This window comes from Eublepharis macularius, chromosome 12 (genome assembly GCF_028583425.1).
Source record: "Eublepharis macularius isolate TG4126 chromosome 12, MPM_Emac_v1.0, whole genome shotgun sequence".
Taxonomy (NCBI): Eukaryota; Metazoa; Chordata; class Lepidosauria; order Squamata; family Eublepharidae; genus Eublepharis; species Eublepharis macularius.
In genome coordinates this window covers 41,964,980-42,025,927 of record NC_072801.1, presented here as the reverse complement: position 1 = coordinate 42,025,927, position 60,948 = coordinate 41,964,980, and the positions used below count along the sequence as shown (strand labels likewise).

General features: G+C 44.9%; 1 protein-coding gene across 1 annotated transcript; it reads left to right on the top strand.

The window, feature by feature from the left end:
* Window positions 1-3,153: 3,153 nt before the first annotated feature.
* On the top strand, window positions 3,154-31,004 carry SOCS7 (suppressor of cytokine signaling 7). The gene is made up of 10 exons (XM_054993703.1): window positions 3,154-4,352; window positions 13,018-13,082; window positions 18,563-18,667; window positions 20,298-20,402; window positions 22,162-22,292; window positions 24,765-24,933; window positions 25,188-25,316; window positions 26,559-26,694; window positions 27,736-27,893; window positions 30,595-31,004. The coding sequence occupies exons 1-9, from the start codon at window positions 3,265-3,267 to the stop codon at window positions 27,854-27,856; spliced, it is 2,049 nt and encodes a 682-aa protein (XP_054849678.1). The 5' UTR covers window positions 3,154-3,264; the 3' UTR covers window positions 27,857-27,893; window positions 30,595-31,004.
* Window positions 31,005-60,948: the final 29,944 nt, after the last annotated feature.

Below are 60,948 nucleotides of genomic sequence, written 5' to 3'. Positions count from 1 at the left end.
GTTCTGCAAAAGGCCTTGGAGAGGGGAAGTGATCCCTAGCAATACCTGGCTCTTGCGCCTAATTTCTAGCCAGAGAAGTGCCTGGCAGCGCAGAAGCTGTGCCCTCCGAAGCCATCAGATTCCAGAACAGTGAGAAATTGATGTGCTTCCTCAGAACAGGTGGATGGTAAATGTGATTAAAATTGCTCATGCTCTCAGGAATTCTATTATGGTTCCTCCACTTGCAGAATGCATTTAATTCTCAACAGATGGGTTATATGTGCATGGAAGGGCCCCCTGTACATGTCAGGGACCTTTCTGGTGGAGGGTACAATGTATCCATGAATAGAAGAACCTTTTCAGATGTTAGATTTACGTATGATGGGAGCCTTCCAGTCATGCGAAGATCCTCCTGATATGTGCAGTTGCCATATTGTCAAAGCAAGGGCAACACCCATATTTTGCATGTGCCTTTAAGTTTTCAGTAGGCAGAAACTGACATCAGGACTTTTCAGGGTTTTAGTTAATATGTTAAAGCTATACACACATGCAAAATATGCCCATTGCCCCTGATCAAGCAATATAGCAATTGTGCCTATTAGGAACCATGTGCTTAGCAAATGTCCCTAGTATCCATGATTGCTGGGTTCCAGATACACATACCTGCAACATCTGAAAAGCCCTGGAGTTTCATTGCATTCCTCTTCTCCTTCCCCTCCTGTCAGTATCCCTGTTAGGGCGGGCTGGTTTACCCTATGTGAGGGGTAAAAGATAGCTTTGCTCTCACTCACGTCCAGCCAAAAGTTTTTTGACACCTTTGGCAAACTATGCCTTATGCCCCCATCCTATAGAGAGACAAGTAATAAGTTTAGAACAAATGTTTTACTTATTGGGCATTCCAAAGAAACAATGTAAAAATAAAAGTAGAGATGCTCTTCAAAAGTGACAGAAGACCAGAGCCAGCAGAGATTCTGGAAGCCAGTTCATGCCAAGCATCCTTTCAAGAAGGTAGAGGAGGCCCCTCTTGCCTTTTTGGCATCCCTTAAAATCTGGCACCCTAAATTTAGTGACCACATAGGCATGCCTCATGCTTGGGCCATAGTGTTGCCAGTCAGGGCTGGTAACATCCAGGACACTGAGGGGTGGAGACTCAGGCAACCCTATTGGGCCAGCACAATGCAGCATTATCTACACCAAATGTTTTTTTCTTCCTTGAATGGCCACCATTATATGGGAGAAAGCAAAAGGGTTTGCTCAGGAACACACCATTGTAGGGAAGGATGAACCTGTTCTTTGCAATGGGTGATCTGATCCGATTGGATCCATCCAGCTTTTTCACTCAATCTTGCCCAGTTCCCTTCCATATTGCAGCCCCTATCTCATGGCTTTTGCTCACGTAGGTCCTCTAGGCAGATGTGTGCTGTGCCTGTGTGTTTTGGTGAAAACCTGTATGCGTGGGTGGTGAAAAGGTGGATCTCCTTCTACCACCTGCTTTATGTCCCCAATTCAAATCAGGAGCCCTACACAGCTGCTATTTGTCTTTAGCAAACCTGGGAAGACCTGACACAGATTTCCTCAGCTGGCTGTATCAAAAGTTGTGTTCTTCCCAGGAGGGGTCCCAGTGATATATAGCAGTTCTCTTTCTATGCCCATTGACAGACTTTTTGCTAATGTTATCTGTGAGTCCCAGGACATAAACTAAGTCAGTCTTTTTCCATTTCTTGAATTCTCGGTTGTCTTAGAACATGATCGAACGTTGGGGGACCTGCTTCAGGGATACATCCTGATAACTTCCAGTGATGCTTTGGTGACAGAGAAGTAATAATGAAATGCTAAATTAATAATACATAAGGATATATGAAGAGCCCTGCTGGATTAGACTAATGGTACATCAAGTCCAGGATCCTGTTTTACAGAGCAGCCAACAAGTGCACAAAAGGCTTTAAAAGGGGGTTAGACAGATTCATGGAGGAGAGGTCCATCAATGGCTAGTAGCCGTGGTGAGTAAAGGGCATCTCCACATTCAGAAGCAGTAAAACTCTGAAACTCAGTGTCAGGAGGCAACATCAGGGGAAGACCTGGGCCCTTGTGCCCTGTTAGTTGGCCCTTCAGGGCAACTGGTTGGATGCTGTGTGAAACGAGAAGTTGGACTAGATGGGCCACTGGTCTGATCCAGCAGGGTTCTCCTTATGTTCTTAGGCAGGCTTCTGGGTTTCCCAGAATGCAGATCAACAGCCTCTTCCCAGCTATCTTAGCTGGCCCAAATAGGGTAAGGCTTGATTTGAGCAAAGCCACAGGCCTGGATTTAACCCTGACACCTGTTTTAACATCTGATTTTACCCTGGAGATGTGTGAAATTACAATTAAGTTGTGTACCTTCCCTGCGTCTTTGTGTAATTAGCATTTTGCATTTAGAGGGTTGGGGGAAAGGGCATCCAGGATGCAAAGAAAGTCTTCAGCCTTGCCACCCCCAATTCTGTGAATACAGAATAATATTACCCCCCCTCTTCTTTATCTGTCCTGTTAGGCTTACTCCCTGTTTTCAGAGGCTTATCACAGACCTCCAGGCGACATCTGAAAAGCTACACTGGTGTTCCTTCGGCCAGTCGTGTAAATGTGAAGGTACAGAGCCTTTTTGAGGAGAAAAGAATTTAGTGGTATAAGACCATTAAACTCTAATGTTAAGAGAGAGTAATTGACCTGTTGTAGAAAAATTTAACCAAAGTCCAGCAGTTTAAAAGTTATCCCTGCCTAAGCTTTTCTGAGTCAGACCTCACTTCATCGGAAACAAAATGAAATTATGACTTCATCAGGAGAAATGAGTTCTGAAGAAAGCCTCTGCTACCACGTAGCCACCAAAGCGCTCCCAGTTTCCCGTTTATAACGTTCAGAGAGGAACTTTGTCCTCAAGCTGGGCGTGGCTTAAAGTGGGCTGGGGCGTGGCCTCGTGGAGAAGGCGGGGTTGACTGGGAGAGGGCGTGCCTTGACAACATCTGTCCGCAGTCTCGATTGGAAGGCGCAGCTGGGCAAAAGAGAGGAAGGGAGGAGCGCTCGGCGCAGAAAGGCGCTACAGCCGCGCATGGGCTGGTCACATTGGAGAGCGCATCATCGGCCGCATCAGCGGAAAGGGAAGTCGGAGGGCGTGCACACCCATTGCTCGGGCGGGCCCCTAAGCAAGCCAGCCAGGGTGGAAGGAAAAAGCCTACAGCCTCGGGCGGCCGATCTGGAGCAGGGGCCGGCCTCCCCATCCAGATTGCTTGGCGAGGCCGACTGGGCTTTTGCTCCATGCAATGCGCCGCCTCCCTTAGCGCGATGCAGCGGGCCGGAGGAGGAGGAGCGGCGGCGGCAGCAGCGGCAGCGGAGCCTGGAGGAGGAGGCGGAGGCGAGGCGGTTGCAGCAGCGGCGGCCTCGTACCGGGTGCTGAGCCGCTTGCTGGGCTACGGTGGGGCTGAGTCCCCCGCGGTGGGCTTGGCGCTTGGAGGAGCCGTTGTGGAAACGGCTGCCACTGGTGCAGCCGGTGACCGGGGAAGGACTAGCGGGCTGCGGGGCTCGCAGCTTCTGGTCTTCCGCCCCGGAGAAGCTGGAGAGTCTTCGGGGGGTACCCCGACTGCCTGTCTGCCACCGCCGCCTCCACCTCCGCCACCGTCGGAGCTGCTGTGCGCCAGGCACCGGTGCGCTCTCCTGGATGCGCCGAAAGGCGATCCTGGAGGGGGCCGATGCTGGAGTGGAGCGGCTGGCGGTCTCCTTTTCCCCCCGGGAGCCGGCCTGGAGCTGCAGCTGGCCGCCTTGGGGCTGCATCAGGCGCCCTCGACGGCCCCCGCAGGGTCGGGCAAGTCTCCCGGCGACTGCCCATGCCTGAGCCTCCTGCCTGCGCCGCCTCTGGTCCCGCCGCCCGCTCTGCCCTTGTTGCCCCCAGGGGAGGAGACCAGCGACGCCCTGCTAGTGCTAGAAGCCCTCGGCCCCGACGAGGAGGACGAAGAGGAAGAGGCAGGACAGGCTGAGTCCTCCAGCCAAGCCGGCACTGGGGGCAGCCGCTTCCAGCCACCCGCTCCAGCAGCCCCAGTGTTGTCGTCGTCGTCTTCTGCTGCTCCTCCTCCGGCTGGCCCGGTGCCCCCCACCGCCGCCGGGGCCAACCGCCCCAGCTCCAACGCCCCCTCCAGGAAAGGCTCGTTCAAGATTCGCCTGAGCCGCCTCTTCCGCACTAAAAGCTGCAGTGGACCGTCCTGCAACGGCGCGGCCAGCTCGGGCGCACGTAGGGCTGGGGACAAGGAGTTCCTGCAAGCCGCTGCTTCCCCAGCCAATGCCTCCTCAGGCACGGCCGGGAGTCTGCCTGACGTGTCCCAGCCTGGGGGTCGGGAGCAAGACTCGGGCAGGTAGGGCCAAGAGGGTCTGTCGGGGAAGCCTGGTGGGAGGGGGCTCACGGGTGAGTGCTGGCCTTCTTTGAGGGCTTGGTGGGAAAGAGTGAGAAGTGGCGTTTCTAGGTTGGGCAGGGACCTGAGAAAGATGGTTTATGATTCAAGGGATGGTTCTTTGATGAGGGAAGGAGTGCAGGGGTTGTATTTTCTTGGGCATGTACTCAAAGCGGGGGTGGGGGTGGGGCAGAGAATTGTTTGTCCCGAACCCTGCTGGCTTCCAACCTGGATCTTCCGCCCACTTTCTGAAGCTTTTCCATTTCAGCAAGTTTTGCCCTTGGGCCTCCAAGCTTTTGTACTGGGGCAGCAGAAGCTGTTATCTCTGTTGGCCCCCCAAAGTAGGTAGTAATGGTTGTCCTAGCAAAATCCCAAACTAAAAACCGTTTAATACCTTTTATTGCAGCCAGCCTAAAGAACATAACACACATTGGGTTGGATCCAGCCAGCTCTGTTACTTGGTCTTGCCCAATCCTCCTCCTTACTACAGCTCCCATTCCATGTGATTTTTGTACATACAGGTCCCATGATCTGCCTGCACAGTCTTTTTTGGGTAGCTGAAAGGGGACCCTTCCTTTCTTTTTAACTGGTAGAAAAGCTCACAGTACAAGCTTTCAGTTCTGTAGAAAAGTTCAGCATGCCCAGAAGAGTTCTGCAGAATATAAAGCTTGCACAATGTGTTGTTATTTTGATTGGTTTTAGTAAAAGAGATTATGTTTTGATATTGATCTGTTATTTCATACTATGGAGGTCCGGGGATCTCTGGCATTGTTGGAAGGCTGGGAAGAGTTCGGTTGACCTAACTTTCTGTAGTCTGTGAAAAGTGACTGACAATGTGATCCTAAGCATGCTTACTCAGAAGTGAGTACTGTGGAGCTCAATGGGATGTATGTCTGAGTAAACATGGTTAGGATTGTAGCCTCAGCCTTCTAGGATTCTGATGGGAACCCTACAGGATTCTGTATTTAGGGTTTGAAGAGTCTTCACTACAAATTAGATTATCTGATGTTGAATCCATGTTGGGTTGATTAGAAGCTATGAGGCTCTGAATAATTCTCTGTTAAGGGTTAGAGTGCCAAATGGCAAAAAGGAGATTCTCTGGTGCTTGTGGCCTCCACTGTTGTGATTGGAAGGTAAATTCAACATACATGCCAGTGACACCTTGTCTGATCTGACTCAGGATTTCATAGCTTCTCTGATGATTGTGAGTCTCATGTTGTGACAAGACCATACACATAATGAAGGACTTAATTTTTTTGGAATGAAATTTCGAGGCAAGATCTGCTTTGGGAACTGGAAGTTCAGCCTGTGCCTTTGTTCAGCCATTACCTTCTCAAGGCACAGGTGCATGTGACACTGATGCTCTACAGGAGTGAGGGGTCAGTTAAAAGAGTCCACTGGTGGAGATTAATGGATCCCACCAGTTTTCCGAGGGCTAGAATGTTAAGATTCCAATTGCTGTGCTGTTGAGACTGTGGTGGAAGCCTGGAATGAAGAGTTCCTGGAAGCTATCGACAAGGTTGTGCTTCCTCTCCCTTGTTGACCTTTCCCACCCTCAAAGTGGAATATGGAGCCTCAGGGTTTGCTGTAGAGCTCATTGGAAGACCTATGAAGCGGAGGTGTCAGTGGCAAAGAAATCTTACTTTGCTGCTACTGTTGTATCAGCTAATTCTCATCCAGTTTACTTGCTTTAAAGTATTTCAGCACTTGTTGACTCTGAAGTCTGTTGTTAAATTCCCAGAAACTGATTTATTAGTTTTGACTCTTTTGCAAAGATTTTTCCTGAGAAAAATCTCTCAAATATGTTCTGATTTCAGATGTTGGGTATAATATAGATGAGACACTAGTAAACCCTGGTACACTGTCCAATCCATTCGTGGATCACTTAGATCTGGTTATCACAGTGGATGCCAACAGGATCATGGGACCTGTGAAGGCCACTACTAGCGCTTTGGATCCTTGCCCATCCTAGTTACTGAAAGCATGTAAGGATCACATCAGCAAGTCCCAAATATTTGTTTTAAATCAATCACTTAGTCAGGGCACCTTTCCTCGCACTGTAACACAGGTGGGTGAATTGGCTACTTTAAAAAAAATGCTAGAAGAGATTGATGTGTCTAGTTTTCACCTGCTCTCTAAATTGCCTCTCTGGGGCAAGGTGATAAAGTGGAAGCAGAATAAGTCTTCCTGGGTAACTCGTCTACCCTAGACCTCTTTCAGTATTGTTTAAGGGTGGGCTTTGGGATTGAGATAAGGCTGGTGGCCTTAATTGATCTCTTGTCGGTGGGGAAGGGCTGTGCCTCTCTGTTGCTCTTATGAGCTTTATCAGCAGGCTTTGATGCTATGGATTAGGCCATCTTACTGAGATGTTTTGAGGTAGAAGGAAGGGTTAAGGTATGTGCTTTGGATTGGTTTAAATAATTTCTTAGAGGTAGGAACTCAGGGTGTTGCTATTGGAGACCGGTTGTCATTGATGTGTAACCTGCCTTGTGGGGGTTCCTCAATGCTCAGTCCCCTACTCTGTGCAATTCAATCTCTACATAAAGCCTTTAGGAGAAATCATTTGCAGTTTGGGGGTAGGTTGTCATCAGTATGCTGACAACTGGCTCTATATCTCTTCACCCAAATTGCTTGGTGGCACTGTAAAGGTTCCGAAACTGCCTGACTGCTGACGTTAAGTGGCTAAAGGGGAACGAGTTGAAATTGAATCATTACAAGGTGGAGGTAATGCTGGTTGGGGAGGATGAGGTCTTGAAGGACTCTGCATTCCACTTTTGATGGGGGACAGCTAGTGCTCACTAGTTCAGTTAAAATGTCGGGGTTACAAAGGATCCAGCTCCATTGCTGGAGAAGCAAGCGAATGCAGCTGCCAAAAAAGGCATTCTTTTGTTTGCCACTTAGCTTGCAAGAAGACTGGCCAACCTTGATTTGGCTGATCTGGCCGTGTAGATCTGTGCAGTGGTAATCTTGAGGCCAGATTAGTGTAATGTGCTTGTTTGGATTGGACCGTATTTATTTATTATCAGTTATAGTCCGCCTTTCTCACTGAGACTCAAGGCGGATTACACAGTATGAGATTAGTACAATCCGTATCAAGGACATTTCCAAACAGTATCAAGGACATTTCCATAAACAATGCCATAGGGTAAATAGACACAGGTTTTAAAAGACATAGTGTTAGCAAGAATCCAGTACAAAGTAGAAGAAAATACTGAAACAGAACATAATCACTTCTAGGATTGACAGTAGACAACATAAAGCAAACATAAAGCACAGGTAGTACATATTTAAAGCAACAGATAATATTCAAGGCAACATAGTGGTGAAGTCTATGGTCCTTAATTCATTAGCGAAGCATCTGAGATCCCATCCCTACAATACAACCTTCCCATTTTGAGTAAAAAAACCTTTTTGAATAATTCAGTTTTTCTCATTTGCAGAAAGTCAGGAGAGTGGGGGCTCTCCTAACCTCAGGCAGGTTGTTCCACAAGGTAGGGGCCACCACAGAGAAAGCCCAGGTACGGGCTGCTATTGACTTCGCCCATGTGCAGCCTGGCACCTGCAGGAGACCCTGTTCAGATGATTTAGAAACCCCAGTTGTTGCAGAACATTGCAGCCTGGCTGCTATCTGGTGCAAAGCGGATGGTGTATGTCGTACATTCTGCAGGCACTCCAGTGGTTCAGTTCAGGGGTCTGGTTCTGTCTCACAAAGCCCCTTAAAGGCCTTGGACCCACACACCTGCAGGACTGCCTCTCCTCTTACGCCTCACCACAGCTTTGCTCATCTGAGCGAAACCTTCTGAAGGTGCCACTCCTGCAAACGGATACGATCAGCAACGGTCCGTTCTCACACGTTCTCTGGGTGGCTCCCACCTTGTGGAATGGCTTCCCTGAGCTAATGAGGAATGCTTTGACACTTAAATTATTTTGCAGAATGTGCAAAATAAATGTTCAAGAAGACATTTTTACAAAGGGATTAGAACAGCACAGGAGGTCATTTCTATAAGCAGGATAGTGCTGTAGTCTATTGCAGTGTTTATTGTATGCATAATTTCCCTTCTTGCTACAATGTCCTTTACATTTGTAGCTCCCGTTCTTCATTAGGGAATGTCATGCCTTAGGCAGTTTTTGTTGCTTTTGACAGTTTTTTATTTACACGTTTTCCAGTTCTGTAATCCTAGTCGTACTGCATTGTTGATTACAAGCTCTAGCTGTCTGTTTGAATTGCTTTTCATATTTTGTAATCCACCTTGAATCTCAGCGAGAAAGGTGCCTGTAAATGAAGATAAACAGAATAATGGGATTAATGTGGGTGTTTTTTCTTAGGAGTTGCAAGAAGAGGGCATTATATTAATTTGCAAACCCCCATAGTATTAAGTATAAATTCCCTAGCATGCAGAAAATAATAGTTTTGGGATCATATTGGATTCTTCATGTTGTTGCAGAATTGGCTATTTTTATCTAATACTACTGTTCTAGTCCACAATCAAGGTGGATTACAAAAATGAAAAAACTACAGTCGAACCATTAATAACATTTTGGCAAACATTTAAAACTATAAAAGTGCATCTGTTATAAAAATTCCCTCCTGAACAGCTCCATTTTGCCCATTTTATGAAATGATAGTGTGGGAGCTTTCCTGACCTATTTAGGGAGGCCGTTTCACCATGCAGGGGCCACTACAGAGATTGTTCAGGTATGGGCAGCTATTGGTCTAAAGACCCTGCTCAGATCGAAGGGGGAGGGACCCTGCAGATATGTCGGTTCCAGGCCATGAAGGACTTTATAGGTGGTAGCTAGCACTTTTGATGGTGCTTATAGTCCAAAACTCTTGGTGGTTGATTCTTTGCATTTTTAGAGCGCTCTTTTAAGTTCTCGAGGCTAGACAGTGAATTTTCTGACCAAGTGGGGATTTGAAGTGACTCCTCTGCCTAGTATAATGGAGTTCATTAATAGCTGGCAGTTAGTGCTTTTTAAGTCTTCCTTCTTGAAGCGGGACTGTAGCTCAGTGGTAGAGTGCTTGCTTGTGCAAAAGGTCATGGATTCAGCTGGCCAGAGACATGAGGAGCCCTGCTGGATCAGACCAGAAGTCCATCTAGTCCAGCATGCTGTTTCACACAGTGGCCAGTGGGCATAGATGCCAAGGCCCTCACCTGATGTTTCTTCCTAGCACTTCTTCCTTTCAGTGGTTGATTGCCTCTGAATGTGGAAGTTTCCTTAACTCAGCATGGCTGGTAGCCTTGGAGAGCCACTTCCAATTAGAACTGGACTAGAGGAACTCTTGGTCTAAGGCTGTGGTATGTATCAGATCTTCATACTAAAATCTTACTGCTTTCAGTAGCCCAGTATGGGGTACTGTGGGAGGATTATCTGTTCTGTGCCATCGTAATGAGAGATCCATTTTATTTATCTACAAGATTTGTATGCCACTTCTCCAGATCTGCTTGAGGCAACTCACAACTACAACATCGAGACTAGACTACTGTAATGCATTTTACGTTGGTCTCCTCTCAAACTCTACTCAGACTGCAGTTGGCACAGAACACCATGGTAGGGTTCCCAGGTCCCTATACCTCACTTGCAGGAGTGGGGAGGACCCGATACTTACCTTTGGAAGTCTCCTCTTGTGCATGCTTTGTGCATGCGCGCTCCCAGAGAGGAGTGATGACATCACTTCCGGGAAGTGATGTCACCATGCCAACCACGGGCATGCTCCCACATTTTGCATGGGGCTAATTCTGGCCTGTTTGGGGCCAAAATTGGCCCCAGCAATGCGTGGGAGCATCCCTGCAGCTGGTGCAATGACGTCACTTCAGGAAGTGATGACACGCCCTGCTGGGAACACGTCTAGGCCGTGCTTTCCTGGGTTGCCAGAAATCGATGGGCAGCCAGGCAAACCCGTAGGAGATTGCCTGCTACTGGCAGGCAACTGATTAACCTACACCACGGCTTGGCTATTATTGGGAGCTAGAAGGAGCATACCTATTAGTGCGGTTCTGCAGTCGCTCCATTGGTTGTCCATCAGTTACCAGGCTAGCCATCACATACAAAGCCCTTGGTCTTTCGTATCTGCAGTACTGCCTCTCCCCTTATCTTCTTCCATGACTGCTCTACTCATCTGGGCCTCTGCAGGTACAATCTTGCCAATGGTCAAAATCAACAACTGCCTGTACACATGCTCCCTCTCTCTTGGCTTTCTAGAAATGATGCAAAATTGAATAATTTCAGAGGGCTTTTCTACACAGGTTTAGAAAGATGTTTCTTGGGTGAAGGCTTAAACATAGATGTTTAGAAAGTTTCTTGGGTAGAGGCTTATGGACTATGGTCCATACTACTGTTCATAGCTTGTTCTGCCAGTTGTTGATTTTATTTATTTTAATAAAAATCAAATCACAATCAAGGCACTTTAGCAACTGCAGATAAAATACTATAAAAGGAAAGTATACCATTGTCCCACCTGATTCACAGCAACCCCTCCATGGGATTTTCAAGGCAAGAGATGAGCAGAGGTGGTTTGACATTGCCTTGCTCTGCGTAGCAGCTCTCCTCTTCGGTGGTCTTCCGTCCAAGTTTCATCAGTGACCAATCGTGCTTAGCTTCCAAGATCTGATGAGGTTTTTCGCTACTCAACTAATCTTTTTATTTTCATTCTCCTGCATTTGCCTACCTCACAAGGGAGGTTGAGGTTGTTTGGATAAAATGGGGGTGGTGGAAAGGACCATGTAGCATAAGCTGCTAGGAGGAAGAGTGAGATATAAATTAAATGAAAGCAATATGAATGAGAAAGCTTTGAGCTAGCATCCCTGGGAGAGTTGTGGGAGGAAAGAGCATCTGTGCCTTTGAGGCTGAGTTGGAGACTTTACACAGAATATCTCGTTGGATGACACAGACCTGTCCTATTTCTCCCCTTTATATCTTGCAAGGATGGGCTGCTTCAGGTTAGGAGAGAATTTTGCCTCCCCATATCAAATGCCTTGTTGCTCTCTGCTGGCTCCCTGTCCTTCCACACATGCTGAAGCACTGAAACAGTGAGGCAGGAATATACAGTGGAAGAGGGTATTCGTCTATGGTTTTTGGCTTGTTCTCCTCCCATCTCTTGGAGCTTGGCTTGTTTCTCCTAGCTCTTCTGGTTTGCTGACCATGGTGGTGGCCTTGTCACATGACTTCCTGGCCCCGTGCTTGCAGCTCGGTGGGTCCCGCGCTTTGTGGGTACCTAAGGCGAATGATTGAAAGCTGCTGCTGTCAGGTCCATCTGATCTCTGACTACGTTGTATAGGTTAATGGGACCGAGTAGGAGTTGATGAGTGCAATTGTATGCCACAGTAAATGGCAATACAGATACATTCCCCAAACTATCAGCTAATCTGACATAGGTAGGCTTTAAAATTGCTTGGAGACAGTTTTAGTGGCTTGGGTTAGTATTTTGTGTTGAAGGCAAGCAGATTTGTAAGTATTTATCTGGGCTAATAACTCTTGTAAGCTTGTGTACAGTGATGGATATGTAAGAACTCCTTGCTACTAACTTGTAGAATTGCTTGTCCCTGAAGGTGAACAAAGCCTACCCACCATACAAAGTAAAGATTTCATTGTGGCGTGGGTGACCCAATATCATTTTGGATACTGTAGATTCTTGTAGTATCTAACTTAATTGTCTCCATGAGTGCTGGCAACTTATTCTGTTTTTAGCTTTATTTAAGCTTGAATATTGGAATTTTGATAAACATTTCTGATGGCTGAGGCAAATTTTCCTGGTTTAAAGCTGAAGGCTGAAAAAGCTTACATTTCAAGCGTACAAGAAATCCCCTCTGTTGAGCATGTTTTGGGAGTTTTTGAGGGAACTCAATTAGTAGTTGTTGATATATTTTAAATATATCTACTCTGGCTGTCGGTATTTGAGGCAGCTCACATTAAGGTAAAACAAAATATTTTCATCCCCTCTCCCAAAAGCCTGCATTCATTTGGTCATCAATGGGCAATTTAAAACTGAAATTGATTATAAAAGAGAAAGTCTAAGGCCCGTTGGTGGACCCACCACTTCAGACAGCAGGGGGGTGTATCATCATTTTGAATGAGTATTCCACTAAAAACTGTATCAAGGTGTGTTTTTCTGTGCTGAGCCTGCTCCAGTCTGTGCTTCCTCCAACTTTTCTATTTTGTAGGGAGTGTGTGTTGCTTCTAAATGAAAGAGAAAATTGAATCCCCCTCTCCGCCAACTGAATTGGTACAGTCCATTCTGTTACTATCTTCTGCCTTCTGTGTAGGCCTGATTTATACATGTGAGAGAATGAGGGGGGGGGGAATGGACTGTACCACTTAAGACTGCAGGCAGTGGGGCTTCATCTGTGAGCATGCACTAATCCATGCAGATAAATGGTTACCATCAGCCACTATCCCCACTTAAATTGACCCTAAGGTTGATGGGTAATCTAGGTGTGTTTGAGGTGTATGGGACATGGCCTTCCAGAGGTAAGGAAGCTTCTGGCATTCACTTAAATTGACCCTAAGGTTGATGGGTAATCTAGGTGTGTTTGAGGTGTATGGGACATGGCCTTCCAGAGGTAAGGAAGCTTCTGGCTTTCTCTTACTTATGGGCCCCTTCTCTCCCTCTTTTTTGTTGTTGTTGTTGCAGAAAACCAAGATTGATGCGAACACAAAGTGCCTTTTCTCCTGTTGTTTTTGGACCCCTCTTCACGGGTGAGTATCAAGCCCTTCTCCCCACCCCAAAACTCTTAATGGTTTTATGGATGGATGTGAGTGGTATGTTGTTGTTCAAGTCTTAAATTTTATTTCATGCTGTTGTTGTGTAACAAATAATTTATATAAGATGTTTGTGGGCGAGCAGGCTTTTTGGGAATTTTTTTTTTATTTAGACTGTTAATGTTGGGAGACTGATATGCAGTGCTGGTTGTAAGGGGAGTTTCTTTCCTATGCATGCATTTGCTTGGTCTTGAAAATGAGCAAAATCCAACCACTTTGAGAGAGGTGAGCTATAAATGAAGTTAATAATTGATAATAATAAGCAAAACTCTATTGGCTCATCAGAACCCTTGTAGAATACCAGTTCTTCTTGAATGTTCTTAAAAGCCTAGATGACTGGGCTAGAAGAATCTATAACTAACTTTGGAGTGCTTCTGAGCATCATTTATTTCCTTTTTTAAAATGGCATTAAGGGATATTTTGGTACTCTGTCAGTGCAGACCCAAGCGGCATTACACCCTTCTTAAATTCTAAGCAGAGTTACACCCTTCTAAATCTAATGCACTTAGAATTGCACTGTATATGTTCCAAAGTATTGTATAAAAACACATGTGCGTGCATGGAATGCTCCTCTCCCATACTGAGGAGTATATAGGTGGTGTAGGAATATAAACTTTTCCATGCCATATTTGGGGGAAGGGAGATAAGAGGGCATTCAGTGCAAAGTACAAAGTTACGATGAGGCTGTTGGCTCCACAAGGGCCTCTGCTGACTTAATCTTCCTGGGAGGATGAGTGTGGGTTTAATTTTATTAAAAAGTTCATTGATTACGCAGATAGATACCCTATAGGATTGTACATTCCCTTAGCTAAGTTGCTTCAGTGCCATTTTGGATGTTGTGTGCTTGATGGACATATAAAGCTGATGGGCATGTTAAAAAGGATGATAAACATTAAAAAATGGAGGGAAGGAGAATGATGTAAACTGCTTTTGGTCCTCATTGGGAAGAAATGTTTAGGTGGGTAGCTGTGTTGGTCTACAGTAGAACAGCAGGATTTTAGTCCAGCAGTACCTTAGAGACCAACACATTTTTCAGGGTTTTGAGAGTCAGAGCTCCCTTCTTCAGAGAGTAAATGGAGTTTTAAAAAAAGCTGCTGTCCTAATGACTCTGGTAGCTGTTCCCTAGACTCTTAAGGCAGAAACCTGAAATCCTTTAAGTGAAATGTCAAGAACTAAATCTGGGATCTTTGTACCTACCACAGAATGGCAGACCCATGTTGCTCTTGGATTTGGTGCTTAATTGTGGCGCAAAGTGGTAAGCTGCAGTACTGCAGCCCAAGCTCTGCTCACGACCTGAGTTCGATCCTGGCGGAAGATGGGTTCAGGTAGCTGGCTCAAGGTTGACTCAGCCTTCCATCCTTCTGAGGTCGGTAAAATGAGTACCCAGTTTCCTGGGGGTAAAGTGTAGATGACTGGGGAAGGCAATGGCAAACCACCCCATAGCAAAAGTCTGCCAAGAAAACGTCGTGATGTGACGTCCCCCCATGGGTCAGTAATGACTTGGTGCTTGCACAGGGGACCACCGTTACCTTCTATGTTAAAGAAAAATCCTATCTACAAGCTATGCCCAACTACCTTTTTGGCTGTTTGTCATGAGTGACCACAGCTATGACAGACATCAAAATCTATCTGGAATCATCTGCATGTGCTGGAGGAAATGGGAGGGAGTTGTGCCCTGCTCCATCCTAACTGGGATTTGACAGGCAGGCAATGAAGCAAGAGTAGAGAAGGAAAGGACTTGGGGATGGGGGTGGAACATAGAAAAGATCTTATATGTAGCTTTTTTCACCCCTAAGGATTTTTTTAGAAACATTTTAATGCACAATGTGTTCTAAGAATGCTATAGATGAGAATGTTTATGTGTGGCAAATGGTACAACTTTATATGCTAACTAGCTATGAATGATGCATTATTTGTTCTTAAAACCGTAAGAGTTTAGGTCTGATAAGAAAAGAAACATTGGAAGGGGAATTGAAATCTACAAACTGCTGTTCCCCCCTCCATTCAGTGACTTCAAAATTTTACATGTGTAAGCAAGTTTCAGGCGGGTAGCCCTGTTGGTCTGCAGTAGAACAGGAAGATTTGAGTCCAATAACACCTTAAGGGCCAACAAGATTTTCCAGATGTGTCCGGCAGTGCTGTCCTCCTGTCTACCCCCTCACCAGCTCTGCAGTAGCAGGCATAGTCCTCAAGTTCTGCAGAGCCACCTTTGTCAGTACCTCTGCTGCAGGTGCCTCAGCAGAGCCCCAGGCCACCTTCACCATTAGGACAGCAGCAACCAGCGCTCAGGCACAACCCTGGGGAACAGTCTGCAGCCTCCCAGCTGACTCGCCTTTCTCCTGCAGTTGCCCAGGCAGCTCAACCTCTGCCAGGCCCACAAGAGATTGCTCGCAGTATGAGCCGGGCAGGCGTGGACCCCAAGCTGCCAAGGATACCACTGGAGAAGCTCTAGAAGCAGCCAGGGCGAGCCAGGCCGAGAACAGAACAAACACCTGCCCTGGGCCGAGCTGGAGTGAGTGGAGCCAGGAGACTGCAGAGTCTACCTAGCCCTCTGATTGGATAGGTGGGGAGAAGGGCCACTCAGGGAGGCTGGGTGAGGACTGGGAGAAGATCTAGGGAGGTGGGGCAAGCGGGATCCTTTAAAGTCAGGTTCCTGTGAAGGCTGAGGGGGAATTGCAGGGAGAGGCAGCAGGAGCATGCTGTCACTCTCAGGGCCAAAGAAGGGACACGGTGGTGCAGCCCCCTTTCCTGTCCATCTGAGGCCAGAGGACACCTGCCTGGGGAGCTGGCAGGATGGCATACAGTCAGGTGGGAGCGCTGTTGAGGGAAGAGCCTCACAGGATATAAGTTCTGAGAGTCTCACAGCTGCCTTCTTCAGGTATCTGAAAAAAGAAAACTTTGACACTTGAATACTTATACCCTGAAAAATCCTATTGGTCGTTAAAGTGTCACTGGACATGAATCCTGCATGTCTAAGCAAGAGGCTAATGTGACTCCCCTCCCCCCAAAGATTTTTCCTCATACCAGAGGAAATGTCTCTGTGTCCTGCTTGGTTCCATGCGAGGGTATCCTTTCAGACTACCTCCCCTACCATAAAAAAGTTATTGGTGATGTACAGGGAAATAATTCTGCGTTATTGAATGCTAGTGGCAACATAGCAACTATATTTGTGGACTCAAGTTCTGCTATTTACTCAAAAGACATTGGAGACAGACTGCAGTTAGGTAAAGAGGGAAAGGTGCTCTGCGTGTTCTCAGAGACACTCTTCACTTATTCATATAAGGGCTTGGCTTTTTGTATTGGAAACAAATTCTAGTGGCTGTGCCCTGAGAGCATTTAAAACGGTGGGCTTGTTAGAATGGTGTGTTATGGATTGTTAGGAATACAGCATGCCATACCATAGGAGTTGCATGCAGATAACTCCCAGTAACTGTGCTGTCCAAAGCAGAGTTGCACCTTTTAAACCAGTTGCCTTTAGTGGACTTGGTAGGGTATAACTCTGCTCAGGGTTGCACTGTTATTGGAACTAGCTTCCTTTTCAAAGGGACCAAAGGTTGCAGGCTGCCACCCTTTGTTTCACTCTCCACGTGACTGTGTATTGGCTGTGTTTTGCCAATACTCTGGGAATCTAAATCGGGTTATGCCCCCTAGTTAATTTTCACAGCCAAGTTTCCGATACATATACAGCCAAGCCCCATGGTGGTGATGGTGGGGGCGTGTGAAGATAGCAGCAGCTACACTCCATGGAAAGAGGAGCAGCTAGAGAGTCTTTTTTTCCTACACTTTATTATGCTGCCCTTCACTGTGGATCTTCTCTCATCCCTGCAATATAATCTCTCTGCCTATTATACTGTCTAGAGGAAGTGTTAGAAGCAACAACCCACATTTCCATCCCTTTATTTTCCTTGAAGCAATTCTGTGTTGTTTCCATGTGTTTTGATAAACTTAGCTTTTTGGTTAAGTAAAGCACTGTATATTCTGATGCTGCGGGGAGGGAAGATTCTACCTAATTTTCTCATTCCTTCATCCTTTTGGCCAGGTAATAGATGGGGAGAGGAGTGTGACCCTTTTAGGAGACTTCTGTTAGGAGATTTTTGTACCTCGTGTTTTATGTGAAGCTGGATTTGTTGCACTGGAACTTGCCATTTGGTTTAATTGTAAATTGCTTCAACCACAGGAAGCTGTGGGATATAAATGATCCCTTTTTAAAAGTAGAATGAACGGTGACCATCAGTTTTGATTTAGTTAGCGATTGAAAGCTGGTTTACGTGCCACCCTGGTTACATCTCACAACCAAAACAACCATTTCTTCCAGTTAATGCATAAAAGCCCCACTACTGCACTGTGGTGGCATTTGAAATGCAAGAGCAGATTTCATCTTTAAAAGATCTAGAGAGTGGGGCTTCTTCACAGAAGCATGGGATCCAGGCATGATAAAAGGGTGCCTGGCTGTTGACTCTCCTCCCTTTGACCTTGCTGTTGGTAATCCCAGTAGTAAAACAGAGAACAAGACACCTATCAATATCGGTTACAGAATGGGAATCAGGACTCTCGCTTCTTTGTTGTCCTGAGGCCAGTTTCGGACATTTCAGTGCTGTTCTTACTCTAAAAACACTGCTTCAGCATGTCTGGGCATTTTTATTATTTACTATATTTACACTCCACCTTTCTAGCTGAGACACAAGTTGGATTACAGGATATAAAACAATATAATCAAACAGATAAGGTGAACAATGCAATAGGAGTAGAATTACAGAATTAGAGAATGATGCGAACAACAAGCTAAGGCAAAGGTGTACTGTAAATCAGGGGTCTCTAACCTTTTTGAGTCTGTGGAGACCTTTGGAATTTTGACATAAAGAGTTGGGTGCAACTACAAAATGGCTGCCACAAGAGGCGGAGCCAGCCACAAAATGGCTGCTGTGGGGTGGCAGAGCCATACAAACATAAGAATCCCAAGTGCAGTGGGAGAAGAGGGGTAATTTTAAAAATACATTGGGAAAGAGGCGAGAGATAATAAAACTGCGGTAGTGCCTACAACTGAAACGACATTGTTTTAATCTGTGCAGCCAGTCAGAAGCCCTGATGGGTAAGAGCTGTGCCCACTTTCTAAAAACACTTGGTGGGCATCAGGAAAGGTATTGGCAGGCACCACTTTGGGGATCCCTGCTATAAATAATAAAGATAGATGACTAGGTATAAAACAGTGCCTCAGGCTTCTCCTCTGTGATATGTAGTCATTCCGTGATGGGGGAAATGGCCCATTGGACAGAAAAAAGATGTTACATGATCCTAGGACTGCCCTCAGCACATAAGTTTGGGGTGGGGGGGCAGGTGAAGTCCTGGAATAATGAGGTCCTTGCAGTCCTCTGGAACGATACCTGTTCTGAGGTCTTTGTTTCTCTGCACCCTTTCAGGTGAGACAGTGTCGCTGGTGGATGTGGACATCTCTCAGCGTGGTCTGACTTCTCCGCATCCGCCCACACCGCCGCCACCTCCACGGCGAAGCCTCAGCCTTTTGGGTACTGCCTGCTTGCTTTGTCCGCCAAATTTTATCCTGGGAATCAACTCCAGAGAAACCCCTGAACATCTCTTGCACACGTGTGCACTCCTCCTCCCTCTCTCTTTTTTGGTCTGCTGCTTTGTGGTGATCCGCTTTATTTCCGTGTGTCATTTTTTCAACACCCCCTCCCCCCGACAAACCTCTGAGAAGTAGAAACCTTTTCTGTCTTGGGTGCTGTGGATGCTTCTCCTCCTGCCTCCTCCCTTCTGTGCCCCTCCACCATCTGTTTCTTGCAACCTGAACTCAGAGCCAAGAAGTAAAATTCTAGTCTGCACAAGCTATGCAAATGGCATGTTTGTGATGACACAATTCTACTACTCATGAGTAAGGAGTTATGTAAGATTCCAAAGCCTCTTTCCTTTAACCCTTGGCTGTCTTGCTTTGGTTTTTGGACACCTGGCAGTCTGGCTAGAAGCTTACCAGGAGACCTGGACACTTTCCTTTTAAACAGAAAAACACACAAATGACAGCTTGTGACCTAACCTGATGTATACACATTTGGAAGCAAACTTGTATATAAACATCTGAAAGTGCCTCTGACAGACTGTTGGTTCATCTAGCTTCTGTTGGGTAGGATCCAATTAGCTTTATGGCTTGTGAAAAAAAGAGGAGGAGTCCTTTTTGACCCCCCCCCCTAGGCTGGGGGTCATGGGGCATGCATGGTCAGAGTCCACATGGAACGGGATCCCCATTGAGGAGGAGACTTGGGCAAGATGGAGTGAAAAACGGTGTGGGGAATCCCATTCCATTGTTACAACATTCCACTAGGTGTGACCATCTTTGGTGCATCTTATTTACTACTGATTCAACTTTGACCAGGTTTAACTTGAAACACAGTTGCATTGAGCATTGATTGGATCTGGCAAAGGGGTTGGACAGCTTGAAATAGATTTAGGTTTCACCTCTCTTCTGGGAATTCCTGTACACTCTAGTTTTTCTGGAATTTGTTTTAGTACTGTGTATGTGTGTCTTTCTAAACTGGAGATGTCAGGGGCTGGGAAAAATGGTATCAGGTGGCAGGTATTAGAGCTGCTGCCTCAGAGCAGACCATGCTGAATTGGATCACTGCCCTTCAGCCCTTAACGTCAGGAATCTCAGGTGGGTTGTACATCCACTTGTCCACTTGTTGAACTGTGAGAACCTACAGATCAGCTTCTTCTTTTTTTTGGAGGGGGGTACTTTTTGGAAGGAGCTGGTGCCAGTACACCTGCATAGAAAGTGAGGGCATGACGTCTGCTCACCTTTGAGTGTAAATGCTGAGAGGAGCAGCAAGATAACTAGGCAAGGTCTTTCAGCAATGGAAAGGTTTCTGTAACCAAAGCAGGTTGACAGGCTCCTCTTGCCGTCAAGTGACAATAATCTCTTATGGCTTCCTGCCTCTAGCTTGAAGTTCAGCAGGTCCAAAGCAGTTGTTTAGGAATACAGATTGCATCTGGAAGGGTTGGAGAGGACAGAACTATATGAACCAGTAGTCTGACTCTGGATAAGGCAGCTTTAGGGGTCCAAAAACATACAACCTAGTGCCAGCTTGCTTCTTGCTCTTGTGACTTTCCCTCTTTCTGAACCTCTCCATTGTTGTTTTCTTCTAGACGATATCAGTGGGACACTTCCTACGTCTGTCTTGGTGGGTCCGATGGGGTCGTCGTCCCTCCAGTCCTTCCCTCTTCCGCCACCACCTCCGCCGCACGCCCCTGGTCAGTTGAGCTTTGACCCTCAAGGCTTCCCAAACTTCTGCTATGAATCTGACCCATAGCTGACCTTTTCTTTAACTGTTGAGTTGTTGGGGGTTCAAAGTGGAGTGCATGAACCTGAACTGATTTGAAACAAAAACCAATAGAAGTTTCACAGTGGCTTCTGTACACTCCACTTCCTCCTTTATTTCGTGATCACGCTTGGCTTCTCATGCAATGTGCTCTTTTTTTAGAGACATATATGCATTGGAAGTTCCAGTGAGATGTGCATGGAATTTATTGTCTCCAGCCCCAAACCCTTACAAGGTCCCTCACAAGTCACACCTGTCCTTCTCCCATAGAAGTTACTGGTTCTTGACTTTTATGAGGTGCATTTATGGAACTGCAATTTTTCATGTGAGAATACAAACTGGGGATAATGTGTACAATCCAGACTTGGCCACTCTGATTTGTTTTTAAACCAGAGTTGCTGTTGTAGGAAACAATTAAATGGTTTCTTCCCCCCTTAAAATACATATTTTTCATCTCTTGTTTTTTTTCCTTTGTAACTGCCCTGATTTAACTGAACTCTATTCATGCACAGAAACAAATTCCGTGGAAATTATAAACCAGCATGCAGTGCTCCTCCAGCCGTTGGGCAAATTGAACTAGCAGTCTCTTCCAACTTGCTTTGATTTTATTTACTTCTGGGTTCTGTTAGCCCTCTCCACCTCAGTTTCTGCTTCTCTGCTGCTTTTCCTTTCCCCTGATATAAGTCAGCACCACTCCCTATCCTTTGAGATCCGGTACTGTGGCTTTGCTCCATGTCCTGTTCCTCTCCTGCTTTCGCCCTGCCCAAATTTATTGAGTTGTTATCTATGTGGGTACAGGGGAGGAATGTGTTTTGGGGTGACATCCCCACCTTTGGGGATTCAAACTTGGGTCTTACAGATCTCATTATGACCCTCTAACCGCTATGCCACACTGGCTGAGAAACCAAAGAGTGCCACAGCTAGGATCTCAATAGTCAAGACTCAGGAGCTGGGTTTTTGCACTCTCCACAACCATTTGTCTTTTTCCAGGATTCTTGTTCACCCCTCCATACATCCCCATTCTACCTCTCCTCCAACCAACAGCTCTTACTTTTCTACCTTCTTTTGCCCCCTACCGCTTGCTGTTAGCAAGTAAGAGAATTTTGAGAAATTCCATAAACTGCATGTAAAACAACATGCAGAATTTATTCTGAGTTGTTGGAATGAAGCTTTCTTTCTGCTTAATTTACAAAATCATGTTTTTCTGAATACCTGGGGCGTATCTTCTCCATCTCTCTCCCCCGCTCCCATATGCAGAGTACCGATCTCTACCTTTTCATTGGGAAGCTGTCATGTGATTGGGTGGCCTGTCAGTTTATTAGTGAAGAAAAATTAATACATTATCCAAAATGCTTCCCAAGTGTCCTTTTGGAGAAGGAAGTGAGAGCCGAGTGGCACAAAGTTGTGTAGGGAGAAAGGGGAGAAGGTGAGAGAGGACTGAAGCTCCATAGAAGAAGATTAGGAAGGCAGGAGCTTGGAATATTGTAGTATCTGGAATAGCTGCAGTTGAAGAGCATCTGGAATCCCAAGTCTGTGGTTTGCATTGCAGGATCTTCTTTCTTTATCTGTAACTCTTAAAGCTTATTTTGGAACAAAGAAAGTGAACGCTACATGCTTGTTGATTCCCCCCACACACACTTGTTCCCTGCAGGATCTTGTCTCTCTTACGTCTGTTCTTTTTGCTCCTGCAGATGCATTTCCCCGGATCATCCCAATCCGAGCGCCTGAAGCCGTACACAGCCAACCTGCACAGCACCTTCAGTGCCCGCTCTATCGGCCTGACTCAAGCAGTTTTGCAGCTAGCTTACGGGAACTGGAAAAAGTAAGGGTCTCTCTTTTTTTAAAAAAAATTGTTCAATAGAGGTGCTTCTACTGATGGTTTGACAAGATAGGTGCTCATTACATGCTGTAATCCTCATGCTGGGAGAAAAGGGTGCCTACATGTGGAGATAATAGAGAGCAGGGGGGTTGCACAGTGCTTTTTGTGGTTTGTGAAGCCTTCTGGCTGTGCAGGATCCCTTCTTAGGCTGAAGGTTATAAATAGATAGGAAAATAAGAGTGAAAATCACATCTGAATGGTGTCATTTTTTAACATGAGAATTTTTAGACTTCTTTATCTTAGTGTTGATTTTTATGACTTATGCTTCTTCTTTTAATTCATTGTGTTTGTAATGGCCTTTGGCTACACAGATGCTTTTGTACCTTTGTATAAACCATGATATTAGTTTGCAATGGAATATTAGCAGGGTGGATTTGATTTAAATCGAATTGATTTAAATCATGATTTAAATCACAATTTAAATTGCTAGTCAATAAGACTAGATTCAAATCATAGAATCATAGGGTTGGAAGGGGCCATACAGACCATCTAGCCCAACCCCCTGCCCAGTGCAGGATCAGCCTAAAGCATCTCTGACAAGTATTCATCCAGCCTCTTCTTGAAAACTGCCAGTGAGGGGGAGCTCACCACCTCCCTAGGCAGCTGATTCCACTTTTGAACTACTCTGATCGTGAAAAAGTTTTTCCTAATATCGAGCCGGTACCTTTGTGCATGTAATTTAAGCCCATTGCTTCGGGTCCTACCCTCTGCTGCCAACTGGAACAGCTCCTTGCCCTCCTCCAAATGACAGCCTTTCAAATATTTGAAGAGAGCAATCATGTCCCCCCTCAACCTCCTCTTCTCCAAACTAAACATTCCCAAGGCCCTCAGCCTTTCCTTGTAGGGCTCAGTCTCCAGACCCCTGATCATCCTCGTCGCTCTCCTCTGCACCCTCTCGATTTTGGCCACATCCTTTTTGAAGTGGTTTTCTACATAATCATGGTTTTCTACATAAAGACTCCTCATACTTAGCTTCTTGTGCAGATCTATACTACTCCCAACAATCTATTCATTGAATTTTTCGAAACTTAGCACTTAAGAGGTTAAAGGGGTTGGTTCTGTGTACAAAGATTTGCAAAGAAACAATGGGATTAAGATCCTTTTCTCAACTGTGTATGTTTATTTTATAACCTTTTTGCTGTGAAGCAGAGACATGATCTCTGCAGACACAAATTCACAGTTTTGAGAACTGTAAAAACCAAGCATCTGTGATACCTTCTGGAACGAAAAATTGCCCAATAATCATACAGAAACCTCTGGAAGAGCGTAACATTGTGAATGGATTAATGGCATTTGTTTACTAAAAAATTTAAACATTGCATAAGTATACAGCCTCATACTACATAATTAAAACTAATCCTTATTTCATGATGATAACCTTTGAACTATAATGTATCTTAAATAGAAAACTATATTTAGATAGATTTTTCCTCAAAAATATTTTATTAAAAAATCTTATAATGGAGAATGTATATCTGTTTTAGATAGAGGAATTTAATAGAAGTAAGGGAAAAGGGACAAAGGGTGGGAAAGCTGTTGGAAGTCAACAAAAGGGGGGGAAAGGGAGGGGGTTAGAAATGAAAAATTTGGGGAAAATTGAATGTAATGTAAAAATAACGGATTCTAACCCAATAAAAATTTTTCCAAAAAAAAAAATATTTTATTAAAAAATCCAATTTAAATTTTTAAAAAACTGATTTTTTTTTAAAAAATTGATTTTTATCCACCCTGAATATTAGTTTACAAGTAAGCTAATATTAGTTTGCAATTAAAAGGAGATTAGTGGGAAGAAGAGTGGGGAGGCTGCTAAGTAAGCTGTCATGAGTCTTGGTTAGCCACAGAACGTTACTCTGAAGAATAAAGGTGTCCTCTTTAGATGCTTTAAATGAAAATACATGGGTATGTGTTGAGGGCTTTGGCAGCTGCTTTGTCACCTGCTACTGAACTGGCCTAGTTGTGGAAGGATTGGTAGATCAGCAGGGGGCTCCTTGCCTATTGCTGCAGATCAAGGGAGGTTCGTTGACTACATCATAACTTCCTGAAAGTGTGTGGAATGTGTTTTAAAAATATAAACTTGCAGTGCACTCCTGTGCTGAGTTATTCTGTTCTAAGCCCATGGATCTTAATGGGCTTAGACTGGAGTAACTCTGCATAGGATTGCTCTGTTGGTTGCCCACATTATGTCTGAGTACTTAAGTGGGCTTTGAGAAGGTAGACCTTCCCTCTGGCAAGATTGGTGAATAGGTTTTGGGGGAGAAAACTATGTTCTTAAAATTAGTACAGCTGTTCATTCTAGCATTTTATGATATCCTGCGGCAGTGAGTTCCACTGGACAACTGTCCATTTTACGAAAAGGCTGGTTCACATTTGATTGTCTTTTGAATAAAATTGCTCCCTTTTCTTAAAAAAACACAGTGTGGTTGGTACTGGGGACCTATGAACTGGGAGGATGCTGAAATGAAGCTCAAAGGGAAACCCGATGGCTCTTTCCTGGTTCGTGACAGCTCTGATCCTCGATACATTCTGAGCCTCAGCTTTCGATCGCAGGGTATTACCCATCATACCAGGATGGAGCACTACAGAGGTGAGTCTGATGGACTGGAGGGAGGGGTACAGTCATTCTCTTGGGAAGCTGAGAGTGAGTGAGTTGCCTGCTAAGTGTATGATGGAGATGGGACTCAAACCCAGATTTCCCATGTCAGGAGTCCATGCTGAATGTCATGTTTTTGCAAGTCCTTGCTACAAATGTGTATTAAAAGCATGATTTCTGTCCCCCCCCTCCCCTCAATCTTCATTCTTTTATGAAACCAAATCTCTGTGCTTGGCTTGTCATGGAAGGAACCTTCAGTCTTTGGTGCCACCCCAAGTTCGAGGACCGCTGCCAGTCCGTGGTGGAGTTCATCAAGCGGGCCATCATGCACTCCAAGAATGGGAAATTTCTGTACTTCTTGCGGTCCCGGGTTCCAGGTGTGTGCACACATTCTAGTACTTTATTATTCTTTGATGGAGGCGTAGTTTAAGGCACCTTGAAACTTAGAAGAAAGGTGGGACATAAATACTTCCAAAAAAATAAATAAGCAGATAACTTTTGTCAACTGACAAGGTCTCTAAATATATATGAATCTGCTCGTGGCCATGCCAGACTACTGTTTTTTCTAATATTATTACCAGATGTTTGGCAGTACCTCCTGCCCTCTTTCTCATTCTTGGTAACCCTAAAGGTTTAAACCTTGGGGGCTGAACCCTGGGATCTTCAGTGCATTGCTCCCCGAACTGTTCATATAAAGGGTTGACTATCAGTAGTGAAAGCTAACTAGTATGAAAAGGTTGCACTTCTAAGGTCCCATGACCTCTTATGGTGGGTACAGAATATGGGGCAAGGAGTTAGATTGTTGTTGTACTGGGGAAGCAGGTCAGTGGACCACTCAGAAATTCAAGATGATGATCTTTCTACCCCACCCCTGGGCTTTACAGGGATCTTGGATTCCTAATGCACTGTATATGTACAAGATTTTTTACTCCGCCTTTCGGCCCTCATAGGGTTGCCAAAGTGGCTAACAAATTAAAATTGCATCTTAAAAACCATTAAAATCAATACACAAATATATCATTAAAACAATTGAAAACCAGAGCTTAACTCGAACACAAGTTATGTGCTAATAGCTCCCATCTTACCCCTTTCAGTTGCTGCTGTTCTATCATCTTTTATTTCATCCTGCATTATACTTGATGTTTGTCCTAGTCTAGTGTTGGTTGGAAGTGTCTCTCTGGGTCTGATTTCTCTCGACTGAACCTTGTTTTACGCCAGTCTCTCTTTATAACATCCTCCCTTATTCTCACCCCCACTCCTGGGATTCAACCAAGCCTGTGCATGTACACTTCTGTGCATCTGAGGAAGTGATCTTTTGCCAGAGCTCATGCTGAAATAAACCATTAGGCATTAAGGAGCAACCCAACTCCTCTATATCTTTGGGCAGAGGTTGCACTTGTAACATGGAGATGAATGGGATCAATACTCTTCCTGTGGCCATTGGAGGGAAAAGAGGGGAAGAGGCTTTTTAAAAAAAAAATGGCTAATTCAGACAGTGGTTGAGGAGGTTTATTTTACTTCATTTATACCCTTTTTTTCTTCCCAGTTGGGATCCAAAACAGCTTATACTGTGCTGCTGTTGCAATTTCTTCTTTATTCACTTTTTTTTAAATTTACAGGTCTCCCTCCAACTCCTGTCCAGCTTCTGTATCCCGTCTCTAGGTTCAGCAATGTTAAGTCTCTACAGCATCTCTGTCGTTTCCGGATTAGGCAGCTAGTTCGCATCGACCACATTCCAGAACTCCCGCTCCCGAAGTAGGTCCCATTGTTTTATCCATTGTTTGTCAGCAGGTGGCACTGTTGCTTTCTTCAGACTCCCTTCCAATGCTCCCTGTTACTTATGTACAGCCAGTTCCTGGTATTCTATCAAAGCCAGGCATAACTGAACCACTCAGATGAAAGGGGACTAAATGTTCCTGGAGATTTTGGAGTCTCCAGGAGCATGTTCAGTGCCCTACCTTAACGGTGCACCTCTTTCGTTTCTGCTGTATAAAGGAATTAATTTTGCTTCCATAGGGAATGGTGGTAATCTGGTTTGAGGACACGATTGCAGGAGGGATGATACCAGTCATCTGTTCTCTGATAGAGTGATGCAGCACAGGGATGCCATGGGGGGCATAATGGGTCTTCCTGTATAGAGCATAGTGAGAATCACTGCATTATATGTCAGATGTCCTTGCACGCATAAGTTCTCTTAACATATGCTTAGGCTGTGCTTAATACATGCTTTGATGACTACCTCTGCATTTGCAGCAGCAGTGGAATATTCGTGAGAACGTTTCCTTTGCATTTTCCTTGGTTGTTCCTTTGTAGCTGCCATTTTCCCTGCTATGCCACCAGAGTGTTGGTGGTTATATTGCCACACATAACGCTATAGTGAAACAGGAACACCTTCTCCCTATATATATATATTCAAAAAGATTTCTGGTGTCATGGCAAGAAGATGGCAGCTGTGGTGCAGAGGTGATAGTAAAATAGTAAAATGGTGTGAATGGGAGGTTGGAAAGTGTCCATCATTTTTATCCAGACAGCCTGGACTGTGCTGTTTCTTGAAACAGCTTTGGAAAAGAACAGGACAAAGCAGGAAAGAAAGCAGCCAGTGGACAATAGGAGGACCCCATTGTGCAGATTCTCTGAAAAACACCACATCACCCTTGTTTGGCAGCCAAAGCAGAGCAAAGTATCTGTGTAGGTGCAGCATTGTTTCGCTAGGATCTGCCACTAGTCTTTGTGAAGCAACTTCCATTTTACCTGGTCACGCCTTAAAAAACCCTCTTGGCTTTTCCATCTGTCCAGGCCTCTGATCTCATACATCCGCAAGTTCTACTACTATGACCCCCAGGAGGAGGTGTATCTCTCGCTGAAGGAGGCTCAGCTCGTTTCCAAACAGAAGCAAGAAATGGAGTCTTCGACGTAGCGAGGGGCCCCTACCCTCCTTGCTGCTGGCACCAATGGTAACTGCCATTATTTCATGTACATGACAACTGCCGCTGTTGTCTGGAACTCCCCCTGTTAATTACTGCTTCTATTTTGCTCTTTAGGAAGTTCTAGAAGAAGCCTTCTCAAAGCTATTTTATTTTAAGGGTACTCGCATGCTCTATAGTCATTCTTTTCATATTTCAGATCTCTAGAAGATAAATATTTGGACAGGAGTGTGGCAGGTGGGAGCTAAACATCTGAATTCTAGAGCAGTATGCATGTAAATATATGCACTTGTACATGGAATCTTCACCACATGTCCCGAATGTGTTCTGAGTTGTGCTTGTTCTCTTGAGAAGTACAACTGTGTCTGTTTTGAGCTTGGGTGAAAAGAAAAGGGAAATATTATCGCCAAGTAGCACTCCTGGAATTTAAAAAACTGTTCAAAGCTAGGGGTGGTTCCACGTTTGTCAAATGTAGTGCAGTTACCATCATTTGTGCATGCACCAATAACGGAAGTTCCAGGCAACATAAGCAGATTTGCCCCTTCCCATCATAGTCTCCCCCCACCTTTTTTTTGTTTTTTGTTTTGCTTTTGTGTGGATTAGAAGCCCAGTCTCTGCAGGGTGTAGACAGTCTTTGTTATTCTTTTATCATGTTCTCAGGATGACATGTTTTGGGATGCCAGAAAATAGTTTCAGGTATCAGCCTCCAAACTGCTTGCTGTGGTTACCATTTTTTAAAATTTCTGTTTATTCAGACAGACTAATTAAAAGGCACAAACATGGGGCATATGTTTACATGGCATTATAAGAAGCATATACATTAAAAGTGTAGGAATGTGTTCTCTTTGAGCTACATGGAAAGCTCCTAAGCTTTTTTTTAAAAAAAATTTATATATACATACATAAGTTGTACAATTTGATGTCCTTAGGTACAAAAAGATCGTTTGTGAAATTATTTTATGCTAAGTTCTATTATTCCTTCCCCCTTCCCATTTTACTATGTAGTCTGAGCCCCTGGAACCATTTTCACATAATGATCTGGGCAGCAGTCTCCCAACTCCAGACATCAGCCTCAGAAAGTATAGACTGTGGTGCTTTTACATGGACACGATGGGTATAAACACAAACAGTGGACTTTGACCCTCTCAGTCTTGCCAGCATCCCGCTAGAATCAAAATACTGACCACCACTGCACTGTCATACCCTTATTTTGATCAAGTCATCTCACTTTCTCCTTTCAATTAGTTCTTAACTCAATCTTAGTTATAGGGTATATATATATATTTAATTTTTTTTTTAAAAAAGTGACTAACATGATAGCCTAAAAAGTAACTTTCCCTAGATTTCCCATCCTATTTTATGTGCAGAAAAAAGTTGAAAGAAGTAGGAGTTATGTGTAGTTTTATTTAAGTATGACCATTCACAGGGGTGAGGAGGGGAATCTCCTCTGCACTAGATAGGTCAGAGTCACTGGGACCCATAACTATGTGTTAACACAATAAAACAAACATTAAAATGATGTGGTTTCTTGCAAATATTTATAATGTTGGAGATCTGCACAACACCTGATTAAGAGGGAAGAAAGGGTTTTTTAAAAAAAGAAACACAAACAATAAGGCACTCTCTTGGTTTGTCCTGAAGAGGCATCCTAACTAATTAGTGCTTAGAATAAAAACTGTATACAATTTTTATAGTATAAAACAAAGATAAAAACGTATAAAAGACATTAAAGTCCAGATTTTCTTCCCATAAAACAGATTTTAAAAGACTTCAAATTATACCAGTTTGCTATCTGATCAAACATAACTTTAACTTAATTCCAAGATGTTTTCCAAGAGAAGTGCAAAACTGGCCATTTTTGGACAGACTCCTCCCAGCAGGGGCAATGTGTAGAGGCCCAGCTTGACTGTCCACAGCATGGAGATGTTAGTCCATGATGTTGAGGTGAGATGGCGAAATCTCTCCTGGAACTTGGGCCTCTGGTGAGTACCTGGCCAATAAATCACATTTCCTAGTACAGAACAACAATTAAAGCATGGCCTTTCACGGAATGGGGTATATATTCGAACGTTCAGGCCCTTCCTTCCTTCAGGTTACCATTTTAAAAATATTTTTGAGTATTGCTGATGAATTGCTCCCACTATTGGATGATGATCTTGTATGATGTTCGGGGTGTGTGTATGTGGGGGGGGGGGTGGTCCAAGGAGGTTTTGGATCACCTTAAGAAAGACTAGAAAATTTGGCAGAGTTGTCACATTCAGTAGTGCTCTTCATCTCTTATGGGCAGGGACGTGGCAGAGAGTCTTGACAGTGGTATGCCAGTGTTGGTGAAGAAGAAAGGAAGGCAATTGATCATTGCACACATGTGCACACTTGAAAATATGAGAGGTGAAGGATTTAAGTGGCATCGTATCTACCATCATGTGGCTGTTTTGTTCAAATTCTGGATGCAGCTAATGATTGATCAACAACAGCTTGCTTATGAAGAAGAGCCCCAGCGTGGAATCCCCATGTGTTTAAAAATATGTCTGTAAATGCAAACTGAGCGGATACTGGTTTGCAAACCTTTCAGGCTTCAAAATTCTGCATTCAGGGCCAGGCTTCACATATGCACCTCTAGAAACATGCACAGCTTTACTTCTGTCTCCATAGCATTGCTGAAAAGAAGTGATGCAATTATTTGTATTCAGTGTCCTAAATGCCTCTTGTTTTGTGTGCTTTTGCTCCCCAGAACTAGGAACTCGGTCTCCGATATCCTGTAGCGATGGAAGCCGTACTGCACAACAGTCCTGGCGTTTTGCTTTCTGGCTGCCTTTCTTGGCCTCCAGAGAGAGAGAGCGAGTCCGGGGCTCAAACACAGCTGTGCACAGAAGAATGGGAGCCGTGAGACCTCCCCTGCTCCCCTCATTGGGTTCCATAAGGATGATGGAATCTGACAAAACAGGATTACAACGCTCCTGCAAGGATGGAGAACATCAAATATTTTTCGTGTTAAATTTCTATTTTTCGGTGCTTCTTCCCCCTCCCCCTTCCCTTTCTCGCCCGGCATGGGAATAGTGAGCCAATTTAAAAATTTTGTTTCCTTGTTGGTATTTTGAAGGGTGGGGGTGGGGGCCAACAGACTCTGAGACTTTAAAACTGCATTTCTGGTCTGATTCTTCTGTTTGAAAGGAATGCTGCGTTTGAAAGCAAAAGTTTGTGCCCAGTCTGCTTTGGGCTGTGTTAAAAGTTGTCTCAGTTGGGGGGAGAGGACTGGGGTGGGGGAAGGCAGAGAACAATGATCTGGGGTACTCTGGTTTCCGGCCCTCTTGAAAGGAGTGGGGGATGGCCTTGTGCAAGAGTCTTAAGCCTGGAAAAACAGTGGAACTCACCGTGGGGGTTCGCACATGTTGAGAATTGTGGGGCCCAGTTTCCAGACCCAGCCAAGTGATGAAACATGGCTGCCTTCATTGGAATGAAAGATGGAACCTTGGGGCATGCTGGAGCTCTTTTCTCACTGCTGTTGCCCTTAACCTTTTGAATTATGGACAGGTCTCTCTCTGCCTCATCCTCCTGAAACCCAGAAACTTGTCAAAGCAGCCTATGTCAAAGGTGTTGGGTGTCCCTGAAAGGCAGAAGTAAAAAAACAAAAAATGCACACGGATCTTTGAAGCTAAGCTTGGGGTTGCAAATCCCTGAGCTCTTTGCCCATGTGAACAAAATGACCTACTGAACAAGCAGGTGGGAGACCTGTTACCCCAGAGGAAGCACCTCTCTGACCTTTGTAAGGAAGCCAGTTATAAAAGCACCTTATTCCAATCCCAGTGGAAGAATGGGAAAGAAGGAACAAATGGGGAGCACTTGTTCGCAGATCTCACCCTTGCCCCCCCTCCAGACTTTGTAAGATAGACTCTATCTTCTGGCCTTAGTGGGAAATCTGCTAAATGTGGAGTGTTGGCTGCAACAGCAGGATCGTGGTGGCGGTGTCTGTGTGTTTCCTGTCATAACTGGGGGGGGGGGTAGATAGAACCCAATGAAAAACCCTCTCAGTCCAGAAGTGGTTGTGATGTCCAAGAGGTACCTGCCCTGTATGCTGATTCCCCCATTCCCAGCTTACAGTGTGTTAGCTTAAGTTCTTGGTGACTTTTTTTTTTCAAAAAAAGCTGTGATTTATTTATTTTTTTATTGTTTTGAGAGAAAGCTTGCTCCAGACTGGGCTTTGGGCCCTCTGTTTCAAAGGCCCATATCCTGTACACTGGATATAGCAAACCATGAGGTTTCATATTTGCAAATACTTTAGAAATTCCTCAAGACGTTTTGTCATAGTAAGAATTTACGGAGTAAGCCTTCTGAAGCTAAATCTCGAAAGAACTTTTCTCCTTCTGTTGTAAGTTTTTGGTGGACTCTAAGGAAGTTGGATCTCTTTTTTTCCTCCCATTTCATACTTTATGTGGCAGATTCCCCCAGACTCAAAGCCAGCACTTGATTTCTCCCCGCCCCTAAAATCTGGCTCAAACACGCACAAACCATGCCTTAGGGCTGGTGATTGATGCCTCCTGTTGGCCTCCTGCCTTGCAGAATTCCTTGTTGGAACTCTTCTTAACTGAGGAGCAGAAGCCAATCACATGTAAATAACTCGCAGGGAGCTGTGTGGCTTCCTGTGGCCGCTTTTGCGTCCATGTTAACTCTGTTGTAATGGATTTCCTTTATGAATTTTCTTTTTAAAATTTCTCCTTTTTGAGGTTGTTTGGCCCTTGAAGCTTTCATTGCTTCAGATGACTCCTTTACCAACAGCTAGAACAGGGAGTGTGCTACGATTGCTTTCTTGCCTTCTGTACCTGTTCCCATTGTACCTCTTTGATCAATGTCCTGGGAAAAATACTAGGCTAGCCTCATAATGTCCCTCACTCCTTAGTGCAGTCCTTGTTATACCACAGGACGAGCAATCAAAAATGGACAGAGAGATTACTGTTGCCTCCTGGGCCAGAAATAGAGAATACTTTTTTTTTTTTGGTGTATGAACTTGCAAGACTACAATTGCAGGTTAGGGTTTCTTTTTAAAACTGCTGGCTACAAATTTTTGATGAGGTGAGGGTCTGAATGCAGTTTTCAGTAGTCTTGTTTTTTAACTGTTTGGGCCTCTTTAAAATAGTGGACTCTACCTCGAAAACCAGCAACTTGAAAATGGTGTTTGGCCCATAAGTTTGACATGGCAAAAGGAGGTTGTGCGCCTTGTTTTCCCCCTGGACCACATGTTGTCACCCTACTCCCTTAGACACTGGATAATATCTCCCAAGGATGATACGGGGCATGTATGAACAAGTCATTGATATAGTGAACAAGTCATTGATAAAGTGCTAGGCACTGTACAAAGTCCTTTGCAAACTCATGCACTGGTGAGAGGAACCCACGGTTTCATGGACTACTAAAAAAGAAAGTTCCACTGGAAAGTGTGTGTGTCCCCAAAATGTGATGGATTAAAAATAGTCCCTTTAGGGAAGGTTTTTTTTTTTAAAAAAATGTGACATAAATGCTGTTCTGATTTTGAAAAAGTGATAAAAAAATGAGTCAAGATAATATGGTCACTTTGAATTCCTTTAATTATGCAAGCTTTAGAGTTCCACAGATCTCTGCATCAGGCATAGCAGGAACACATAGGTAAGCGGAGCAGATGCATAAATATCATGACCTTTTCCTTCTGCAGACACATCTGTGTGAAGCTAAAATGCCTACACTTCCGGCTGCCGTAATGACAGCGCTCCTGTTTTGCACAGTGTACTTAACTGTGTTAGCGTTCTCAGGAAGGTCTCTGTTTCTATTTTATTTCACAAAGGGAAGCAGAGATGTTCACTTTGCCTGCATAGTTAAATCTGTAGCAGAGGTAGATTTCAAAGACCACCTGAGATCCTATTTCTCACTGGACTAGTTTTCTGTTGCCTTTAGGGATGTTCAGGTTACTACTACTGTCGGGGGTGTTCAGATGAATATTTCTGAGATTTCCCCCTTACCATAAAAGGGCAGATCCAGCAAGAGTAGCCAAATGAACACGTTATGAGACAAGGTGCTATTAATCAGATTTTCTTAATCTCAAATAGGAGCTGTCCCAATCAATGTGAGAAGTGGTCTTTCTCCTTTAGTTACATGTTACTTTGCTGGGTGGTTGTTGCCATCTCAAGTAGGCACCAAACTCCACAGGTTTATTAACCTGACTGCAGTACGCTGTGGTGTGTTCTGCTTGGTTATTAGAAGTTGTGCAGACCTGAACTAGCCTTACTTAAACAAGTGGAGCAATGAAATTGACTAGACCAGAACCCCCCCCCCCACTTCTAGTCTGTTCTAGTCAATTTCATTTGCAACATATCTTGAATTTTTCCTTTAAAGAGTTTCATGAGGACAGGTATGGATAACCACCCATAGTATACTAAATGTGAATCTTTAAAGTTTGTTGCAGAATTCTTGGGGATTTTTACATTCAACAACATTCAGTAGGCCCCTGTGACAGTCCACGTGTCCACTGTAAGCAGTGCTGGTCACGCTTTAGGAAGTGTAGCTTAAGAGATTACAAAAACCCCTCCAGTGGCTTGATCACTGAAATGAGGTGTGAATCGCGCAATTAATATGTGTGCTTCAGGCCAATGACAGTTTTATACTTCTGTCTCCATGTGGCTAAAAAGGTAATGCGTTACGTTGCCTCGGTGGTCTGTATAACTCAAAAGCTTTCATATTCCTTGTAATTCAGTAAAACGCTATTTTAGCTGCATTGTAAGGTGCTTTTTTTTTAAAAAAAAAACTGTTTTGCAGAACTCCAAGTTTGCTCTTCTCTCTCTGTTGTGTGTGTGTGTGTTAATTTATTAAAATAGCTGCTGTAATTTATTTTCAGAATAAAAAAAATGTAAAAATGGAACAGACTTGCAGGCCAATCTTACAGTTCTGAGTTGGGGAGAGCAAAGATGTTTATATATGAACAATTTTAAAAGATGCACTTTGGGTGTGTTTAGACATGGGGCGGGGATCAGACTGTTTTATTGACTGCATTTTAAATGGCCTTGTCTGTATATATTGTATCAATAGGCACGTTTTGGTTTCTCATTTGGAGGCATTTCTAAATGCTGCAGGGTCTTGTCTGGAAAACAGATGTACTGAATAAGTTTGCCCTGGGGGCTGGGGTATTTTTTGTTTTGTTTTTTTGTCAGTCACAGGAGAGAACTTTTCCCCTCTCCTGTTAGTATCTCATTTCTATTGTGGATTTTCTTTTTCTGTTATTTCGGCTATGGGTTGTTGTTTGACAGGGTCGGTGGGGTTTGAAATAAAATAATTAAATGGTGAGTGATGTGTTGTCTTTTTTTAAGGTGATGAAAAGTTATTTGGATTAGCGGACCTTGCCTCCACCCCCACTCCAGCATTTAAAAAACATGCATCTGAGGTGAGCTGGTGCCATTTCTCCATACCGCAGAGCTGGGGCCAAGAGGCACTGTCTTGCCTTGGACCGCGTAGTGAGCAAGTTCGTCACTCTTATCCCACCCTGTTATACTAGCTAGCCATTGACCAGAAGACATTGTCAATATGGTGTAGTGGTGAGAGCATTGGACTAGGATCTAGGAGACCAAATCCTGCTCTGCCCTGGAAGCTCAATCAGTGACCTCGGTCCAGTCACCCTCTGTCAACTTAACTTATCCCTCTGGGGTAAACTGCGTGTAGGGAGAGGAGAACAATGCGGTCAGCTACTTCAGATTTGTGTTGGGAAGAAAAAAAGTATACATCACAGCTGGCTACTGTTGAGGAGAAAGCTCATCCAAGGGATATACATTTTAAAAAGATTAAAACCTTAGGCATCAATAAGATGCAGAAAAGCAGATTAAAGAAAGAACCTCGCTGTATCTGTAGCTGGGAGAATGTGTAAAAAAAAAAAGTTCAGGTAAGTGAAATGTTCCTCCCTAATTGTGTTAGATTTAAACAGGAGCCTGAAAAATGGATCTCTGCTGCAGTCTTCGGCCACCCAGTGTCCAGCCTATGCATTGCAAATACTACTTCTGCATTCCCTTTAAAACTGCATATTACAAACCTGGTGGCTTGCAAGGACTCTTACGAGGAAGAAACAGTTGTAGAAATCCCATCCTACTATTCATTGATTCCCCTTCTTGGATTCTCTGGCCTGTTCAATGTTGTGAGAACTTAATGCCCCCTCCTTTTTAAAAACATTCTGCCTTTATGTTTGAATGTAAAAGCATCAGTCTAATGTATGTATCTTGACTGATGCCTCTTTGACTGTCAGAAGCTTATGCTGGGAAAAAAATTTTTTTTGTCTTTAAGGTGCCACTGGACTCATGTTTGATTTAGCTGCTTGCAGTGTTCCATCCCTTCTAGTACATTTTCTAGTCCATCAGACGGGGGTGAGTTTTTTGGTGTTTTTCTTTTGCTCCATTTGCAGAAAGCAAAACAGTCTGGTGGAAGACTGAAATTGTGCCAGAAGAGATGGATTGCTGAGAGCAGCTAAGTGTCCAGATAAAAGAGAGGGGAGGATAGTGTGATGCCCCCCCCCCACACTCACACATTTTGATGGGAAGAGACCTCTATTTTGTTTATAGCAAGCCTTGTGTGGTTTTCATCTTCATAAGAGCCAGCCAGTTTACTCTAATGGCTGTGAAACCTCCTCCCTTTGATTGGCTGGGTCTTCTGTGTGATCATGGAATGTTCAAAATCTTCCCAACATTTAGGGTGATGTCCAGCTGCTTTGAGAGAAGGATTATGAGAATCTTTCTGGGAAGATGTAGGGAATTGTCCCCTACATGTAGGGAAGATGTAAGCTGTGTTCCCAAATTACCATGAATGTACGTACAATCCATTTACACTATGTACTTGATTTTTCTTCATATGTATATGTTGAATAATTTTCATGTTACAGTCAACATACGAAATGGCACAGTTATTTAGGTCCTGGTCTCTGATTTCATTTGTAAAGTGAGCATGCATTGGCTCTTTCTTGCAGGATGTACATGCGTTGACTGTAATGTGAACGTGGCTTTGGAGTGCACACTTGGTAGGGAGGACAGGAATCTGAGCTAGTTGTGGTTTCTGCTGTCACTATGACATCCCCCGCCCCCCTCCAGCCACTGAAACCAGGGTCATGATAGTGGGTGGATAATGAGCCAGCCAGTTCTTTCAACTGTTACCAAATGGAGTGGGAGAAATGTTGGAAGGGAAGGCAATGTTGGAAATTTCAGTTGGCGCAGAATGCTGCCGCCAGGAAGTTGACTGCAGTAGGTCCTAGGGACTGTATAGCTCCAGTCTTGGCCCGTCAGCACTGGCTCTCAATCTGTTTATGGGCACAATTCAAGCTGCTAGAGTCAACCTTCAAAGCCCTATATGGCTTGGGACCAGCATATCTGAAGGGTGGCCTACTCCCTCACAAACTCGTCTTCCAAGGATCTCCCTTTAGGTGAGATTAGACAGGCTGCAACCCAGAAGAGGGCCTTTTCGGTCGTGGCACCAAGGAGACGTGCCTGACCCCTTCTGCCAGAAGATGAAGACTTTTACTTTGTCTGGCATTCCCTCAGTGAACCTCCTTCCTGCCTTTTGTTTTTGTATATGTACTTTAGCTCAGTTGCAATTGTTTTAACAATGTGTTTTTGTTTGAAATGGTTTTAAAACCTGTTTTTATTATGTATTTTTAAATTTTTTTGCTGCTTTGGTGGACAAAAAGATGGGGCATGAATTTTGTAAACAAACAAAGCCTCTAAAGTGGAGTTTGTAATTTATTTACTTCATTTATACCCCACCTTTCTTCCCCCGCAATGGGGACCCAAAATGACTCATATCATTCTCTATTTTATCCTCACAACAACCCTTTGAGGTAGGTTAGGCTGAGAGTGGATGACTGGCCAAAGGTCATCCAGTGAACTTTGATGGCAGAGGGGATTTGAACCTGGTTTTCCAGATCCTAGCCTGACACTCTAACCATAGTACACCACAGGGCTTGAAGAGGAGATCCCAGAGAGTAGAAATGCAAAACCAACATAAGGCCGGCACACAGCAGCCCTCAAGCCTGTTTTTCAAAGGCAAGGCTCTGCTCTGGGATATTGTTGGGTGTGGTTGACTCTGGTTCCTTCGTATGAGCCTAGGGTGCTCTCCTCTCTCTTTGCACACGTTCCCGAGCCTGGTCTTGTGCTTAGTGTCTAGTCCCGGTTTTTGATCCTGGCCAGGGATTTCCTTCTCTGTTTCAATGGGGCCATGGCATGGAGCATTTTTTAAAGCTTCACTCATTCCTTACTCTTGGGTCATTTGAGAAAGAGCTGTGGAGTGAGGTGCTACATTGACCTCCAACAGAGGATTGAATTTGCAGTTGAGTTCTGGCTCCAAGTTCTACAGTCCTGCCTGAAATGAAGCCCTGAAAGCTATTTGAGTAGCCCCACTTTCAGCAGAAGTCTGAAGATAAAGGGCTTTTAAATAACAAAAACCCCACACCATGTAAAGGAAAACTTGACAATGGAAGTAAATTGGACAAGGAAGTCACAAACAGTCACTGCTTCAAATTAGTGTGTTCGAGGGGGAAGATTCTGTGTTTTGCATTCATCACTGCAATCAATGCAGGGGTGTGCACATTAGCAAAAGCTTCCAGACGGAAGTTTTTGGTGTTTCCTCTCTTATTTCCCTGGGAATAGTCCCCTCCATTGCACTTTGAAGACTTCTTGAGTGATTTTAAACAAACTAATAATTGCTATAGAGTGATAGCATTATGACAATTACCACTTTATTTCCTAACGCCCTCTGCTGGTGGGGCAGGGAAAATGATACCCAAGAGGAGTTGAAGGAAGAAAAATGGCACTGATGTGGGCAGGACCTTTGGAAATGTGCATCTTCTCATCCAGATGTATAATGTGCTTGGACTGCACTCTTCCTAAAAAGATCAGAGCAAAACAGTTTTAGGAAAGAGCATATGAAGGATGGAGAAAGGACAGTTACAGGATGGCACTGCGGGTACTTCGAAAACAAAAAAAATACTCCCGTTTGGAAGCCAAAGCAGAGATAAATCTCTCCTCTGTTTTAGGAATGGGTTTACTGTCACAATCTGACTTGTGGCTTCTTAAAGTAAGCTCAACCTTTATCATTTTTGGAAGCAGAACTGCTCCTGAGTTGTTGTCATTCCCTTTCCCCTATCAGCTCAGCATGAACACCCTTCGAAGCCCAATGCATATTTGACAGAATGGGGCTAGTGTTTGATCTCACAAAAATACATACATGTGCAAACATCTGCCAGGCACCCAAAATGCAATGAAACTTTGAAGAGGAGTTGAGAGTCTAGGGTTGGGGGGAGAATCTAAATAATTTAAGACACACATCCTCCCACCCCCCACCTCCAGGCCTACTTTCTTTGCATTTGATGTCTTCTCCCGTTCCTGGATGTAAAGTTAGCTCTGCATTCTCTGAATGTTGCTTGCAAGCTAGAAGGATTCCAGTCACTCCAAGTCAGCAATAAGCAAAATCTGTTTTGAGTAGTGAAGATATAAAAATTTTCTTCACTCTTTGGTGTAGCCACTGGCTTCTGCATGATTGGAAGATATAGCATCACAGTATGGCTGATAACTGTTCAGGCGGAGTGGCCATTTCATTATGCAGATCTGGGGCACCATCAAAAGTCAAAATGAATCCAAACCATGTTGGTTGTTATTCGCTGCTCATCAACTTGTCTCTTTCTGCTTCTGTGTGTGTGTGTGTTGTGGGACCCATGCTAGGGATGCGAACTCTGGATTAGGAAGTTCCTGGAGACTTAGGGAGGCTCTGGAGGGATGTGATGCTATACAGACTACCCTCTGAAGCACCTTCCAGGGGAGCTGATCTCTGCAGTCTGTAGTTATAATTCTGGGAGAACTCCAGGAGGTTGAAACCCTGGCGCATGCATCCCTGGAGCTTAGGTTCATAGCACGGAATTCTGGCTGTATGGAGCACCTTCGTATCCATCATGAACAAACTTGATTGCTAAACAGTCTAACTTGTAGGCTTTGTACCTAACTTGGACATCAAAACCCACCTCCCTTCTGGGTTTCTGGTTGTAACCCTCAGTCCAGAGTGTTCTGCCCTGGCTCAGAAGGAATCAGAAGGCAGCCCTTGCAAAAGCTGTGATAATAGGTTAGAAAATTGGCAGGGTGCGGGGGGGGGGAGTAGCCTGCAGCCACATGGTTTAGTGGCATTTTCATACCCTCCACATTTTTGACCTCTTCTGTCCTTTTTGTCTGGCCCTCCTAATTTCTGTCCACTGGCCAACACACACAAGCTCAACAGGCAGGGCAGAGAAAGGGTTATTAACCCCCCTCCCTTACTTTCAAGCAAACACAAAAAGATCACAAGACCCGGTGTCTGCAGTCACTCAAGGCTTGGGAAATGCAGTCTGGTGGGCAGGCCTCGTCAATGAAGAGCTTTGTTCCCACCACCCCTGCTGTAAATGTGCATCTAGGGAAGCTGAGAACTTGGCAACAGAGTTATCTACTGTGTTCTAAGTGAGGGTTTGTACTGTGGGAGTGTAGGTCCATTCTACAGGAGAAAAGCCCTTTGATGGGATCTGCTTTTTCCAAGCTTGCAGAGCTGCAATGACTCCTTTCCCCCTTGAGATGTAGCATCAGCAGCTGCTGATGCTCCTAGCGCGGAGTGAGTCTTGCCCCATTCAGGCATAAAGTTCAGCTCAGCCATCAGAGCACCAGTTTGATTTCTCTCTAGCAGATATCCAGTACGCAATACAAACACCTAGGAAATCTGGAACATAAGAGCATGTTGGGGGAACTAAGCAGTCCTATAAGTTTCTGTCAAGCTGGGTTTCCTCTGAGACACTTAGCTTTCTTCCTCACAGAGCTTTTGCTCCAGTTTGGCATCCCAACGGGACAGTTTTCTTTTTTAGAGCATTCACAGAATTTCATCAACTTTCTGGTTTGCTCTAATTGGTCCCAAGTATTTCATATGGTCTTTTGGGATAAATCACAGCCAACGAGTGTTTGCTTGCAGGTCATGTGAATGCAAAGGTGTGCTTATTTGAAGAACAGAAGTATTTTTCTCCCTTTCTCACAATACAAGAACTCATGGGCACTCAATGAAATTGCTGAGCAGTTGGGTTAGAACGGATAAAAGGAAGTACTACTTCACCCAAAGAATGATTAACACATGGAATTCACTGCCTCAGGAGGTGGTGGCAGCTTCAAGCATAGACAGCTTCAAGAGGGGATTGGATAAACATATGGAGCAGAGGTCTGTCAGTGGGTGTTAGCCACAAGGTATAGATGGAACTCTCTGTCTAGGGCAGGTCTAGGGCAGGTGTTTGGCAGGACAATCCGTTGGAGGGCTTCTAGTGTCCCTTCCTCACTGGCAGACCTCCTGAGGACACCTGGTTTTTGGCCACTGTGTGACACAGTGTTGGACTAGATGGGCCATTGGCCTGATCCAACATGGCTTCTCTTATGTTCTTATGCCACCCACATCAGCACCATTTTCTTTGATGTGAGCACCTACGGATGCCATTTCTTCTCCTGACACTAGAGGGCTTTCCTGATGTTTTGAAAGAGTGTCCCAGGTTAGCTTGATCTTGGCCGTTGTCACACGGGCTTTTATTTAGCGCTAAAATGGCGCTATTTCCCGGCAAACACCCACGTTATTCCAACACTAGCGATTTTCTCTCTTCTGCTTTGTGCTTGATAGTCGCGCTATTTTGTGCCTCAGTGTGAATGCCTCACATCGATGTATTTCGCCTCGCAACACCCTATGGCCTCCCTTCAATCCCAGAATCCATTTCTTCCCACGACTCCCCTTTTAAAATTTTTTATTATATCCTTATAACGCCATAACGACATAACACAATGCAAACTTTCTGCTGAAGTAAAAATGACTCAATCGCCATGGCAGAGTCTTCAGCGATGGGGATCACATCAGACGGAGTTTTTGGCGGGCAAAGGGCTATTTATATAATTTCAAAGTTGGAAAAACAAAAGGGTCAGCCAATGTTCTGGCCACTCCATGGGTGGGAAAAAAGGGCAACCTATCAGCATCGTAATGTTTTGCTCTAACGGAATGTTTATATGCTGTTATTCTGTTATAGCGGAATTAAACGCCAGAATAATAAAAAAGGGGGGGGAGGAGCTGCTTCTGCGCGGTTAGAGAGAACAGAACAGACCGCTTCGGTGTGGACAGCTGGTGGCGTGAAGAGCTGTTAGGTGACCCAAAGAAACGTTACTGTGCCGATAACAGGTAGGACGCTATATGCTGTAAATTTAACAGAAGAGATGCCCATGTGACGACGGCCCTTGTCAGATTTCAGAAGCTAAGCAGGGTCGGTGCTGGTTAGCTCTGAGATGGGAGGCTACAAAGGAAGGCCAGGGTGGCTATGTAGAGGCAAACCACCTCTGTTTTTGCCTTGAAAACCTAGCAGAGGTTGCCATAAGTCGGCTGCGAGCTGATGACACTTCACACATGGACAGGGACAATATTTCGATATATCGTTTTAGTGTTATAATGCTATAGCAATTACTTCACTAATTTTATTTTTAAAAATTGTGTCTGTCCAATGCATGGATGTATGTGTGTGCATGTGAAGGAGGAACAGAGGGGGATGGGAAAGGATGCTGTTTCTGTACACGAGTCTTCTCTTTTGCACAAAAGAGAGAGAAGCTGCTGCAGTAGCTTAAAGGGAAGGATGAGAACGTAGCTAGAGCAGCAATGGAGGAAGGGCGACGAGCTACTTTTCAATCCTTGGAGAGTGACCTTCTGTGACCCCCTGCCCTTGAACACTCTAGTGCCTGAGGAAGAAATTCAATGGCTGCCTGCCACACCCCAAAGACCAGGGAGCACCATCTGCAGAGCTTCCACTGCCCCAGCAATGGGCCCTCATAAGAGCATGACTCTCCTCTGAGGTGAAAAATCCAGACCTTGTACCTCCAATGTGCTAATGGCTGTCAGGGCCCAATCCACTGGGAGGGCTGCTGGGCAAGCCGTGAGTTACTTGATGGGCAGGGAATTGACAGGAGTACCTTTCTGCCATCACCATGGCACTGTGCTGGGAAAAGGAGGCACCTGGTAATTGTCATGGAAGTAGCAGAGGTGCTGTTCCTCAGTCAGGAAAAGAGGATGCCTGCTTGGTCTCCAGCTTAAACCTTGTGTCCTGGAGAGAATATTTCCTTACTAGCTTTTCGGCTTCTTTGAATTACAGGCCTGTCTTTTTGTCTTGCTCTATTCCCCGCCCCCTGCCCCCACTCCGGCACAATACAAGTCTTTTTGTACATGGCCAGCTGCCCTTATTCCACCCCCCCTCGTTCAAAATCACATCCCCACCCCTTAAAAACATGGCTGACTGCCTTCAGAACTCTACTTTTAACTTCTCAGTAGCAAAGAAAGTTTCTGCTGCCAGCCCCCATATCTTTTCTCTCACTGTCCACTCGTTTCCTGCCAAGGTTCAAAGTGACACAAGTGTAGTAGACACACAAAGCGGCATTCTTTTTGGCCTCAGTCAAGCACAGACTAGGCACCATCTGGTTTATGAGTGACATGTGTGCCTCATAATAGCTTTGCTGTTGTACAGCTGAGGCAGGCGGACATTGATCTAGATGAAGTTCTGGTCAAGAAATGCTCTATGCTTCAGAGACTTGAAGGGCTGAAGAAGGGGCTGATTTGTTCAAACTGATACAAAGTTCAGTCTTCCACCACCCCTTCCTCTTGGCCCTCCAAAACTTCCTTTTATATGCCTGTTTCCCCCCAGCCAACAGCATCCAGTCTCTCTTGGCCTTAAACTCTTCCTCATGAGTGTCCTTTTTCTTTCTATTTGAATTTCCAAACCTAAATTGTCATCCCTGCCTAGAACAGATCTCTCTCTGCATGTCCACCCTACACCTGACCACTAGCACAGGGTCCATCCTCTCCACCTGAGATGTTTTCCCATCCAAGCTGCCCTTTCCTTTTCCTTGCAGAACTGCAGTGTTTGCCAACATTCTACTACAGGCCCCAGTCAATTCAGGAATTAGAGTGTTCACTGACTTGCATGACTGCAACTCATGGGGGTGTAGGACGAGGCCTCACAGGCAACAAGTTGTGCATTTCACTCCAGTTCCTTTTGTATAAAGATGTCTGAGCCTTGCAAAAGTATCAACATTTCAACAGGTCTTACTCAACAGATAGAAACTGGAATTCTTCAGAGCATACACAATCACATTGATGAATAGAGGGGGGGGGGGAATCTGAAAACAAAATGTGTTTCCAATCATGCATTCCTGAAGTTGTAGTGGTGGGGAGTGCTCTCAAGCCATAGCTGACTTCTGACGAACGCTGACGGGGTTTTCATGGCAAGAGACTAACAGAGGTGGTTTGCCATTACCTGCCTCTGCAACCCTGATATTTGTTGGTCTCTCAATTACTAGCCATGGCTGACCCTTCTTATATCTTAAATCTTCAGAAGAGGTGGTATCTGTCCATTTCCCTTGCTCTCATACTGCAGAACTCCCTTTCCTCTAGTGTGGTTCCTGAGGGTATCTAGAAACAAAATTTAAGGAGTTGTAATGGACTGCAGAAGGTGGGGTTAGGAAAGTCCCATTTTGCAAAGTCTGCAGATGGTTGGATACACTCTGACATTTCAGGTTTACATCTTTTGCTCAAAGCGTAGGAATTACAGCTGAGGATGGTGGAGCGGGGATTTGTAGTAGCAGTCAAGAGAGTGTCCATATGTAGGGAAAGCAATTATATTTCCTTAGGCTGCTTTTGTAGTGGTACTCACTGTTACTGGGTGCAGACTCCTCTTGAAGGCTCTCACAAGTCTTGTGAGAGGGAATTGGTGGAAGTCAGTGCTTATGGATATATGAATAATGGTACCTTTAAAAAGCATTTGTGTTCACACACCTATAAATTTACAAATGTTTAGGTCTTAGAGTGTCTGAAACACTTCCGAGTAAACACCTGAAATATTTTTACAACAGTCTACTCTTGCAGTTTTAGTCTAAAATTTATCTCCTGCAATATAACGCTGTGAAAAACTGAGCTGCCTTCTGGCTTCTCTTGATAATTAATTACTCCTTTCTTGCACTTCTATTTGTTTGTAGCTTTGGACATAACTATATCTGCTAAATTAACTGCACTTCATGCATTTCAACAAGTGAGCCAAGCTCCTGCTAGAGGTAAACTAGACAAGCCCATTTTTTGAGTCAGGTGTGGGTTCCCCCAACCATGAGGGGTGACCCTCAGTCACCCCTCATGCAGATGGAAACTTAGATCCTAAGTGTGCAGGGTCTGAATTGGGATTGGAACCTTGCCATGTGGGGGGGGGGTTCTTAAGCCTTCTTTTCTGTGCCATTTTCAAGGCCAGAAATGGTTCTGGGGATACTAGTCTATTCGCCCCACTGAAGAGCTGCTCTTATAGACCATTAATACATTTTAATACCTTCCTTCTATCAAGAACTCAGGGAGTTGTATGTTATTCTCCCCTCCTCCAGTTTATCTTCACAACAACCCTGTGAGGGAGGCTAGGCAGAGAGAGAGCGAGTGTGTGCATATGTGTGTGTGTGTATATACATATATGTATATATACACATATATATATATATATATGTATACACACACACACATATATGTATATATATATACACATATATACACACACACACACATATATGTATATATATATACACATATACACACACACACACATGTGTGTGTATACATATATATGTGTATATATACTAGGTTCTATATGTGTGTGTGTGTGTGTGTGTGTGTGTGTGTGTGTGTGTACACACACATATATACACCCAATGAGCTTCGTGGTAGAGTGGGGATTTGAACCTGGGTCTCCCAGAACCTAGTTGACACTTTAATCACTACGTCACTCTGGAATTGAATCGCAACTTGCTCTCTTACCCATCACACTATAGGTGCAAATTGCAGCAAGCCCCTCGTTTTAAGGCTGCATTCCCTGCATTCCAGTCCTTTAGAACTAACCTTTACTTTGGGATGCTCCCGCTGCAGAGCGCAAGCTCTTGCTCCTGCTCCAGGCCATCCAGATGTATCATGCTTGCTTGCTCTGCCCCCAAAATTGGGTCGTCTTGATTTCTAGCAAACTGGAACTGATTTCATTACGATTAAATGTTTATTTGCCAGAATGAATACATGGTGAGGGGAGCGTGTATAGTATAAAATCTGTGGCATTTAATTCTAACGGGTTAATAAGGTCTGTTGCTATTGCATAGACCACCCCTCGTATAGCATACATACAGTGCAAAAAAAAAAAAAGGGAGTGGGACAAAGTTGGTTATGTGGCTTTGCAGTGCCTGCAGCCCTTAGGCTCTCTTGCTCCATTGTCTGCTCAGCCTGTACACTGGTACATAGAACATGAAAAAGATGTAACTCTCCAACATCCTTTCCTCTTAAGAGTCCAAGCTTCCCTGACTCTCTCTCTAAACTTGATGAGGGGGAATGGATATTAAGCTCATTGTAATCAACGTGCATAGAGGTGGAGTCAGCATGTACGTGCCAGCCCTGCTCCTACCATGTACATTAACAGAGTGAACTACATGCTGTCCTCTCATATGTGTTGTCACCGTGTTGTATGAATAAAGCAACACGTGTTTTCTAGCTTTGGTAAACACTATTAGAAATCCAGATTTTTGCAGTAGATGTTTGCGCATGCCAAAGCTGGAAAATACATGTGTTACACTAGTGATGCAAAATAGTGACTGGGCAAACTATAAGGACTATGTATAGCATGCTCTCCTATTATGCAAAGTGGGAATGCTACAATTATAACCATTGATATAGAAATGCTGCTCTGTTCATGTTTACAGTCACAGGCTGGGGGGCAGAGCTTGTGTGTGTAAAGTCTGGGCTCACAACTGCATGTTGACAGAGCCAGGTTGCGCACTCATGCGTCATTCCTCTATAGGTAGGTTTATCAACCTACAGGTGGAGCCTGGAGATCTCCTGGAATTACAACTGACCTCCAGACTAGAGACATCAGTTCCCCTGGAGAAAATGGTAAATTTGGAGTGTGGACTCTATGGCATTACACCCATGCTGAGGTATCTCCCCCCCCCCCAAAAAAACTTCTCCCTTTCCAAGCTCTGCCTCCCTTTCCGTATCTACCTATGATGATGCGAGTATGCTGGCAAACCAGAGAGCAACAGAATATCTGTGCGGCAGTGGACTGGATCCATTTAGGGGATTGATTTGCATAATTTAATTCAATTCAGATTTGTGAGAGTAATGGTGTGTTAGTGTTAGATGAGGACCTAGGAGGACCTGGGCCTGAGTCCTACGCCACCATGGAAGCTTGCTGCAGGGCCTTGGGCCAGTCACACACTCTCAGCCTAACCTACCCCATGGGGTGTTATGAGGATATAAAATGGCGGAAAAGAAAATGATGTAAGCAGTTTTGGGTCCCCATTAGAGAGAAAAACAGGGTCAAAATGTCCTCAGGACATGGTCAAGGGTTCCACAAGAAATCCACAAGAATAACTTAATAAACTAGAAATACCAGGTTCCAAATATCCCTCAAATATTGTGGTTATGTGAGCTCTCACACATATGCACACACAGCAGCTCTTTACAAATAAATTTTCTTGATATTTTTAATATCTTTATACAATGCTTGTAATGTTTTATGATAATGTTTAATGGAATGTTTTAAATGTTTTTAATGCTGTTATCTGCTCTGAGCCTGCTTGCGGGGAGGGCGGAATATAAATATGATAAAATAAATAAATAAATAAAATAATAATTTAGCAGTAATTGAATTGCATACCCTGGAATCATCCTTTTCTAGCCTGTAAATGTTTTCATAGAAGTTCCTTGGGTTTGGAAAGTAAATTTAGGGGTTCCATGGAAAAAAGATTGGGAAATACTAGTATAAATGAAGTAAGTAAGTAAGTAGGTAAGTAAATAAATAAAGAGGACCATTTCAGACAGAATGGAGTGCCTCCAAAGCACCATTAGAGGGCAGAACTCCAAAGGCTGCTTCAGCATTGGCAATTGATCTTTCCCAAAATCCAGTTCACAGGAGGCTGCCTCTATGTTTTTATTACCCTCTTCAATACGGCATTCTTGGCATCCGGTTCAGTACGCGCTGCAAACTTATTAATGACAAAGTAATTTGTGAGACAAGTACTTTACATTCTTTTATCTACATGGCCCTTGAAAAAGCTCCCTGGGGACAAATCAATATTATTTCTTATTTTACAGGTGGCCAGTGCTTATTCTTTACCAAACAGAGGTGCTGGGGCCCTGGTCTGCTTAGAAATCACATTCTCTGCCTGGAGAACCCCGCAAGGAATGTATGTTCAGAGCTCCCGTTGTTAATAAGCACCCCATGGCCCATTTAAATAAGAGGCTGTTCTAGTCCTCTGACACATGTGAAAGATTACAATTCCTTTGAGAACGTACAAAGTGCAGTTAACACTGCAGAACATGAATGAGGCTCAAAATGTTTGAGAGTACAGCAGGGGTCAGCAACCTTTTCTCATTAAAGAGCAAAATTATGTCAAAATTCAGAGCAAGAGATCAACCAAGAGCCAATATAGGAAAAGTCCATTGGCACCACTGAAAGCAGGCAACATATCAGTATTGATAACGGACACAATAATTAATAATACTTAAACTTTCTGCAGTCCAAGTGCTGGTTGTTGTGAGTCCTTTATTAGGAAGCAGCACACCCTGGGTCTCACAATGTATAATAAATATATGCAGGAGCAAACTATGCAGTGGTTTTAGTGCACTGACATAAATCTGAGAATGGCTTGCCCTGGGATTCCTGGCAACTGTTCACCTCTCTTCTTTCCCTTTCTGCAAAGCATCTCTACGTAGCCCTTAAGTCCCATCGAAATCTTGGCCTGCCATTCCCTTTACATACTTATTATTCTAACACCCTGCCAACCCCTCCAATGGACCTTAACTTAAATATTTTCTTTTGTTTTTGAAAGAGCAGCTTTTAGTTCCATATATTGGGCTCTAGTGCCACAGGGTTGCAGGGCCCTGGAAGAGAACATAAGATAAGCTTTGCTGGATCAGAGTGATATTCCATGTAGTCCAGTATCCTGTTTCCAACAGTGGCCAGTCAGATGCCACACACAGAAGCCCACAATCAGGTCCACTGACAACTGCCCTCCTCTGCCAGCTCCTCTCTGGTATTTGGCGTTAGGAGGCATTTTGCTTCCAGAGCACTGACCGTTAATTTCCAAGCATCACATGAAATCTATACCTGCAGCTTGTTGTACTCAAGATTCCTACTGATCGAGTGTAGACCACATCACAGCCTGCACGTTCCCACTAGCAGAGAACATCATGATGGGGCAACGGACGGTGGTGAATCCCTTAAAATTTCTTGGTGCTTACAAATGTCTGACCACTCCTTGCCAGCTCTGATTAAATCCAATCCAGAAATTATCCTTGGCACTGAAAATACCTTCTGCGGCTTTGTTGAAACTGAGCCTGGGAGAATGACTTACCAAGAATTGATCCCATTGCCTAGTCCAGAGGAAGCTAGATTTCCATAGTCACACAAGTCCAATGTTCTGCCCAGCGAATCACCCTGGAATAAACCAGTCTGGATACATGCACGAAAAAACAATCTAGCCAGGGTGGGACTGTCTAAGAGAGGACTGCAACATTTGTTCTTGTGGTTTGTTGCAATGCTTATTGGTGTTGGCAAATGGGTGAAAGGTAGGGTGTGTTTGCAGATGCACAGAGATGCATTTAATCTTTCATTTAGACATCATACTCTCTTTCCTCGTACAAAATAGAAACGGAAGTTGCTTTAAATCAGTGCTAGAAAATCTACCACTGCTTAGACTCTACTGGAGTGCTTCTGAAACAGGAAGCTAGTAGCAGGAGAGGATCATTTAATTTGAGCCATCCATGTGTAGTGGTTACAGCATGAGACTAGGATCTGGGAGAGCCAGATTTGAATGCCTACTGTGCCACGGAAGCCTGCTGGGTGACCTTGGGCTAGTTGCGCACTCTCAGCCACATCTACCTCGCAGGGTTATTGTGAGAATAAGGAGCAGTTGTAAGCTGCTTTGGGAAGAAATGCAGGGTACAAATGAAGAAAATAAAAAAAAACGTTCTGCTGTAACTGTCTTTATTTTTGTTTCAACTGACCTCCTGAAAGGAAAGCTACTTCCCAGGTCAGGACCAATGTGATCTGAGCATATGCGTGGCCTTTGCAGCGCTAGGCTATCTTGCTACATTTACTTCACAGCGTCAATGAGTCACACTTATTATATAGTATTGCATTTGATGAAGCATCAGGTCCTTTCCTTTAAGGGGTATTTATTCTATTTGAAACCCTACTGGCTTTGAGGATTTAATATTTAATACATTTCTATAACACACTCTCCAAATATATTTCCCGAGGCAGTTATATTTCTTTTATAGGGTTATCGGGAAAGAAAGCAGTGTATGAATTGTTTGATTTTAAGGAATGTCCATTATTACTATTACTATTAGTCACTGATCTTTATTCCCCATAAAACCCAGGAGGGATGCCTTTTCATTCTGCTATTAGAACTCTTAGACTGTTGCTCTTGGCAAACTGTTCCATCCATCCAGGTTTACAGGTGACCTAGGGAAGGAACCATTTTCCATCTGAGGAGAATATGCAACTCACCAAGTCCATTAGCAAAAACTGGGAATGACAGCAAGTATTTGAAGGAGTGAACGGAGATGAGGCGGACGTTGTACGCCACTTTGGGTCCCCATTGGAGAGACAAGTGGAGTGTAAATGAAGTAAATAATAAAAAATAATAATGTCTGCCTTCCCCTACACCCACAGTCTCCAGAGAAAGGGAAGCAAGCATCTATTTTAGCGTAACTAGAGAGTATGCCTTCTTTACTAGAACTTGCAAAATGTGTATGGAGGTGACAGGAAAAGTTGTGCGGCATTAAGGAGTCCCAAAGACCCTCATTTCACTCAGGTTTGCAAAAGACACATTCTGTCAGGGAAGCAATTGTTCTTCTCTTCCTAATTTGTTGGGAGGATGGAGGAGAAAATGGGTTGGGAGGAGAGATGATAAAGCAAACCTGTCCTCACTAGATTTGCAAAAGAGGCATGGGTCAGCAAGTGTGCTCTTTAAGGGCTGAGGGCCTTCTAATTTCTTAGGGTTTTTTTTAATGGGAGGAGGGGGTGCAATCCAGGGGGCTTAGGAAAGCAAGCCTTTCTGCTAGCTAGGTGGGTCCCTGCCTTGGGCTATCTATCGGTGGAGGTTGCCTGTCTGCAGCCCTCTCCAGGTTCTTAAGGAAGGGGAGATGACAGCTTTCTGGGTTGCCAAGGGAAGGCAACGCAGGGGAGCCAGGCGTTTATTCATTTGCAAAAGAGGTGTATGCGGGGGGGGGGGGGGTCGTTGCGTCAGGCAAGATCAGGGAGTGCTTCTCTGCCCCCCTCCCGGGTTCTTGATTAAGAGGGGTGACTGACAGCAGCTTCATTGTAGAACAGGACCTCGCATTTCCCCACGGTTTGCAAAAGGTGTATCCGCGCGTGTGGCGGGGGGAGGGGGAGGGCGTTGCATCAGGCAAACAGCCTGTGTGTCTGTGTGTGTGTGTGTGGGGGGGTGTTGGCTTTCTCCCACCCCCACCCCCGAATTCCCCAGCGTGTAAAAGAGACAGGAGACTCACATGACCCAGTTCAAGCGGTGTCTTTGGATGGCCGCAAGTGGGGAATGAACAGGGAGGGGCCATGGGGTGGAGACAGACAGACAGATAGAGGGCGGGGGGGGGGGGCTGGATCGCGCGCTTTGCAGCTGTGTCCGCCGACAGCAGCCCTGCCGGCTGTCCCCTGCCCCATGGATCGCCCCGGCGCCGCCCCTTGGAGACCGTGAGGGGGCCCGTGATGGAAGAGGTAAGGGGGGACTGGGGGGCGGCTGCTGGGAGGTCGCAGCGGTGGGGCTTGGGGCTGGCAGAGCAGGGCGTGGTGCTTGCTTGAATGTTCACTAGAAGGGTGTTCGTTCGCAAGGGGAGGGCTCCGTTGCAAAAAGAGTGGGGGGCTTGACTTTGGTGGCTCTCTGGGAGCAATGGGGGGGGGTTAATAGGAGCGACGCATCCCTAGGTATAAAGGATGGGGCGGGGTGAAGAAAGGGGCGCTTGTTGCAGGGCCGGCGTGTGGGGCTGGAGAGCCGCGCTGTAAGGCAGGGTTGCAGGCTGGCAGGGGGGCATCTGTGGGGTGAGGCGGCAGCTGCGGGGCTCTTGCAGGGGGTGCCAGAGAGGCGCAAGCCGAACTTGGCGGGATGTATGGGGGGCTTGCGGGGCCCGGTGTGGACTGCAGAGATGTGGGAGGTTACAGATCGGTGCTCAGGGCTGGGAGGACCAGGACTTATATGGGGCACAGCGCAAAGGTGGGGCTGCTGAGGAGTTAGTCCCAAAAAGAGAGAAGAACGCGGGGTGTGAAGATCGGGACCTCTTTGGAGTAGAGGTCATTGGGGCGCATGGGGGCCTCTGGCTATGTGGCAGACATGTGGGGCTTGGGGCGTGAGTGCAGGTGTTTGGACGCAGGGGGACCGGTGTGGACAGGGCAAGAGCAGAGATCTGTGGGCTGCGGCGCAGGACAGAGAGTCGGGGCAAGGAACCGGGGTGGCAGAGGTTCTCTGTGTGTCATTTGGGAGGCTCACTGTAGTTCTGGGTCTCTATGTTGAGCCTGAGAGCGACCAGAGGGAGAGAACTGTGAGCGAGGCAGGTGGCAACCAGGAACATTTATGTGTGACACTGAATTTGCAAGGCTGAATGGGGAGGGGGGACAGAAACTATTGTACTGTGGTTAACATTCCCATGGAGTAGATCAAAAGATGTCTTAAGGCCTTATGAGGTTGGGGGATGCAAGTTTGTAGGGTGCAAAAGTGAAAAATGGACTTCAGAGACACACAAATCTGGGTGTGTCGTTGCAGGACCTGAATAGAGGTGCTTGGACGGCAGCAGTGGGGTTGAATGGTTTGTTGTTTGGGAGCAGTACAAGGGTGGGTTTTAAGGTTTGGATGGCTAGAGGGGAATCAAGCGTCCTTCGTGAGGTGGGGTTGGGGAACTGGTCAGCAAGGCCCTGGGAGGGCATAAAGAGTAATATGAAGGATGTAGGGGCACATTATCAATTTTTGGGCCCCAAGGCCTCTGCAAAATATCTCCATGTATGATTGGCAATGGAACTAAAAATGCTTTTATTTACATAAATTGGACCAGTTTCTTACGCATTGGGTATTTGTGTTTAAAACCAAGATGCTCCTATCCTAAATGTGCTTGCAGAACTGTGTTGATTATTTTAAATATATAGCCATATGCTCCATTTTCATTATTTATTTGTTAATGTTATTTATAGTCTACCTTTCTCACTGAGACTCTAAGCAGATTACACAGTGTAAGTCAATATTGGGCATTCAATAAACAATGCAACGGGAATATAAATGCATATGCAAAGATTTGAAAACAAGCAGAAATCCAATACAGAACTGAAACAATACTGAAACAGAGCATAAGCAATTCTAAACCTGACATTAAACACAGATACCATCTGGTAGAATCATATTTACAGCAATAGACAGTACATAGTAGTATAGCCAATAGTCCCTATCCTTTTACCAGTGCATCTCTTTTGAAACCACTTTCTTACAGTACAGTCCTCCTATCTGAATAACAATGCCCTCTTGAATAGTTTTCCATGCAAAAGTATTGAGAGAGATTTTCATTTTTACTCCCATCCTCAGTTTCCTGCCCTTCTTCTGATGAGCTCAGAGCATGCATGGCTCTTACCACCAACTTTTTCTCACAACAACAACCCTGTGAAGTAGGTGAGGCGAGGCAACGTCTGGCTCAGGTCACCCAATAAGCTTCCTGTCAGAGCAGACATTTAAATGTGGGCCTCCCTAGACCTAGTCTAGCACCACTACGAGCCAAGCTACAAGTGACGCCTGACACAGGTTGGACACTTGTCAGCTTCCCTCAAGTTTTGATGGGAAATGTAGGTGTCTTGGTCTTGCAGCTTGGCTCTCCATTTCATTGAAGTTTACAGAGCAGCAGTCTGTGGGAGGGAGAACATGCGGTCGGGAGGGGAGTGCAGGCGACAAGCTCTCACTGGGTGCCCCCCTTCCCCTCTGCTGGGTGTGTGTGTGCTGGGTTTCTGTAAACTTTAATTAAATAGAGAGCCAAGCTGTAAGACCAGGATGCCTACATTTCCCACCAAAGCTTGAGGGAAGCTGACAAGTGTCCAACCTGTGTCAGGCGTCACTTGTAGCTTGGCTCTCATCAAACTGGCTGTCTGCTCCAGCGATGTTTCTTCAAATAGCAGCTCACCGTAGCTAGAATTGAACCTTGGACCTTCCTGAAACCTTGCTTATGAACAAGTAAGAACCAAGATGTTTAGCATGTGTTGAGCGCTTTCCCCTCACTAGGGAACAATACCACCAACCAGTGTATAATCCATACATCTCAGATAAGGTGGCCGAGTTTCCTCGTCCTAGGGAAAAACTTGCAGGCAGGCCTTTACAAGGTAATCTTTTTTAAAAGTTCTATTTTGTAAACTTTGGTTATTGTGAATCGCAAAGGGGAGAATAAATACTCAAAATAATTGCTGTCCATTGGCATCCCTTGTGATGGAACAGCTCTTTGCCCAGCCAGAGCCTGGCTTGTGTGGAACCCGAGAATCTGCCTGTACAGAGTCAGCCCTTTGGTCTGGCAGCAGCTCAACACGGTCCCAGGCGGAAGTCTTCCATATCACCTACTATCTAAATCTTTTCCCTCCAGTTCCAGATGGAAATTGAACCTGGGACTTTCTGAATGCCTAGCAGGTGCTCTGCCATTGACCCACAGCCCTGCCCCCTAATTATTGACATGTATGCATAGGTTTGTGCATGTATGTAATTGTATGCCTTTCCTCTTTCTCAAAAATGCTCCTTCCCACCATGGAGGCAGCAGAGTGTACAGCCAGGAGTAGATCTATTTCATGTTTTAAAACATTTTCTTTAGGTCAGGCCATACTCTCCAAGTGGCATTGATGTGCTTCATGTACATTTAATATCCTTCTGCTGAATGTGAAGAGGGGAACAAAGTTCAACAAGGAACTAAAACCCCACTTTCTGATCAGGGCAGATGGCTACAGCTTCTCATATTTCACCAGGCATACGCTTCCATGCTTGTCTTTGCAGTCATCAGGGCTAGAAACTTGCTTGCTGTTAATGTTTATTTTTCAGTGCAACTCGCAGTTCTCAGAGTGGTGCATCTGACACTAATTTCAGTGCTTGTGCATTGTGATCATGGACTTGTGGAGTACATTTGGTTCTGAATGGTATGATAAATACAGCACTTAATTGAGTATGACCTTCCTGGTAGTAAATGAACTTTGGTTAGAGAGCAAGTGGCGTTGGGGATTGGATTTCAGCCAGAGGGCCATGCCTCAGCTGAAGGTGGGTCACACCATTGGCAACACTACAGTTTTTCATTACGTAATATTTTTTTAAGAGAAGGGGAAGCCAGCAAGAGAGAAAAGGAAACAACAGCGTGGTTTGGGGGAGAAATTACCTGGTGCCCATGCCTATTCTATCAGCTGTTAAAGGAGAACGGACTCCCTCTCCCCTTTTTTATCTAGTCACCCTAGAAAGAGGAAGTTGGCCATAGCTCCTGAGTTACAGGTGGATTGTCCTATTTTTCAGTGATATTCTACATGAGAGGGCTTGGGTTCAACCTCTGTGAGCTGATCAGCACAACGGCTGAGAGAATGAGCTCTGTCTGCGAAGTCCCAGGTTCGAATGTTGCCTTGGCTACAAACTCACTAGATGGTCTTAGGCGAGTTATTCACTCTAGCCTCAGCTTCCTGTCTGCACTAGAGGGGCCAGCCTCCCTCACAGGGTTGTTGTAATGACTACCAGAAGATAGTGGGTTGGATCCAGCCATCTTTCTTCACTAACCCAGTTCTCCTTATTACAGTTCCCATCCCAGGTTGGTCCCATGATCCCCAGTGTAGCCTTTTGGGTGGGTCAAAGGGACCCGTTCCTTCCTTTTTCTCCAGCAGAGGAGCTGGTTGGATGCAACCCAATTAAGCATTTGGAGCAGTGTTCTAGAAGTGCTAAGTATTACCTCCAGTGGTAAAGAATTCTGATGGCACAGCTGGTATAGTCAACTAGAGGGCTGCTTGGACCGATGATTGAACTAGGGATATGACAGTTCCAGCTCCACATATAAAGTTAAATATGTGTGTGAGGTCCAAGGGCAATTGGTCAAGGAAAAGGACATCTTTTAGCTAGAGAGGCTTGAGAGGGTGAGGTTGTATCCATTGGCGTCCCTCAACGACTGCACAGTCATTTGTGAACAGAGATGCAGGTGTTTATGTTTGCCCGGAAGGCATGTTCCTCTGCCCCCCCCAATTAATCATTCTTACTTGTAAAGGTACATCCTGCTTTTACCGCCACATTGTTTGAAGCAGCTAATGTTTGGATTGGAGTTCAAAGTCCAGTGCTTTTGCCCAAACTTAAACATTCATGAAATCGAGCAAAACTAATTAGATCAGCCCTAAAAAGTGACACCAAACCATCCTTAAAAGCTTGCTGGGATAAAACTCCTTGCAGTGGTACGGAAGGGCTGTTTGCGGTTATTTGGTGGTGAGGACAGGGCGCTTTGCGCATGTTCAGCAGAAATACACTCCTGCTGCCGGTTGATGGAAGCTGGCGCATTATGCATGCCAGCTGCTAATGCATTATATGGGACGTGATGTGTAATTATGTACCCGAGAACGGTTTCCTCTCTGTGACTCGCTATCAGCTTCTGAAACAGATGCCAGAGTCCGGCAGCACCAAGCTCCTTCTCGAATGAAGCATTTTCTAGCTAAACTCATGCTTCCTTGCCAGAGATCCTGACAGACGTGAGTTGTTCTGAGAGCAAATACATCAGAGCTTCTCTCAGTACTTAATTTCTAGAGAAAGAGGTGCTGGGGCTGATCTCAGTCTGTTTCACAGCCTTCCCTGCAATCCTCAATGTGTAGATGCTCTCTGTAGTGACACAGTGAACACAGTGGACTCTGCACTTTCTCAGGGGTTCGTAAATCTATTCTTATTTCATATGAACTAGGACTGTGCCCTAGCATTGAGCAGAACTGAACAAGGCCAGGTCCTGGTGTAGTCCTATCCCCAGCTGCTATGGTTCCATCTTCGCACAGGTCTACTTGCAAACACCTGTCCTGCATTAATGTGTATACACTGCATTGCTCTTGGTATTGAACATAAAAAATGTTCTTGGTGTTGAACATAACAGGTGGTCCTGCAAAAATTGCTTGGGGCTGTTTTTCCCATGGGACCTCTGCTTCCCAAATCCTTGATGCGTGGGGGTCTAATTGTGGTTAGGAACGGCACTCTGCACATATCCAGAGGTGCTCTTGTCTTCAAAAATAAATGGCACATTCCAGGTTCATTTACTTTACACCCTGCTGTTCTTCCAGTGGGGAACCCAAGGTAGCTACCAACAGCACCCTCCCCATCTATGTTTCATCTTTAAAACAACAGCTCCGTGAGGTAGGTTGTGCTAAGAGAGTGACTGGCCCAAGGTCACCCTGTGAATGTTGATCTTTGGCACAGAAAAGAGGTCCTGGAGCTGAGCTTCTGGATGAGTCCTGGAAGAAACACCATTACAATGAAAGAATTAATGAGCTGAGCAAGACAAGGGAGATGGGTGGGAGTGGTAAGGAATTGCACACGAGTAGGGGCAATGTGATTGGAGGAGCTGAGGGCAGCAGAGAACACATGGAAGTTTTTTCCTAGGGAAGGGAGGTTTTCTGCCCGATACTAGAGTCTGTGGCTGTGCATGGCTAAAGCCCCAAGCGTTCCACAGGTGCTGTGTTCTAGCATGTGCTGGTTGGTTCCCATGCACAGGAAACATGTCAGTGGCCTAGATGGGTTTGCTGCAGATACGCTAATGAGGAAGAACTGACCTGGATATTGAGGTGTCTCCTGTTCTGGATGGAGTTGCATTTCCCATAAAGGAGAAGGTTTGCAACTTTGGGGTGTTTCTTGACCCAGATAAGCAGGGTGACTGGGAGCATTTTTCACCAGTTTCAGCCTTTCCTGAGCAAAAAAGGTCTTGCCACTAGGGTGCATGCCCTGGTAACATGTAGATTAGACTACTGCAATATGCTCTGTGTGGTGCTGCCCTTGAAGAGGGTTTGGAAGCTACAATCCGTACAGAATGCTTTAGCAAGAATGTTGATTGGAGTGGGCTGCAGGCACCATCTTTACTGGTTTTTAGTTTGCTTCTGGGACCAATTCAGATTGATGGTATTGCCCTATATAGCTTGGGACGCATACATGAAAGACCATCTACTCCTGTATGAGCTTACCTGATCTTTATGGTAATCTTTGGAGGGCCTGCTTTGGGTACCCCTCCCATCTGAGGGTGGATGAGTGGCAACCCAAAAAGGGGCCTCCTTGGTTGTGGCACCAAAACTGTGGAATTCCCTCTCCAGGGAGATTCATCTGTTCTCCTCTATCATGATCTTCCACCAGTTAGTGAAGACCTTACTGTTTCATTTGGCATTTCCTTATTGACTTTCCTTCCCATTTACTTTTTAAATTGTTGTTATATACGTGTGTGTGCTTTAAAAGTTGGTTTCTAACTGTTTTTTGCCATGAAGGCCCTGTATGGGTAGAAAGGCAGGATAAAATATTTTAAATAATAATGTGACTGCTTTTAAAAAAACATATAATTTTGTGCCTGCTAGTCATTTGGGGGGGGGGGCAAGGAACTCTTCAGAGTGCTGAAACCTGTTCTTTCACCTCTGAAAATCCTGCTCCCCCTCCCCTGCTGCTTCACCAGGCATTACTTTCACATTTTTCAAGCCTTAAGGGCTAGACTCTTGCATTTTTACAACAATCCAAAAAGCAGAAATTCATTTTGCGTCTGATAACGAGAGTCTGTGGTTGTGCATCTTGATTATGGAGGACACACTTTTCCTCTTAAACAACAGACATTCAAGATGTAATGGCTGCTGTAGCCAAGAGAATAAATTTGGAAAAGGCAGTGCATGAAACTATTTGAATGAATGCATTTATTTATCTCTTTATTTTATTTATACCCTGCCTTTCTCCCCAGCGGGGATCCAAAGCAGCTTCCATTGTTCCCTTCTCCTCCATCTTGGCCTCACAACAATGCCGTGGGATAGATTAGGCTGTGTGTGTGTCACTGGCCCAAGGTCACACATCAAGCTTCTATGGCATAGTGGGGATTCAAACTTGGGTCTCCAAGACTGTAGTCCGACACTCTGACCACTACACCACACTGACTTTCATTGCACACAATGTTTCAATGGGAAAAGATTCACTCTGCGCATATTTGGAGGCATTCTGTTTCTGCCTGAAGAATGCTCTAGCAGATGATGCTAATTTACTAGTGTTAATCAATACTTCTGGCTTGTTCTGTTGTAACTTTTGTTATGTATACATATAGGCATGAGCCAGCTGGATTTTTGGAAGAGCTTTATGGGAGAAGCAAGCCGCCATTCTCCACAGGGGTGCCCAGTGGCTCACCTTCTCAAAGAAGAGATGCTGGCATTTATTTCCTTGGAAAATATAGAGGGCTTGTGGGTTAATGTACCTCCTGAATGAGAGTTTCTAATCAAGATTTTTATTACTGGAATGAGATCTGATAGGGTTCAGTGCTGCCTGGAAGCTCTAACCCTTTGCCCTGCATACCTTGATTACTAATCCCAGATTTAGCGAAAGCCAGTTGCTGATACTTGGACTCTTAAGTGAAGGCCTTCTGTTCATGGTCAGGGACGCTCTTTTCTCTCATTATTTCACATAGGCTCAGTGCTCTGAAATGTATTTGTGTTCAGAATATTTGTTTAGATACTTATACCCCACATTTCTTCCCAATGGGGGACCCAAAGTAGCTTATGACAAAAATCTTCCTTCCTCTTCAGAGCGTCTGGCTCAATGTCCCCTGTACCTTTTTAAGCAAAGTGGGGATTTGAACGTGGAACTCGCAGATCCTTCTCAGATACGCTAGCCACTGCACTGGGCCCAGCTCCAATTAAGTTTTGCTTCTCTTCCAACATTCTGTGATTCCACAGAATCTCTTGTGCAGTTTAGAAGTCCTGAATCATTGGGTGACCCTATGGTGTAGTCCGTCATATCTGCCTACTGCTGTCTATGGCTGCTCCTCCTCATTGGCTCTGAGAAAAACAATTCCCACCCACCCCTCTATTTCAACCCCACATCAACACTTACAAGGATTGGATGTTCTTGTTTCCATCCCGTCTGGTGAAGCTCTCAGCTGTTTCTAGAGTGCCCCCCCCAATATGTTTTAATCCGTCCTCCCTGTGCATCTTCCCCTTCCCCCCCTTCACTGTGACTTGCCCTACTTTGAAATCACAGTTGTACCCTTGCTTAAAACTAGATCGTGAAAAGTTGCGCTGGCTTTCTGGTCCAAAACCTTTTGCATCAAGCAAAGTTTCTGTTTTTGTTTCCATTCTTGTGTGGGCTGCTTTTGTCTGCAAGATGGTAAAACTAGGGACAAAAAAGGGGAAGAAAGGAAGACTGTGAAGGGACAGGCCTGATGCCTAATGTTTCAAGTGGTGCATTTGCATTTTTCTGGTCTGAAATGGAGAGTGGCACTTTGTGCATGCTCAGAGGAAACGTAAGTATATTTCCTTCATTCCCTTCTGCTATTTTTTCTCTTGTATGTCTTGCTTGCTTTATAGAGGGGACAGCATAAAAGAACATGTCTCATAGTTTCCACCTCAGCTAGTGGGCAGGGGCAAATCCTCTCAGAGTATGCGCTCTTTTTGTATTTCCCTTCCAAAATCATTGATGGTATGGCCTTGCATCTGACCAGTGTGAAAGCCCTCCTCTGAGGAATGTTGTGACTCGTTTGTCTGTTCCAGGACAGTGCTGTTTAAATCATTCCAGACGTAGGATCTACTTTGGACCTCCAGGAGGCAGCCTGCAAACCATTGCACTGCAAGCATGTGACAGGAAGGGGAGGAGCCAAAGTTATGATGTCCCTAGTGGGGAAGGAAAGCTCTGCACCAGAAGTATGTGCAGAGCATAGACTTAGTGGTGGTGAGGTGTGGCTTCTTCAAAAGAAAAGAGACAACAAAGAAGAGCTTTTGCTGGGAAGGAGATGTCTCTGAACCAGGCATTGCTCAGAA

What these genes read in the sequence shown, in the direction of transcription:
- SOCS7 (XM_054993703.1), top strand. Translation starts at nt 3,265, where the DNA reads ATGCAATGCGCCGCCTCCCTTAGCGCGATGCAGCGGGCCGGAGGAGGA. An exon ending in TTTTGGACCCCTCTTCACGG is followed by an intron (nt 13,083 to 18,562) that starts GTGAGTATCAAG and finishes GCACCCTTTCAG; the next exon opens with GTGAGACAGTGTCGCTGGTG. An exon ending in CCAGAACTCCCGCTCCCGAA is followed by an intron (nt 26,695 to 27,735) that starts GTAGGTCCCATT and finishes CCATCTGTCCAG; the next exon opens with GCCTCTGATCTCATACATCC.